Consider the following 70,376-nt stretch of genomic DNA (forward strand, 5'->3'; position numbering starts at 1 on the left):
CCCTTGTGGACGAGTTGTGACCTGCACATTCACCACGCTATGAAATAAGTTGTTTTTGAGGCAAATGCATAGCCGGAATTACATTTCAGTCATGGCTTCAAAAGCGCAAGTAGTTCCGAGTATTTGCTTAATGTGTCGTAATGTCACATAACTATACATTATTATTTCATAGTGTGGTGAATGTGCAGGTCACAACTTGTCCAAGAAAGCGTTTTGGAGTTTGGGAATTGTGTATTTAGTTTGATGAGGGAAACGTGGAAATCAATTGCCCCTGGTGGGATTAATAAAGTTGTTTGAAGTTGGAAATACCATGCGCCTCCGTTGCGTTAGCTGAGCAGCTTGCGTCTCTGTCCCGCCGATCTAAAAACAGCTTGCACCGTCAATTAAAGATAACGAATCTAATCCTAAAACTATAGGGATTATGGGAATAGGCGAGTTTGCCAAAATGTTGAAATATCCCTTTATGGATTTTTGTCATATGTGGACAAAGTGTATGTTTACTGTTGGCCGGCTGAGTATTTTTTACACCCCTTAGAGAGAGTCTCTGTGTGCCCTGTGTTTGTCATGGTCAGGTTTTATATTGCTGTTTGCTCGCCCCTCTGAATACACTGTGGTTGTCGGCTCATGTACGTTGTCATCTCTCCAATGCTACAGGTTATCTGTGAGTGGCACAAGCTGCAGCTACAGTCAACAAACCAGCAGGAGTTACCAGAGCCCAAACTGATGAATTAATAAGACCTGCTGGCTGCTGCTGTATATTGCATGTGTGCATTTTAAATGAAACAAACACATTTGCGAAGCAGCTGCACATGTTTCCAGTTTCCATCCAGTCATGATAACGTGTTTCATTACCCCACGGAGGCTTCCACAAACCTGGAGCAGGTTTCATTTAAATCCTGTTCAATTGTCCTTTTCATCAGCACTTTCATGGATTTTATAAACATATTTGTCAAAGACACCTGCTGATGTGACTAATTTTTCCAGTTTATTCAGACATGACAGCGCAAACTGTTGCTCACCTGCCACCATGTGTGACTGTGCTGTGTGTTGAGATGCTGCGTCGTCGTGGCGCTGTCCGTGGTGCTGAAGTAACAGATGGCTTCACACACACTCCTCATCTGGTATTAAATTGTCCTTTAAAGTAAAAATATCAAGTTCTGTCAGAACATTTTAACAGACGTTATTGCACAAACGTTCAGAGCGACATCATTTCAGACGTTGTTGGAGTTAAATATTTCTCAGTGAGCTTTGATTTCCACGATGGCAATGTGTTTGAATGTAAATGAGCGCTTTAGCATTCACTTCAAATGTTGCTGATTGAAGTCCCTATTGTTTTAATCATAAAATGACTGGTTGTAGTGATCGAGGCGCCTTGTAGCATGTGTATCATCTGTCCCAACCCCAGCACCGGCCCGGGTTTCGATTTCCAACCCTCAGCCCCTTTGCTGCCTAACTGTCCTGTCGCTCTTTCACTGTCAATGTGATAAAATCTTAAAAGCCCCAAAATACATAAAATGCTCTTAGTGTCTAATAGAGAATTGATTTTTAAAAGAAGCTTGAAACAGCTCTTTGTGTTTGTGTTCGCCTCCACCAAGTTGCAGGAAATACAGAATCTGGCCAGCGTTGTTTTTGCAGAACATTATGATGTCACACTGACGTTGACCTTTGACCCTTTGGATATGAAACGCCGTCACTTCATTTATATTAATTTAGAGACATTTAACTTGTGAAAATTAGTGTATGAATTTGTGAGTTTTAGTTTAGTTTATTTATCAAGGGACAGTGTGCAATGACATTCATCATTTACAAGAAATGAGGAGATGGTTGCACCAGATTTAGCTATGACTGCTAATTTCCAGTCCCAACATAAAATTCACAACAGACACAGACCACAATCTAAAATACAAAGGAAAAAACTGAAAAATAAAATGCAGAGACAATACAGTTTCCACATTTAAAATGACCAAGTTGTTACAGTGCAGGGAGGAACAACACACAAAACACTAAACACTAAAAAAAGAAGTCCTTCACAGAAACCTTGGACATCCAAAATCCAAAATTGGGTCCAAATGAATGTTTGCACCGAATCTGAAAAATGGAGCTGAGTCGATGGACAGACATACGGATGACCCAAAAGGAAAACGACTCATTCCTCTGCCATTACTAAAAGTACATATAACTTATTCTTGCAGCACTATACTCTCTAGTTTGCAGTTGTTTTTCCATAAATCATGTCTTCTATGCAAATGCAGGCTCATTCAGAGTCATTTGCTTTTGGATTCATTCTGTATCCTTGCAGCCCTGCCACAACAGATTTGTACCACCTGTGAAGGTTAAAAAAAAAAAAAAGAAAAACCCACACATGCACAAAAAAAGAAAACGCAGAACTGATACACTTTTCAGATGCAGCGTGAAGACACTGTACGAAATGTTGGGATAAAACAACAAGACACACATCGTGCAGATAAGAGAAGTGCACAGGGAAGAAGAAAGCGATAAGTGGATTGTGGATCCTATGAAGAAGAATCGTCTCAGAGATGTATCGGCCGAGCGTCTTATTATCAGAGACGACTTGTAACAAATGCAAAAATCTTTTGTGGAAAAAAAAAAAATGTGGGGAAAGAGTAAGAGAGAAAAAAAATCTGTCAATCATCAGCCTTTATAAGAACAGACAGTGGCGACCATTCATTCTGATCAAACGCTTGTAATCCTGTTGTAGAAAATCAGCCCGTCTCAACGCCACATGTAAAAATAACACGGGCGAAAATCTGTGGCAACATGAAAGGATTCACTGTCAGTCACACTTTCTCTTTTTGTTTTTTCAAAAAGAATAAATAATTCGCACAACGACACTTATTTTCCTGTACCTGATCTCTTCCATTGGAACACATTCATTATTAATGTGTTTTCTGCCAGTGAGTAATTATGGGTGGATGAGGAAGAACGTCGTTTTCCATCTTCTTACTTTGAGGACAATGATTCTCAGCGTCCAGAGTTGCAGCTCGACACCCAACAGCCCTGCTGCTGCAAACTCCTTCACTTCATTTATTTATTTAGCTTTTTGCTGATTTGCCTCCCTGAGAATAAGATTATTGTGCCGGTGATAAAGTGTTTAAGTTGCTGCAAGGTCAACGTAATTCCTGCTCTAGATAAAGCAAGCAACACATATAGAGAGACCTGGCACTCTGCTCGGGGGCTCTGAAGCCAAACTGATAAAACTGCAGTGGGGGTGGAAGGATTCATAAAAAAGATAAGAAGAGAGGAATAGAAGAAGGAGGAGGAGGAGGAGGAAGAAGAAAAGAAGAAGGGGTGGTGGTGGTGGTGAGGGGGGGTGTGGTCTATCATCAGCCTCCACAGCCAACAGGACGTCATGTGTGATTGCTGCAGGCCACCCACACACAGGAACAGCAGCAGCGACAGGCCGTTTACTTATCTACCTTGGCCTACTGAGCCTCAGGGGTCGAGGATTATTGGAGATAAATGCTGCGTTTTTTTTTTTTTTTACCCCTGATGTGTGGGACGACTGTGCACCAGATAACAGTCCTGTTTATGCCCCACTCTGTATATATACACACACACGTAAAACATCTGGGGTGAAATTTGAGCAGTGTTGCATGTGCACAAAGTAGAAATAATTCAGTCTTCTGTGTGTGTGTTTCTGCTGCAGACAAAAGTTTTCCACCTCTCAGTGATCTGGCCCTTCCACCACCAGCAGACTTCAGTCCTCCGTGTCAGCCTGTGTCACTGCAGTTTCTTCTTTAACGCTGCCGAGCGGTAAAACATAGCAACTCTGCCCTCTTCAGGTTAAACGTGACATTACGCCAACTCACCTCGTCTGACTCTTGACTCAGACTCAGGCTGGACAGCTAGAGGAGTGAAATTACAGCCTGGGTCAAACTGACCTAATCTGACCCGAATGGTCCTTCTTTCCTCCCTTCCTTCTGTCTCTCCATCCCTCCTTCCTCCACTCGTTTCCTTTCCTTTCTTTGTTTCTACCTTCCTCCATCCTTCTTTCCCTCCTTTCTCCCTTCTTCCCACCATCATTTCCCTTTCTTCCTGCTTCCTTCCTTGACCCAATCTGTTCCCTTTCTTTCTTTCTTTCTTTCTTTCTTTCTTTCTTTCTTTCTTTCTTTCTTTCTTTCTTTCTTTCTTTCTTTCTTTCTTTCTTTCTTTCTTTCCTCCCTCCCTTCTCTCCCTCCATCCGTCCTTCTTCTTCCTTCCTTGACCCAATCTGTTCCCTTTGCCCATCCTTCTTTCCTTCCTTTCTCCCTTCCTTCTTCCCACCATCCTTTCCACTTTCTTCCTCCCTTCCTCCATCCTACTTTCCCTCCTTTCTCCCTTCTTCCCACCATAATTTCCCTTCCTTCCTTCTTCCTTCCTTGACCCAATCTGTTCCATTTCTTTCGTTCTTTCCCTCCATCCTACCTTCTTCTTCCTTCCTTGACCTTGACCCAATCTGTTCCCTTTGCCCATCCTTCTTTCCTTCCTTTCCTTCCTTCTTCCCACCATCCTTTTCACTTCCTTCCTCCCTTCTTTCCCTTCGTTGTTCTTCCTTTCCTGATCCTTTCCTTTCTCCCTCCCTTCTGTCTCTCCATCCCTCCTTCCTCCACTCCTTTCCTTTCTTTGTTCCTCCCTTCCTCCATCCTTCTTTCGTTCCTTTCTCCCTTCTTCCCACCATAATTTCCCTTCCTTCCTTCTTCCTTCCTTGACCCAATCTGTTCCCTTTGCCCATCCTTCTTTCCTTCCTTTCTCCCTTCCTTCTTCCCACCATCCTTTTCACTTCCTTCCTCCCTTCTTTCCCTTCGTTCTTCTTCCTTCCCTGATCCAATCTGTTCCCTTCCTTCCTCCATCTTTCTTTTTTTCTTTCCTTCCTTCCTTGACCCAGGAGGACATCTACACCACACACACGCTGTTTACATCGTGTGCATACCGTCCTATATGCACATCACCTGTTCTTCCACCTGCTGGAGAGGAGATACAGGTCTGGACCACCAGACTGGCCCCCAGCCTCTATCCTCAGGCAGTAGGCTACTAAACGAACACCCCTACCCACCCACCCAGCCTCCTCCCTCTGCCCCCCATCCATCATCACACACCAACACTCCACCAGTGCAATAACTGTGAACTACTAGACTTCTACTAGACCCCACCCATCTCAGTTTACTGCCCCGACCCCGTTTCCTTTTTGCACGTGAACAGAAGATGGGACTTGAATGTTGCACCGCTGCACTTTATCCCTCCTGCACATTGACTGAGTGATGACTGCCCCTCTATATATACGTATATACTGCTGCTTAACTGTCACTGTTCTGACAACTGAGCCTGAAATGGGTATTATTATTGTTGTGTTGCTGTGCTGAATAGTACACAGAACATATTTATGAGATATTTTTGATATTTGGGAGACACATTTAATACTTTTGCTATGCTAGTATTACAGTAAGATGTTCAAATGGTATCTCATTGTTATATATAACTGTGTTATTATGACAATGACAAAAAAGTATAGAAATAATTTAAATTGAAGTGAAAGATATCAAAAAAAAGAAAAGAAAAAGCCGTCAAACAGTTATCCAGCAGTTATCCAGCATCTTCTTAAAATGCATTCATGCGTTGGTCTCTAACATCTTTAAATATCAGTCAAGAGATGAAAAAAAAACAACACTTTAATGGTTTAACTCACCTTTAAGCTACAAGGTTCTGACTCTGCATATAAAATAAAGCACTTTATCTCAGAGGAACATTTGAGCATACAGCAAATCGGTCTGAATTTGTCTTTTTCTGTTTGTTTTTTCAAAGTATTTCTGTAATAAATGATCATTTCTAATGTAAAAACTGTCATGAAATTTAACAAACCAACCAATCATGTGTCAATCAAGTATTAATTCATCAAAAAACACTGAATTAAACTGCATCTGTGCGTTTCAACTTTGTGCAGCTTGTGTGAAAGGCAAAATAATAAATAAATAAATGTATTTAATCAATTCAGAGAAAATAACAGAGTAAAGGAAGAGGCTGTTGACCTTATTTTCAGGGGACACGGGTGTGTGGTGCTGTGGAGCGATACAGATCAGTGGATGCAGCGTTCAGTAAGTGTTTCAGCATCTTCCATGGGGCCTCTTTTATTTGCCATCTTGTATCAAGAGCTCCAGGATTACTGTGCTCAAGGAGCTGTGAAATCTCTTCCGACACCTCAAGCCACTAAAACAACTGGTGTCCGCCTCTCCTATCACACAGACACACACCGGCCATGCAGCGTCCATCCTGAATAACAAGGACACACACACATACACACACAACCTCTGTCTCTCACACATAAAGCATTGCGACCTGTCCTTTTTAGACTTCTTAACACTAACCTGACATGCCACCAATCCAATTTGTGTCAAACGCCGCCGTCCCGCCGCCCGTCCCCTCAACAGCAACAACAACAACAAAAACAGCAATTCGTGCTGACAGTAGTCCGGAGAATACTTACTTGACACATTGTCGTAACCTTCCCTAAAACAAATGTCACCATCAGTGGCACAGACCCATCTCGGCTGACAACGAGCCACATCCAATCTTTTTTGGCGAGACGTTTAAAAACTAAAGATGACACATGGAGCCGGAGAGGAGCGCGGAATTCATTTAAATCCTACAAATAGGACGGTGGACACGATTTTCTTGGGTGTAATCCTTCATCTGGGTGACAACGTGGTGCGTTTCTGGAAGATAGGAACGGATCTTTGTGCTCTTATTGAACTTTGCACCATTATCTCGGACGCGTTGTTCACATTATTCAAGCCATGTGGTGACGTTTTGATCTGTAACTGTAAAGATAAGGTGGATTTTTATTGAAGTTTCCTGTTAATGTGTCGTTGAAACGGTGAAAACTGAAATTGTCTCATAAATAAAGAAAAACATTCTGCCATCAAGTGTTTTCGTTGCTCGTTGAAGCAGCACTAAGGTCGCTGAAGGTCTGAGAGTCCAACATGTCCTTTATAAAACATTCACATGAATAAACACACTGTCACAGCAATACACACATATATCATTCATACAGAGGCGCTGGACTGGAGCAGCTGTTTGCACTTAAAGCACCTTGTTATGAGGCGCTATACAAAGGTCTGCTTCAGTAAACCCATCTAGACGTATAAAGCTCTAGAACTGCCTTTATTAAGAGTTTTATTATAAGATAAGACAGAAGACAGTAAAGTACTGTAGATTACCTGTCATAGGTTTTATGTTTTGTCTATGTGAAAGGTTTAAAGGTGCTATATGCACGTTTTCTTTTGCAGGGAGTGGGTGGTTGTGATTGTTGACAAGAAGTTATATATACTACACTAGTAGTTAAATTCTGCATTGTAACATTGCAGCATCTCAGAAACTGCAGAGAAGATAATCTACTTCCTGTTCACACTGACTTGTACATGCTCATGATTGTTCAGGTGTGTTGTCTGGGAGCAGACTGTTTTTGTTTTGAAATGCAGATGTTGTGGTGTGGCTGTAGCCTGAGCTGCAGGGCAGACTGGAGGCTACGGTGAGTCACCACCACAAGCTGCTGGTTATCCTGTTAACTTCAGTAGAAGAGAAGACGTGAGGTAGACATGAGTTAATACTATTGGTGTTGACTTTTACCCAACTGGAGATGACTCTTCTTCTTCTTCTTCTAGACTGGTAAGTTAACACCTGTTAATGTTAACATTGGCTGTGTAATGAATGATAAAACGTATATGTATCGATCATTTATGTAATAGATGTGATTTCTCTCTCCATGCGAGTTTCGGTCAGGACTGGAGCCGAGCCGGAGCCACAGTCCCTATTTTTATGTGTTGAGAAAAGTGTCAGTCAGGAGCTGGCTTCATTTCAAGTCTGTTTAAAACCAGGTCCAGAAGGGCCAGGACTGGGCCAACACCCTGACCGGAGAAAGCCAGGATCTACAGTATCGTTAGACAGGATTTAGAGACTGTGTTGGATGGTTTTCCCCTTGATGTATCAACTAAAGACAGAAAATGAGAGGAAAAAGCCAAACCCCTGAATAAGAAAACTCAATTTGAAAAAAAGACAAGATTAATTTGCAAATGATGCACCATGAAAGCACATGGCTCTTAATTTAACATCTTAAGATATACAAGTAAACGGGGTGGAAGCTCAGGAAAAGATCTGCTCTAATGTAAACAAACATGTATCCAATGTCATTTCTGTGTTAAATCAGATCATATTTCCCTACAGTAACCAAATGATGTGGGCTCACAGTCGCTGCGGCAGACGGGAAAATTGTGTATTTTGTTGGGAAACAGATTTGCATTTTCACAGTTGTGTCTATGAACAGCTCACCTGAAATCCAAAGCATTTCATATTTGTGACAACATTATTACCGGTTGGTCAGGTCAGCAGGACTTGTTCTGCTCTCACATTATGAGTCTGTGGGTTTGTGTCATTACAGCAAAATGTGGCCATAAACTCTCCTACTGCAGCAGGAACTACCAGAGAGATGATTCTGGGAACTTTGAGGTGTTTATATGTCAGTCTGATTGTATTTTTTTCTTTTTTAAAGTTATTTTTTGGGCATTTTGACATGACAGTGACAGGAAAACACACAGACAGTTGGAGAAATGACATTCAATAAAGAACAACCTGTGTGAATGAGGAAACATTGGCCTCTACACACCTTTGAGTCATAATGTCAGACTCTTAACACTATAAAACATGCAACCACGAATCAAAGATGGGCTGAGACTTGGTGAAGTTTGACTCTATGCAAACATGGATATGTGGGAGCAATAATACCGACATGTGCTCCTAAATTAACATCAGGTCATTTTCCCACTCGACAAAGTCAGAGAACTTCACTGAAATGAAATGGTGCAGTCAGTTTCCTGAGTCTTTATAATCCAACTTGATGAAGTTACCTGGACTTTAATAAGAAAAGTGATATATGGAAACACATCAAGACAGAAATTAAGTTCTCTTTCATATGCCAGTATAACAGCATTGTAAGAAAGTAATTGTCCATTTTGAACCAACTATGTAAATTAAATATGCGAGCTTCAGGCTCATGAAAGGCCGAGACGGAGCCTGTGACTTTAAATCCATATCCGACCACATTATCTTTATTATATCAGGTTTAAACTACTGTCTCCTGTCACTACTTACATTCTTGGGTTAAAACATTCAGCTCCTTCCTCACTTTCTTTTACAAGACTCATATATTTGCATTTCAAATCATCACATTCAATCATGGTGACAAAATTTCCCAGAGACAATGATCCACAAAGAAATCCGCGAAAAGCAGAGAAGACGAAGAAAAACAAAGAAAACAAACTGTATGCGTGATTGCACCCTGACAGCCAATCGGCAACCTGAGTCATGAGTGTAATCAGGAGTGGCTGCTGGATCTGCCATGTCCTGCTGGCGAGCCGGTGATTGTCTACAGGGAGGGGGGGGGGTACGAGGTGTGGGGGTGAGATTCATGACAGCCTCTTGCAGAACCTTGTGGACTGATTACATGTCCAGGAAAATGCATGCGGCCAACGAATATTAAATCACCACAGCTTATTGCCATGCCGGTGCAGGGGCTGAGGCCGAGCGTGGGCAAAATGCATCTGCAGCTCGCCCCTATAAGCACTCGAGGCAGTGGGAGAATTACATTTCTATGGGGTGGGGGGTGGTGGGGGTGGGGAGGGGGCTCCGGATGAGTTAGGCAATCTTCCTTTCCACAGCAATGATTAATAGTGATGGTCCCATAAATTGTCCTGTCTGAGAAATATATTGCCGCCATAGTATCTGTTGTTTTGCACTGTGAGGCCACTCTGCTTTTTTAAGGGCAGTGGTCGGATAAGCAGTCAACAGTATGGAGTAGCACAGCACACCCAGAAGAAAAAGAAGAAGAAAAAAAAAAAAAAGCATCCATCCACCCTGCAGCAGGATGCAGCCGGGCTCCATCCATCACATGTGATTATCACTTTACCACGTTAAGATTTCTAAAGCCCCTCTGATGTGAAGTTAAGCAGTTTGAGACCAAAGGAGTCGGAGCGAAGTCTGGCAGCGTCGACTCGTCTCTTTGTATCTCATCGACCCTGTTGCTCCTACAACCTGCTCGCTGTCATCGGAACAAGAGGAGCATCTATTTTTAGTTGGCGTACGGTCGGAGCTGTAGTTGGTTGGTGCTTGTGTCTGGTCTCCAGGCCGTTTTTATGATCTCTTTTTAATTTTTCACTGCCTTCTAGTTTATTCGAGCTCGGCCTCGTAGAAAAGTCACACCGGCATAGACGTTTAGGTAGGATGAATGAACAGGTGTGATGCCTGTCTGTCAGTATGTTGGTGTTCAGGGTGATTGAGTGGTTAGAGCACATCCCATGTTGGCATGAAGTGATGATTGCCAAGACCGTCTTTATTGAATGTCATTTCCCCAACTGTCTCTGTGTGTTTTCCTGTCGCTGTTGTGTCAAATAACGACATAAAATGCCCCAAAAAATAACTTTAAAAAAGAAAGAATACAATCAGACTGACATATAAACACCTCAATTTTCCCAGAATCATAGTTCCTGCTGCAGTAGGAGAGTTTATGGCCACATTTTGCTGTAATGACACAAACCCACAGACTCATAATGTGAGAGCAGAACAAGTCCTGCTGACCTGACCAGTAATAATGTTGTCACAAATATGAAATGCTTTGGGTTTCAGGTGAGCTGTTCATAGACACAACTGTGCAAATGCAAATCTGTTTCCCAACAAAATACACAATCTTCCCGTCTGCCGCAGCGACTGTGAGCCCACATCATTTGGTTACTGTAGGGAAATATGATCTGATTTAACACAGAAATGACATTGGATACATGTTTGTTTACATTTAAGCAAGTCTTTTCCTTAGCTTCCACCCCCTTGTACTATATCTTAAAGCAGAAGTAAGCGATCCAGTCGTTCTTGTCAGCCGATGGAGTTAGCAGACCCCGCCCTCGTCATGGATCTATTGGTCCTCGTCCCTACGTCACCACATTCACGGGCATCCCTTGGCTGCACACACAGCCCTTCATGCCGTTCTCTCTCCTCATTGGATAAAGCTTGTAGGATACAAGGAAGTATACAAGAGGTTTTCTCCTCGGCTTACAGCAGAGCAGAGTGACTGACAGACCCGTGTTTCAGACCAAACACTCTATATAAGTGATTGCTGTCGGAAGATATAACTATTTAAGACTTATATTAACACAAACATTCCGCTTACTTCTGCTTTAAGATGTTAAATTAAGTACGGTACGTCATTTGCAAATTAATCTTGTCTTTTTTTCAAATTGAGTTTTTTTTTTCAGGGGTTTGGCTTTTTCCTCTGAAACCATTTTATGTCTTAAGTTGATAAATCAAGGGGAAAAGCATCCAGCACAGTCTCTAAATCCCGTCTAATGATAGATCCTGGCTTTCTCTGGTCAGGGTGTTGGCCCAGTCCTGGCCCTTCTGGACCTGGTTTTAAGCAGACTTGAAATGAAGCCAGCTCCTGACTGACACTTTTCTCAACACATAAAAATAGGGACTGTGGCTCCGGCATGGAGAGAAAAATCACAGTGACACGCGCTTTATTTATCCTCATGATAAGTGCTATAGATTTTAGTGTTAGCTTATTGATGAACTGACTAAAAATGAGTTATTATGCACTTTGCCAATTGCCTGTTAAGCAGAAACTGCACCGCACTCAATCATTCTATGGCCGGGAGCTATGTTTTGATCAATGGGGACTACAATTGAGATTTTTTCTTTAGTATCAGGCGACTTGGCCTCAAGCAACTGTTAACTGTAGAGGGAAATACAATCGTGCGACGAATCGGAGAAGACAAACACCTGGAAACTCACCTCTGTCTGTCCTCTGATGACAGGAATACAATGACACGTGTTAAAAATACAATAGGATTTTTATTTTCAAAGCAGAAAAAATGAATAAAGCATCAATGTGTTGGTAACAACAGTGATGAAACATGCAAGAATATGATTTCAATTAAGCTTTGTTGCTGTCTGATGTCACAAATCAAATTTCCCACTCATCATCACTCACTTTTCACAAATAAAAAGTTGACTGTATATTCATTAATGGGGCCCATATGCTTCTTCTTTCACTGCTGCAAAGACCTCAGCTTTTTTTTTTCCTTACCCAAGGAAACCTTTAAGAGATTGTGCAGTACTCTTAAGTATCTCCCTCAGCTAAAGAAAAAAAATTAAATCCTAGGTGTCATTCTTAAGTAGCGAGCTTAAGGTGTTTGTGCAACCAGCCCCAGGGTATGAACTAATCTCCCTCCTCTTCTTCCACTTCTTCTCCTTCTTCTTTGCTGATGTTTCTGTCACTTATATGTGCGAATGCTACCAGGAGAGACTGTCATGAACATTTTTAACTTACATCACATCTCCTCTCTCTCTCACTCAGAACTGGCAGTAAACACGATGCACAAACATATTCTCACGGCCTCCCTGTGGAGAACATGTGCCTGCATGGTGTTTGTGTGTGGGTTTTTCCTCCCACAACGCACTGGAGATCCATACGAGGTGCGGTGGATCTGAGGCGTTGATTCGCTGACATGCATGAATGTGTCAGCACACGGCGCTGTGATGGACAGTTTTCCAGTCCATGAACAGCGTCCCATGGGAGTCAGTCTGCTGCATGCACGATGTAAAGTAGCTGGGATGGGCCCCGACCTCACTTGACCTTGACAGGGGGAGAAGAAAAAAAAAGAGACATAAATAAATGACGCCCAATGCTGAACACATTGTGAATGTCTTGCACTTCACAAACAAAATGTTCAACCAGACGAGGCAATGTCAACAACCAACCCCACGCTGGCTCTAATTTGTCAAAGTGAAGCATCAGTCGCCCGTTGCCACTGAGATGTGTGATATAGATCAAACTAATGGCTGCTCATTCTTTCCCCAAACACAAACTACACTGAGTCTGAGTTTTCTGAATAATGCCCCAAGTTTTTCAATTTCTCTTATAGTTACAGTGGCTATATTTTTATGTAAGAATTATCAGATCTTGTGTTATTATTACATTTGCCCAAATGCTCTCTTTAATTTCTGAAACTCAAATGTTTCAGCATCTTCAATCAACTGAAGCCTGTCCACAAAACAATAATGATTTTATATGAGAGGAAGTGTTTTTGCTGGTTTCAATCATCTGGTTTATTTATTTCCTTTGGAGAGGAGGACACCTCTGCTAGCTCCAGGCAAAAACCTCCTGACTGTTTAGGAATCCAAAAAGAAGCTTATGACAATGGTGGTAAGGAAAATGACTCCTATGATCACATCCTGTTTCACAACTTTCATGAAAGCTCTTTAGTTATTGTTTCGATTGGCAGGTGGCCTGAGGCAGAAGTTAGATACTGTGCAATTCAATTCATAGTTAACTAAAAAAAACAAGTAGCAAAGGAGCATTTGTTGTTTCTGTATTGTAATTGCACAGGAATTGCCTACAACATGATGAATAAACTGATAATAATACTTGATCATCCGATACAATTCAAGATCATCCTGTATTGAAAATTAAAATGCAGTGTCCCTTACTGAATGAATAGTGGACAGACGCTCACCCGTCTCTAATGCTGCACTATGCTTTCACATCCTGGTATGACATGAGAAACAAAAAAAAAGAACATATGTTTCATGAGACATAGTTGAGAAGTATTAAATCAGAGGGACAGGCAAGTTGTCTGTTACTGTCACTCACCATCATTGTTGCCACCGTTGGCTGGAATAAATTTTAAAAAAAAGATAATATGTAGGGGGCCCACTTCAGTATTTTTTCAGGGGGCCCCAGAATTACTGGCAGCGGCCCTGTGCTCTATGGAGATAAGTAGAGCGAATACACCCAAAACTAATTTGTCAACAAATCCCAGCTCTACATGTCAGAATTTCATTGCAGCTTGAAATGTTTTTTTCCATGCCTCATTGCCAGCCTGTTTAACAGGACGGGGGGTTGTGGGTGGAGGGGTGGGGGTGGGGGGTCCACATCTCTCTGCCTGTGCCAAACACGGGACATGAAAAATGTCTTTTTATTTTTTTATTTTTTTATACTTGTCACTTAAGAGTTTCAGTCGATTAACATACCATCCTGCCAGCAACAGGGAAAAGCATTTTATGCCACTTGGTCTTGTCTAGATAATTGTTAAATACTGCCGTCATATCTAAACCAGTCTGAGCTAAAAGTGCCTCAGTGATGCTGAGTAATAGATGGTGTGCTTTTTTTTCCTTTCTTCCTTTTTCTGTTTAGGAACGCAGGATCTCATGACACTGAATGATATGACATAGATATCTATTCAGAAGCTACATGCCTTTTAGGCATAGAGAGGTAGCCTAGTGTTCATCACCATGGCAACCCTTTGGCCCGGCCAGTGGGAATCAGTTTTTTCCTTTGCCCCATGACCAACCTTTGATAAGGTACCATAACCCCACCGCAGCTTGTGTCGGCTTGATCTACTTGGAAGAAAGATGATTCTAAGATTTTACCTGGGAGGAAATGTGATCTAAACACACACACACAAACACACACACTTGTGGGAAGATGATGGATGAAGCCTTCCAGCGAAAAGAAGCACTTACCTTTTACAAGGAGCAGAAAAGGTTTACAGGAAGGCAAAGACTGCTGCTTTATGTTGAAGCTCCATAGCCAGCTTGACCAAAATAACTGTAGTTGTGGAGACATTCAGACTCTTTTATCCATTGCTGCTTGTCTGTTATCATATGTATCGTACCTAGAGCACGTATTTGAACCCTAATGCTAGTCTACACTGTCTTTCATAATACTTCTGGCTTTGTGTCAGGATATTACCCACTCCAGGGCAACGCTGCAGATCTCTTTGATGGTGTGAATCCTTTTCTGAAATGATGCATTTCTCCATTGGCTTTGACAAAAAAAAAAAAGGTAGGCCTATTTGAAGTGAAGCAGGTCGGTGCTGCCTCATCAGATATCTTTGGATTTGTGATTGATTCCCTAGCCTGTGAGCCTATTCTGGGATGACGTGGTGAATGAGGGAACAGTTAATTCTGAACTAATGCATTTCCACCTGCGTTTGAAGAGGGAGGAGAGAAGAAACTCTTTGAGGATAAAGGGAGAAATAATCTGCATTTGTACCAGCACTGGTGCCTGTTCTGTGCAGACAGAGAGAGAGAGAGAAAGAGAGAGATGACTGAAGGATGTTATCTCTTCTCTCTGGAGTGAGTCTCACCGGTCTCTTTGACCTCAACAGGCTCACAGCAGAGCACAGAGTTATGTTTCACACAAGGTGGCCCTAACACTGGGATGTCACCCAGTGTGCTGCTGTCATTAATATTACTATCTTTACCGATACTAAATCCTGTAAGAAACTGGTAGTAGGCCGACTGATCCTGACTGAACTGGCAAGTCAGCCATGTTGCAGATGGAAGGGGAAAGGAGTTAGACAAAAAGAAGAAAGGAAGAGAGAGAGAGAGAGAAAAAAAACAGAGAGGGATTTTGTGTTTGTGTTTTAATTACTCTCAGACACAGCAATGCTGTTGAAGATTCATGGGAGTCATGTTTATTGTAAAAAACAAACAAACAAACAAACCTGAATGAATGAATGAATGAATGAATGAATGAATGAATGAAAGGAACAGAAATCAGGAAGTACTTTTTCATGTAAACATATACCGGTAGTCATAGGCTATATTCAGAAATTATGACCTATTGTCATTATTTTAATGTTGCCTTATATGTGCAGTGTTTTCTAAAGTGTCATGTAAAATGGATGTGAGAGGCTATATCAATTAAAATGTATAAAATAAAATAAAATAAAATAAAATAGGGCTACAAGTTTTCTAAATACTAAACATCATGGATGTATATTATAGATCCATGCTAAACATCTCGAGGGATTTAAAAAAACAAAACATCCTGGTCACGTGATTGATGTACAGTGGTTAGCGTCATGACGTTACGTTCGGACGTCGGCTTGCGTCAGAAACTGCTTCCGTTGGTCACGTAAGGTAGGCTCCAGACCATAGACATATATACATAGACGCCGCATTGGCTGTGGGGCGACGTGCCTACGCGCCGCCATATTGGAACAGGACTAACAGAGGCAGCAGTGCATGCAGCTATGGGGAAAAGACGAACTCCTCAACCTCAAATTCGCTGAATTTTGGACCGATTTCCAAACGGTTTGATTTGTTAAAAACGTCAGACATGTAGGTATGATACAGGATGCTTGGATATTTTGAAAATGCTGGTTTTACTTTTTTCCCCTATGTTATCAGCAGACAAGCTTCGGAAAATATACCAGACTTCGGTGCCGCATATGGATGTGTTAATAAGGGGAACATAAAAAACAGATCTTGTAGAATCACTTTTCAGAGGTCAGATGTAAGTTAAGGATAATTGTGAGCAGGTTGTTAGAGTGAAATAAACCCAGGACGGACAGAACCCCTCAGCTCCGAGTTCAGGTTCCATTCATAATATCACCAGCTCACTACATCATCCTGCCTGTTACACAGCTGCTTACTGCTGAAATAACTCATTTGAGACAAAATGTTGGTTAAAATGCGACGTTATTAATCTATAAATTACCTCTGAAAAAGAAAACTACCGGCACGGTTTAACAAGCGGCGTCCCTAGCAACGGCCCGGTTACGTGGTGCTGGTTCTCCGGTTGATGAGGGGCAGCTGTCTGCTGCCTGTGTTGTGGTTGTGTCCCGAGAGCAGCCCACGTGAATTTGTTGCCGTCGTCAGTATCGGTACCGGTACAATGCAATCATCGTTGCTGGTACCGGTGCTGGTGCCGAGCAAAGTGTGTTTTGTGTGTTGTCAGAGCTCTGGAGGGGAGGCTGGCTGGCTGCCCAGCACTAATAATAAGCCTATAATATAATAATATATACCCTTAAAAAAAACTCCTTAAATAAAGACCGGATCTACATATTTATCATGTCTGACATTTGTTACAAACAAACCCCGCGAAAATAGCTTGACATTTGAGCGAATTATGATCACTTTTACATAATACCTCTATGGAAGTAATGCACTGCAGGAGTGAGTAGTCCTGTTCCAAGATGGCCGCCCTGTAGGCACGTCGCTCTAGTGGAAGGCAGCAGTCAATGCGGCGTCTATGTATGTCTATGCTCCAGACCATAGACTGTAAAAAGAATGGACGTAGCGTCCGTGACGTCACCCATTGGTTTGGGGGAGTCTGTTTTGTGCCGCTACTACGGGGGTTTGAGCCGCGCCATGTTGGATTCTACTTGCCATATTTGGAGCGGTGCGGCCGTTGGCCGGCCGAGAGCCCGCCCACTGGCCTCGTAGCAGCGGTCGCCGGACCTGTCACTCAACGGTTCTGCGCCCTAATTGGCCAGAACTTTAAACCTAATAACAGTAAAACGGTAGAGTTTTAAAAAAATTCACCCCCCTCAGAGTGTGTGCGGGGGTAGAAACTATCGGTTGAGACCAAAAAAATGAAATGTACCAGGCTGTAAATATGTTTTTTTAAGCTGTAAAATCGGCTATTTTAACATGGGGCTCAATTGGAGTTGCTCCCTTCTGGAGCCAGCCCCCAGCGACAGCCGAGGGGATTGCAGTTTTTTGAACGCGGAAGTGAGCTTCACTCCTCAGACCGACAACTGCCCCCTTGCTCCAGACATAAACAGTGCCAAATAATAAGAGGGGAAAGCGTGGGTACAGTGACCGGCAGGGCGGTGTGTAGCAGCAGAACACTTTGTGCACTAACCGCATGTTTCATCCAGGCCAACAGCTCGATTATTTTTTGGCCGTTTGTTATTTTTTATCCATGTTTTCTCGAGCTGGATGTCTTTCTAGAGCGGCATGGAGCGGCTGCCGAAGGTCATTCTCGCTAGCTTGACTTGAATCGTAGCTAGTTAGCTCTCAAATCAACCACAGACAGATTCAATTTTGAAAGAATATCAAAAGAAGAAAGTACATCAAAACATATCGGTTAATCAGTAAATGATAAAACATTACTGCAAGTAATTTTCACGACTTGTCCGTGAAGTGCCGTATGCTTACCAACGGCCAGTGTTTCGCAACAATCTTGCATAATTCAAAGTTTAATCTGTTTTAAATGCCTTGTTTATGGAAGAACGTATATTATATGACGCCTTTACGATTCATTTGGTTCTTCTGGAAATTTCGGCATACATGTGATTCAGCATAAATACGAGACTTATGTAAATATTAACCTTTGTCTTCGGCATGCCTCTTCGTGTCAGTCTTATGTTGCGTTCCAGACAACTCGGAACTCGGAATCTCCGAGTTGAAAAATCCGGTTTCTGACTTCAGCCACGCCAAAATAACCAAAAACATGGCGGATCGGGACAAAATTTGCATTCAAAATGCTTCAAATGCATTAACACATTACAACGGGCACACAAAAAAAAGAGTTTACATGCCGAGTTCCGAGTTGTCACGAACGCAGCATTAGCATCAACGTTATCCCCGTTATTCCCCATCAACTCTTGCACTTGGTGACACAGTGAAGCAATTAGAAACTTTTTTAATTGAACTCAAAGAAGAGTTGGTAGGAATATGAGATGTATACCGAATTTACCACAATATGGACACGTTTCATTAAATACCAAGTGTCTGCTTAAATGTATCGTTAGTCTCATTCACATTACGGTGAAGTGTTGATTTTGACGGTTTCTTAATGAGGTTTGGCATCATGTCACCTACCCACGTCAAGACTCAGCCAATTACCAGAGTAGGTGCAGACCATGTGTACTAGTAATCCTGGATTACTGAGCACATAACCCTCATTGCTGTTGCACACCAGGCGTTATCAGGAGTAAACCAGAGCTTTTTTTTCCAAGATCGAAACAATGGATTTGTGTATTTTCAGACCAGCAATCATCCTAAAAATTGAAATTATGCTCATACTAATTCAGTTTGTCTCATCCTTTGATTTTGCCTCGTTTCTAAGGTCATTGCACAGTTACCCTGACCATTTTCTGTTGATTAGTGTGTGTCATTCACTCCAGCAGATTATAATGTAAAAGTACTATAACAGTGGCTCAAATGCTCTTAAGAACTGAATGCTCCAAAATTGTGATTTGTCTGTTTGCAGAATGGGGAATTTGTCGTCCTCCACCACAGGGGCTCTGTCCAGCACAGCCTGTGTACAGTATGTTCAGGTAAGTTTACACAGATCTCTTCCCTGTGTTCAGCTTGTGCAGAAGTGCTGCTGTAAAATCTACAACCTAGTTTTGTTTGTCTGATAAATTAGGTCTTGAAAGCGATGAGTTGAGGTGTTTCAGGAGACACGGCTCCATATGTCGGTTTCCTGATGTTCCCCACAGTTCGCCGCCACTCCTTGGCCGCTTATTCAATCATATCACTTGTCATCCTTTGTTAGTCTGTTCCAGTGCATTGCCTCCATGCCTCTGTGCCTCTGAATCCCAAATCTGTTATAAAGTGGCTCCAGAAGTAGCATCTGTAACTCCATATGTGAACAGACATCAATTTTCAAAAGCGATAAAACAGAAGCCTCTGAAATACACTAAATGTAGAATCATTTGATGCTCATTAAAAGCCCTTTGGTGAATATTTAGCAAATCCATATATGTAATGAATGTATCACGTCATATTTTATGCATCTTTCTGCCTCAGTTTATTAAATGTCTAAAGATCTACCATGGAGTGTTAAAGTTTGTGTGTGTCTAGTGCGGTCTGTTTCTCATATTATATTGTTATATAACAACATCTCATCTTTTCCTGACTTTTTAGGAGATGGTAGCACAGAACTGTGTTGTGATATTTTCCAAGACCACCTGTCCATACTGCAAGATGGCCAAGAATGTGTTCAATGAAATCGGTGCAAACTACAAAGTAGTTGAACTGGATGAACACAATGATGGGAGGAGACTGCAAGAGGCCTTAGCTCAGATGACCGGTGCCAGAACAGTAAGAACCTTGCGTCATATTATTTGGGATTGGAATTTCGAGTTCACAGCCGGCTATTTTAGCACCTCAAAAAAAGAAAGAAAAAAGAATCAAAACAGAGTTATTTGACAGCTTGTTTGTTCTGGCAGCTCTGCCTTAAAGTTAAATTTAGGTTGACTTGTCAAGAGGTTTTTGTTAGGGCTGCAGCCAAGATTCGGTATTTATCTTGCCTCAAAATAGCAGCATCTGAATCAAGATAAAGAGCAGACCATGTGGCATCTTTTCCCAGACTATAATCTCGAAGAGGGAAAATTATATGATACGTTTGAAGAAAGGTCACGTGCATCTAAACCCTGTTTGTTTATTTCATTTGGTTAATTAATAAAGCTTTTTGTAACTTTCAAAATGAGCATTATAGACTCTTGTGCTGCACATGCAATGTCCATTTCTGCTTCTATTTCACTTCACTGTAACCTCACTGTGTCGCTCGTCTGTTTCTTCCACAGCTGTGAAAGTTGTAAATGAGTTTTACGAGTCAAAATATGTGTAGTTAAACACTTGATTTTACTTTTGTCACTTTACGACTTAATAAACTGGTGTCTTGACGGTGGTTTTACAGGGAGACACTTAGACAGTCCCTTTGTCACACTTCGCAGAAACTGTTATTTTGGTCAAGTGCAAGACTGTGGCAAATAAAATTAGATGCGTAGACATTTCTCAAACATGTTGGATCAAGTTAAAATAATCAAAACAATAGTGAGACAACAGAAGAGACAAATAAATGTGATATAATCAGGATGATGTAGTGGTAAAAGAACAACACCCTAAGAGAATGTTTTAAGCGATGACTCACTCACACTGTGCTAACGTTATGGCATCATTTGTGTATTCAGGTGCCAAGAGTCTTCATTAACGGAAACTGCATCGGAGGCGGCTCTGACACCAAACAGCTCCATCAGCAGGGAAGGTTGCTGCCCTTGATCGAACAGTGTGCTCCCTGCTGTGCTGCATCCAGCTCCGAGGGCTCGGGCAGTGGGCAGTTTGAGTCGGCTAAATGACTAACCGTTCTTGTTGTTCTTTTCAATCCTGTATTTATTAAATGTTCACTTGATCTTTTGCTACAAGTGGTACACTGCTTGAGCTCCGTTACGTTATATATTTATCAAAGTGCATTAGATACTTGATGTTTAAGCCACAAGTGTTTCCATCCAGTAATTTACAGTGTTATTATTAAAGTTACCATCTTATTAAAAAAAAAAAACTGTGAATAGTTCACTTCAGATACTTCTCTGCTGCATGGTTTGTTTCATTTATAATACAGGCATAAGCATAAGCATGACCTCTCCAAGCATCAAGCCTCATGCAACAAGTGAACATCATAAAATGTTGTCTTTTGTTCTCTTATTTGTGTTCATATGAAGATTTTTTAAACATATCTTGTAACAATGAAAGAGACACAGACTTTTGTTTGATTTGAACATGAAATCTTATTAAAAATGTAATTATTTTTTTGTCAATGTTTTATTTGGATAGACAGGAAAAAAATTCTTCTTTTTTTTTCTTTTTTACTTGTCAACACATTTTCTATTTCAGTGTGTCTAAAGTTGTGGGTTTATTTAATTAGGAATTTGATTTTTGCTAAATAAATGCAGATAAATGGCGTATTTATAAAGGCGCAACCATATAAAATGTTTTTTTTTATATACAATGGATGTATATTTATGATTGTTAATAAATATGAATGAAAGTATACTATCAGCAGCTCACGTATTTCTTTAACGAAGAATGTTTGATTTTATCCCTCGGTAATCGTAGGCGGGCGGATATTAGTTGTAATTCAGGGGGGAAACAAATATATTATCATGAAAATACTTTTGGTTCAGTCTCGTCTTTACAACAGTAATCACCAGTATAAATTGTAAATCACGTCTTGCTAATATCTGGAACATTTATTTTTGTAAAACGATAGTCGCCTTAAACTTCGGTGTACGCTGTCACTCGAAACACGCGCACCATCACCCAGATTACCCACATTGCACCGCGTCACGTCGCTTCTTCAGTTTGCTTCAGCGAAATTAGCTTCTCCGACGGGGGTGTATTATTGCTAAGCTAGGGCATTAGCATCTTGTTTATGTGCACAGTAGCTTGGATAAACAACACTGTTGAAGAATGGCTGGAAGCGCGGGAGAGTGGTGTCTGATGGAGAGCGACCCCGGGGTGTTTACGGAGCTGATTAAAGGTTTTGGTAAGCGATCGGAAGCTAAATGCTAAACTGCTGCTCATTCAATGTAACGTGGCTATGCGACAGTGCTAGTTAGCTAACCGTTAAATTAGCTTCCATTGGCTGCCATTGATTTCTGATGCAAGAAGGAAGGAATGAAGGAGGGAAATACAACAGCGGGTGATATTTTAGAGGCGGTGCATTTGTTTTTGTTTATTTTAAACGCATCTTCATCCTCAGAGTTACGAGTGTGGCACACAGTCTTCTTTGCTAATGTACCTTGGACATGCTAACTGGCTAGCATTACTCAGCGTTCAAAATAACGGCGCGTGGTGAAAACAAATCGTCGCTCATCATGAATGATGACGTTTGTTGTTTCATCAGTGAAACAAACACGAGACTCGAGAGAAGCTGCCCCCCCGTTGTCTGTTATCAGATAATCTCTCTCTGTTTTTTATTTATTTATTTATTTTTAGACTGCAGCACTAATTTAAAGTGTGAATGAGTGTTTGATGGCTTCACTTAGACTGAGGGACTAGAGATACTTTACTGATCCCAAAGGAAATTCAAGTATCCAGTAGCGCACATGCATACCGGTATAATAATACAATAATATGTCTCATTGTGGGGAAATGTACAGGGTTGCAGCAGCAGACAGCAGCAGAGAAATGTATAGAACAGTTAATAAATAGCAGGTCGCAATAGCAGTAAAAAAAAACAGTAATTGTAACAGAGTATGGTTAGAATTATGATCAAGACAGAGATAATAAATAAGAAGAAATACATGGAATATCAATATTTATTATTATTATTCATTTGAATTATGTTTAGTGCTCAGAGCATCTCTTATTGTGGCACATACAGCTGCAGGGAGGAAGCACCTGCGATAACGCTCCTTCACACACTTTGGCTGAAGGAGCCGGTCACTGATGGAGCTCTCTAGTTCGGTCAGGAGTCAGGACTCAGGAGATCCCTCATGGGGTGAGAGTCATTGTGCACCAGAGATGACAGCTTGGCCATCATTCTCCTCTCTCCAACAACTTCCACCAGGTCGAGTGGACATCTCAGGACAGAGCTGGACTCCTTGACCAATTTGTTTTGTCTCTTCCTGTCCACAGCTGAGATGCTGCTGCTTCAGTACACCACTCCACACAGAATAACTGATGCTACTGCAGTGTCATAGAAGGTCTAAGGAGTGTACCCCTCACTCGCTTTTTATAGAGTGCAGTGGTGTTGTCAGTCCAGTCCACCTTGTTATATAGTATAACCGGTAATATAAGGGCATGGTAGAGCTAAATAAAACAGAGATATATACATCCATATAAATTATGTACATCAATATGTTTTAAATAAATACAAGAAACTGTGCCAAATTAAATATGTAAAATGTATAACCTGTGCAACTTGTCATTGGCAGGCTGCAAAGGAGCCCAGGTTGAGGAGATATGGAGTATGGAGCCAGAGAACTTTGACAACTTGAAGTAGGTTCATACATGCAGCTTCAGACAGTATCTTGCATGCTCCCATCTAAACACAGACCTTTTTTTAAAAATGTATTTTTGCTCTGTTCCACCCAGACCAGTTCACGGCCTGATTTTCCTCTTCAAGTGGCAGCCAGGTGAGGAGCCAGCAGGATCCATTGTCCAGGATTCAAGACTCGACCACATCTTCTTCGCAAAACAGGCATGTTATGTTGTTATTACAGAAAACATACACACTGAACCTTTTACACATCAGCTAAATATTATTGTATTTACTTTTATCCAACTTGATGTAAAGGAAAATCTAGACTGGTTCATCACCAGCTGACTCTTTTACCCATTATATTTTATACCGACTGTTTCTAAGTTTCCTCCTTGATGCCTTTGGTTCAGCATGTTACTGCTGAAATATAGTTCTAAGTTAAACATACTTTATTGATTAACAGTTTAGTGTAAAGCTTTTCTTTTTGGTAACACTTAGGTAAGTGCACACTATTAAGTATTAGTTTAGCATTAATAAATACTGAAATCTTCATTTATAACACATGAATACTCATCAGTATGTAGTTTATAAATACAGTTAGTTTTTACATTTTTAACTGCGTTTATAAACTACATACTAATGAGTATTCATGTGTTATGAATGATGAATTCAGTATTTAATGCTTAACTAATGCTTAACAGTGTGTACTTATTATAAAGTGTTACCTTTATAATAAGTACCAATTTAGTAAATAGCTTAAGAAGGTTTAGTTTTCCAGTCTTGTACAGCAGCTAATGGGGATCTAATAAAACAAACAATTACTTAAGTTCTGATGATGATGATGATGATAATGATGACCAAAAGAAAACCAGGTATATATTATATATTATTACACTAGAGCTGTTAGTGTTTATAGTTGTGCAGAGTAAACTGACTCGACTCGCCTCCGTCTCCTGTCTCGTCATTATTGTTTACATCTCCACAAAACCATCTAAGGCTGCATCAGATGAGGAGATGATGCATATTCGTTTTCCTGCTACAAAGTCTAATGAATGAGACATTTGACTGGACCTATGACATAAAGCACACAGTTCATAAGAAAGTATCAGGATGCACACAGAGGGAAGAAGAGGAAGATCTCACTCTTTTTGCAGATAAGCATTTACATACAGTCGTCATATTTGAAGCTTTGTTTGCACAGATTTGCAGACAATCATAAAACTGTAATTTTACCACAGAAACCCACCGTTCATTTTATGATATGTCATCTACTCTCTGTTTGAATAACTCAGCAAAGCATCAGTGAGGATTGTCTCTATCTCTAATCTCATAGTCTAACTACTTGTTGTGTATTTGTTTTATTTCCAGGTCATCAACAACGCCTGCGCCACCCAGGCCATCGTCAGCGTTCTGCTCAACTGCACCCATTCTGACATGTTGCTCGGAGACACGCTCACAGAGTTCAGAGAGTTCTCACAGAGTTTTGACGCCGCTGTACGTTCATGGTATTTGTGTCTTGAAACCCCCACCCCGCCCCTCAACAAAAAGGAAAAAAACAAAAACAAACTATGGCTTTGATTTTGTGTGTGACATAGTTCAGGGATGATACACATTATGTTACATGGTCACTGTGAACTTCCCTTTTTAAGTTCAGCATTACCAACATTAGGCTGAAACTGAAATAGTAAGTAATGCATTATGCATCCTTGGCTCCAAAAAAACCCCCCCAAAAAAAACACATTTGCACAGCTTTCCCCCTCGGAGCAGTAACTCATTGCACAGCTCACTACAGTAATTTCTCCTTCTGTCTCCAACACTTGACAGTTTTATCCTCTTACCTTTTAAAACCTGAGATGACTCAGTTGTCTGTCCCGCAGATATTCAGAGGAACCAGGCTGTACTTCTTTATAACGTTCGTCTTTGATTTGAACCTGAAAGTTGATAGATGTTGCTACTTTTTCTTATGTTAGAGATGGAAACAATGAAAAGGCGAAAACAAGCAAAACTGGAATTCTTACATATTTTAATCCATGTATTTATTGGTACATTAAAAAGATAATAAATGTATTTTCAATCAGTAACTGTAATTTTGCTGCAAATGAAATATTGATTGGATGCTGAAGCTTCTTGGAAGATGAATGCATAATTTGTTCCATACAGTGCTTCTTTATGACGCAGCATCTTTTTAATAGAAGGGTTATAACCGTCAGTATTATAATAATAATAATAATAATAATAATAATAATAATAATGCATCTCCCTCTCTACACTCTCCACAGATGAAGGGTTTGGCTCTGAGCAACTCCGAAGTGATCCGACAAGTTCACAACAGCTTTGCCAGGTAAAGCTCCTCCTGCTCATATCTCATCCAGCTGGAGAGAAAAAGAGCCAGAGATTGGCTCCATGTTATTTTTATCTCCTCGTTCTGACTTTGGGGAAAAGCCACCGGCCCGTCTGTCGCTAATGCACCTGGGAAACATGGACGTGAGGCCGGTTCATGGATTGGTCACTCAAAATTATTAATGCAGATTAGGATAACATGTTTTCGTTATATAAAGCAAAACTTACTAAGTAACATTTTTAATTTAGAATAATAAACATTAAGGATCAGTACAAGATAATTAGGGCTGCGACAACAAATTGTTAAAATCGATTATTAAAAGCATTGGCAACAAATTTCATTATTGATTCGTTGTGTTGCGCAATTGATACGTCACTCACTATCTGGCGGAGCTGTTTACTTCACGTTGAGCGGAGCGGATGCGTGCGTAGGGATGAGTAGTAGCAGCGGGAGGCAGTAATGCAACTTGACGGATGCAAACTGCTGTGAAACACCACACTTAATAAATTCCCGACAGCCCACCCCCCCTTTTTAATTGTTTTTAATAATTTATTACTTTACCACCTCAGAATGTTCAAGCAGCAACCTGTTATTTATGCACTTTTCTGCACTATCAATTTGAAATAATGTTCTGTTTTTCAATGAAGAGAAATGAAATTTAAAAATCTGATTAATCGCAAAAATAACTGACCAATTAATCGATGCAACCCTAATGAGAATTATTCTTTTCTTTTTACTGTAGGCAGCAAATGTTTGAATTTGATGCAAAGTCCTCAGCGAAGGACGAGGACGCCTTTCACTTTGTGAGCTATGTTCCTGTAAACGGCAGACTATACGAGCTGGATGGACTTCGAGAGGGACCAATTGACCTGGGTGAGCAAAAAAAAAAGAAAGTCATTTGTTATTTCTCTCTTCTGGCTTTAAGGTTTCAAGCACCAAAAACTGTCAGTTTAATGTGTGAAGCTCCCTCGGCGTGGGGGCCCCCGCTGAAATTTCGTCTGGCTGGCCACGGACCATTTCCTTTTAAAAGTGTCTGTTTTTATGATGATGTACAGCGTGTGTGCGCTTGCTGGTGCTGTATCTACTGACACCTGCAGTATTGTTAATTTATTATTTACCCCCCCTCCTCCTCCCCAGGTGCGTGCAACCAGGATGACTGGATCAGTGCAGTTCGCCCAGTGATTGAGAAAAGAATACAGAAGTGAGTGTTTTTAATTCATGAGACTAATGTCAGATTAAAGTGTAATTTTAAAGGGATAGTTCAACATTTTGGCAAATTCTCCTCTCACCATAATCCCTATAGTCATAGCAGTGGGTTCATTACCTTTAATTATCGGTGCATGTTGTTTTGAGATCAGCGGGGCAGAGACGTGAGCTGCTCAGGGAACACAATGGAGGTAACGGTACTTTTGCCTTTTCCCTCATCAAACTCATGAAATACACAATCCAACAACTTCAAAACACTCTCGTGGACAAGTTGTGACCTGCACATTCACCATGCTATGAAATAGCGTAACAATATGTAGCATTACAACACACAAAGCAAATACTTGGAACTACTTAAACTTTTGAAGTCACTCCTACGCATTTACCTCTAAAACAACTCTGTCTGGTAACGTTCTGTTATTATCTCATAGCGTGGTGAATGTGCAGGTTACAACCAAGGGGGCAGTTGTCGGTCTGAGAAGTGAAGCTCACTTCCGCGTTCAAAAAACTGCAATCCCCTCGAATTCCTCTGGGGGCTGGTGTCAGAAGGGAGCATTCCCCATAGACCCCCATGTTAAAATCGCCGACTTTACATCCTCAATAAACATGTTAAAAGCCTGGTGTCAGAACGTTTTTTTGTCTCAATCGATAGTTTCTACCCCCGCACACACTCTGAGGGGGGTGAATTTTTTTTTAACTCTACAGTTTTACTATTATTAGGTTAAAACTCTGGCCAATTAGGGCGCGGAAACGTTGAGTGACAGGTCCGAGCAGCTCCGTGGACAGCTGCTTCGAGGCCAGTGGGCGGGTTCTCGGCCGGCCAATCCAACATGGCGCTGTTCAGGCCGCCATATTTGAGTCACAAAAACGACTCCCCAAAACCAATGGGTGACGTCACGGACGCTACGTCCATTCTTTTTACAGTCTATGGTTACAACTTGTCCACCAGAGCATTTTGAAGTTGTTTGATTGTGTATTTCATGAGTTTGATGAGGAAAAAGTCGAAAGTACCCTTCACCTCCATTGTGTTCACTGAGCAGCTCACGTCTCTGCCCTGCTGATCTCAAAACAACATGCACCCATAATTAAAGGTAATGAACCTACTGCTATGACTATAGAGATTATGGCAATAGGAGAATTTGCCAAAATGTTGAACTATCCTTTAAGGCTGTTATTATTACCTCTCACTTGTACACAGCACAACACTGTGCCATGATGGCAGTCTGTGTGCTCCGGTTGGATTTAGACACTAGAAATGAATTAAAGTAGTGAGCAGTCATGTTGACATTTCTCATCCATTTCTTATGGTTTATTGGCGTTTCTCGTAGCTTGAGCTGGTATCATGCAGAGATGATGTTCTGTTCTGCGAAGTATTGACTTGTTTCTCCGGCAGCTGAAGACCGCCTTGATTCTGTTTGACAGCGCATCACTCTGTGTTTTCACTGAGCTTCTATCGTTTCCCCCTCTTCAGGTACAGCGAAGGTGAGATCCGGTTCAACCTAATGGCCATCGTGTCGGATAGAAAGATGATATACGAGAGGAAAATCGCAGAGCTCCAGACTCAGCTTACTGAGGTGAGTGGCAGCAAAAGAGCTGGATCCAGCAGCACAGACATAAGAGGGAATAATTCATTATTTTGCTTTCTCCCTGGGAGGCCACATGTGAAATTCATCAGTTGTCAGGCTTTCAAGAAGTTGGAGTTGATAGCTGTGGTGAGCTGTACACGGCCCCTTATATCCTTGAAAGTTTGTGAATGAGAGGTGAAAGAAAAAACATCAAAGCCTTGAGTGTTTTTGTAGATACTCATCAATGGTTGTGCATCGTTAAACAGGTTTAAATGTCTCTACTTTCTCTTCAAATTATAAAAGTCTATGTTTTCATTGTTTAGTTTAAACAATCTATTGATCTGCTGTGTTAGAGGACACGAGGGAGCAACAAAATCCTCTCCTCCTGGGGGGTTTAGACGTGTTGTTGGACTGTGACCTGGGAAAGAGAGAAAAGGATTTTAGAAATCAATATGTATGTGTACGACAGAGTATTAGGGCCACATTGAGAAAAACATTTAACACAGACTTTGAGAATAAGGTCATAATATTACGAGAATAAAGTCATATAACCTGTTATTTTAAAGGAGGAACGTTGTTAAAATGTGGACCGTGGAGCATTTCCGTGAAGTTGTTATAAAGTATAGGTTTCACAAACAGGGAGAGCCCCACTATGTGGTTTTTCGACCTTGAAATAATGTTTCTAAACTCATTGAAGTGCTAGGCTACATCGCAGCTCCGCTAAGCTCCAGAGCCCCAGATCAAGCCCAGTTATCGGTACCGACGACGACACCGCTGCTACCGATACAGCAGACAGTTGCTCTTCTCAACCAGAGTAGCTACCAGTACCAGGAATCCTACATACTAGGGCTTTAATCTTTTGGCACATCAGCACCACATTGTCACCAGTATCAGGACTCTGAGAAGAATATGTAAGAAAATTCATCTATTCCGCAGAAAGAACTAGGTGGACTTGGAGGAAATCGCTGCTATATTTTCTCATAATATAATGACTTTATTCTTGTAAAACTATGACTTTATTCTCGAAGTCTGTGAATTTTTTTTTGGCCCTAATCATCCATCATGGTATGTTTATGTAAATTAAGGGAAAAGGAGCCAATGAGTTTTTCTAATTAGGAATAATAGGAAACTGAAGGAATACAGTAGGGCTGTCCCGATTATCATATTTTGATAATCGAAGCTTTGCGGACATAAAATCGATCAAAATCGAAGCTTCGACGGCCGGGGGGCTGCGCGATCGTAACGTCTGATCATAGTGGAAATAATGAAAGTAGCCTAATGGCAAACAAACACTGCATATCTCCAAAATCAGGCAGGTTTTCCAGGATGCTAAGTAGCCTACTCATTTTAATGTAACAATTGCCAATGAGAACCGGTGTCAAAAAGGAAAAAAAAAAAGAAATCGATCACGGACTTCATGATCGATTACCATGGCAACGAACGAAGCATCGAAGCTTCGATTTTTTTTGGGTCGTCAGCCCTAGAATACAGGCTGATTACACCCATCAGCCACATCATTGAAACAGGTGGCTGTTGTTATTGTTGTGGCTTATGGGTGAAAATTGTGTTTTAAGAGTTCATTCTGAGTTGGTGACTTCATCTGAAAATGTATTTACAGTTTGAATTGTTTTACTCGGGTTCAAGGCTTCAACCAGTCCAATGATACACAGATCAGTGATCAGTTCTAGTTTATATTTCACACATTTCCAGGACGTAGTCATGACGGGTTCAGGTAGAGGTTGAAGATTTCCTTTACCCTCTGGTCTGGTTCAGGTCGGCCACACCTGCAGCAGCATTAGTGGGTTCTGTCTGTTCCACGTGGAGCCAACGCTGATGTCATGGTTTACTGGTAACACCCTGCTACTGCACGTTTAAACCTTCAACCACTGGAGGTCAGCAGACAGCAAGGTTTTAAAATACCATGTTAAAAGACATAAACCAAAGCCAGCAATTACATTAATATTGGTTCTACTCACAAGTGGCTTTAGTTTAATCAATATAATCATCTTCTTGACCAAATGTCTCTCTTTCCTCTTTGTTTCCACCTCCTCACGTTGTATCTTGGATTCACAGAAACCTTTTTTTTTTCTCTCTCTCTTCTGTCCCCAGGACGAGCCGATGGACACAGACCAGAGCAGCACGTTTCTTAGCTCCATCCAGTCAGAAATTGCCAAGTACCAGCTCCTTATTGAAGAGGAAAATCAGAAACTTAAAAGATATAAGGTGGATGTTTTAACAGTTATCGGTTACATGCTGCATTTTGTGTCACATTTATTATGGTACAAGTACAGGAGAATGGTCCATAAAGCTTTATAGTGCAGTTTATTTTTTCTCTCCTGTAAATGTATTTTAGCCTCGGAGGTTTTGTACATTTCCTCTCTCACTCAGGTTTTCATTTACCTCTTGGATTTATGTGTTTTTTTATTTATTTTTTTTTTTTTACAGATTGAAAACATTCGACGAAAGCACAACTACCTTCCTTTCATCATGGAGCTACTGAAGACGCTGGCAGAGTATCAGCAGTTAATACCTTTGGTGGAGAAGGTAATTTTTTTTTTTCTTTTTCTCTCAATACTGAGTCTTTCCACAACACTGTTTTTATTTGGGGTTTCCTTGACTAAGGATTTGAAGTTTTGCCTTCAGGTAGTTTTTTCCGTCATTGATACATCATCTCATTTGCATCTTTTTCCGCTCTGGAGAAAAGAGCTAAAACACCCGAATAAACAAATTAAATTCTTCAACTGGCATAAAATAACAAAAACAGGATGTTATCCATCCATCCTCTTCCTGATCCCATAGGCTCGCGTGCACGACACATCATCTCTCTTTTGGAGACGGTGAAGCGATGACGAGGGAGTTTGTGCTGTGAATTAAGTTTTTATTTTCAGAGCACAAGTTTTTAGGAAATATAAAAATATCTTTACTGTACTGAAAGATGGTTGGTGATTTCTTTTTTATTTTTAGCTACATTTAAGGACAGATAATTGAAAGACTGGTCAATGTGAATTGTTACTGGAAAGAAAAAATAATTGACAAACACAATGACATGAAATGAAATCACAAAAAATTGAAATTCAATATTCTGTCCACTAGAGGGCAGAAGTGTCGTCTCACAGCCATGTTGAGTGTATGAATATGACTTGGAAATGAGTTTTTTATGTCCACAGCAATGACAGTTGAATATCTTATGTGTGTGAATAAAACATCTGATTTTTTTTATGTGTATTTAGTGATTAGATGTGTATTCTTTGCTGGTTTGTGTATATAAGGGACACTAATGAAAATGTCTCTGGGCTTCTCTCATCAGGCAAAGGAGAAACAGAGCGCCAAAAAAGCTCAGGAGGCCAAGTGAACAACAACGATGACAACGACAGCGACAGCAGCAGCAGTACTACTTCCTGCTGAGAAGCCTCTAATTACACACAGACACATTCACTCTTTTCATCGGCGAGCCACATTACAGACACTGTGTACATCGTTGTTGTCATATTCATATATAAATGACCGTGGATGGTCGCGCAGCACTTCCTCACACTGTGGCATCCTCTGAACCATCCACACGTTATGAACTGCACTGCAGGCGTAGCAGAGAGACTGTCGGCAAAAAAAAAAAAACACGTCTTCATGTGTGTGTGTCCATCAGCTCTATTGCATGTTTGAAGGAAATGATGTCCGTCTTATTTTCATAATAAAATGTTTAGATGTTTGTGAGTGGTTTGATTTCACGGACGGTCCAGGCCTTCAACTTAACACTGAATTATTATTGATTCATTTTTCCTTTATTTTCTTTAATTTTTCTGTATAAAGCTCTTCAGACTTGGTGATAGAGCTTTGCTGCCACCTACTGGTGCAACAAAGGAACGACAGTGTTTATAATACACAACAAAAAGTCATCTGATAAACTTCTCTTCGAGCGTCATAACTTTAACTGCTAAAGCCACAGATTCTTTTGAGTGAGATAAACGCCGAATCTTTTTCAAAACGTAATTCCAACAATCTTAAAGGGATAGTTCAACATTTTGGCAAATTGGCCCATTGCCATAATCGCTATAGTCATAGCAGTAGGTTCGTTACCTTTAATTGTAGGTGTAAGCTATTTTCAGTACGGCGGAGCGCAGCAGCTGGCTGCTCAGAGCTACGCTATGGAGGCTAAGGGAATTTCTTGGTTTCCCTCATTAAACTCATCAAATTCAACATCCCAAAACTCCACAGCGCTTTTGTAGACAAGTTGTGACCTGCACAACCACCACGCTATGAGATAATGACGGAACGATACGAAACGGAGCCATTTTCGAGGTAAATACAGGGTAAATACGGAGACTGCTTGCTGAAAAGCTGTCCCTGAACGCAACGCGCATCAGCGGTTTTGTATGAATTTACCTCGAAAACGGCTCCGTTTCGTATCGTTCCGTCATTATCTCATAGCGTGGTGGTTGTGCAGCTCACAACTTGTCTACAAAAGCGCTGTGGAGTTTTGGGATTTTGTATTTGATGAATTTAATGAGGGAAACCAAGAAATTCCTTTAGCCTCCATAGCGTAGCTCTGAGCAGCCAGCTGCTGCGCTCCGCTGTACTAAAAATAGCTTACACCTACAATTAAAGGTAACAAACCTACTGCTATGACTATAGCAATTATGGCAATGGGCCAATTTGCCAAAATGTTGAACTATCCCTTTAACATCCAGATCTGTTTATTGGACCATCTGACCGTCTGCGCTGCCAAGTCCTTATAAGTGCATCATTAAGAAAGGGTCGGTACAAATTTAGTGACTCGTGTTTCTTGAACAGCTTCCCGTCGCCTGCACGTTGGGAGTTTTTCTAACATGGGAGTCTGAAGTGGCCTTCATCGTTGGTCCACTACTAAATCAAACTCTGGCTCGTACTAAACAGAAGAAGTCGTACTTGGCTGACTTATGGGTCCCACATGTACGCACTGTGTGTGTGTGTCTAAAGGTCTGTGGTGTCTGACGTATCTGCAGTCTCCCAACACGAGGTAGAACGTGGCCCTTTTTTCTATTTCTGGCTGCTTCACTGTTTACATACACACCTTAAGTACTGCTTGGATCGGATCCCAGTCGTCTGTTGCCAAGAGCCTTCATGGCAACAAATGAAAACCTCCACAGGTTTTACTACCAGCTCATAGAGAGGGAACAGTGTGTCTGTTGTATCATCATATCTGATGAGAGAGGCCACATGGATGGATGACGAGCAAACGAGAAATATTCAGGACAACCGTGCCAGTTCTTCAGGTGTGTTCATGAATACCTTCACTACCTTTGTTCCCAGACGTTACACATTTCCTTCTCTTTTCTGTTGTGGTAACCTTTAAATTTGACCTAGGTCCCACAGTAGATATTGTATGTTGCAGTATGCGGATGCTGGTGCAGATGCTTCAAAAAAGAAATGAGGTTTAAAAATAGCCGAAGACTGTTGCGTAATGGAATGTGCGCTGCGAAGGCCTACTTTGAAGGTCAAGAAAAAGTTTATTTGTTCAGCTTATTATCACATCCAGTGTCTCAAAGGGCTCTGGAGGCTCATAAAAGCGGCCCTTTCCAATCCCAGACGAGGAACAGTCCTTTGAAAAATAACATTAGCATTAGAGCTGCAAATAATAATAGGTTTTTCTTTTTTGCTGTTTCTTTGTAATCGTCTAGTCTGCCCAAGATGGTCTGAAATTGCATGTTGGATCCAAAACCCCAACAGCGTTTAATTTTGCCACCATCAAGAGTCCAGAAGCTGGAGCCAGGAAATATTTGGCATTTTATGTTGATAGAGAGGATTAATAGGTTTTCATAATTAGCATGGAAAAAAAAAACTAAATGAAAGAAACCTTAGAAAAGGAAACTCAAAGATAAACCCTCCCTCCTTATATCAAGTGAAAACAGAAGTGTCGAGTCGGGCCTGTAGCTCTGTGAGCCTGAACGTGCTTCCATCAGCAAATACTAATAACTTACAAACGGAAATCTAACAGGTATAATGATCACCATGGAAACCAAATTAGTTAAGCTCATTAGCATTATGGCACTTGCTAAATGATATTAGTTTAGCTCATCAGCATGCTTATATTAGCCAATTACCTCTAAACAGTCTCTCAGGAACAGCTAGCAACAGAAACGCTCGTTTTTGCATGAACCTATTCGACTTGATAGTGCACAGTGATGATAATAATAATACTAATAGCCTTCATTTGAGACTCCAAAGTGGCCCATATAAAAGATTAAAGTCAAGTACAGACATGGTATAAAACCCCTACTAGGTCCACAATGAATAAAATAATCACACATATGTAGACTCCAGTGGTTCCATAGTTTTGAGGTGAACCTGACCGCATAGCAGGGCTCACTCATGGAGATTATACCATTAGCTGAATCAGACAGCCTATACCTATATGGTTACATGCTGTCATTCCAACATCCCATCATTTAGACATACCACCACTCCGACATACCGCTATTCCGACATGCCATCGTCCCACCATTCCGACAAGGCTTTCAATATAAGGAAATGTGCGTTACTCAACAGGTGACTTCCTCCTACTTGACTCTCTACTTCTGGACACTCTCTATCTATCTGGCCTGTCTAGCCTCTACCTGGTCTCCTTTCATCATTGCCTAAGCCCAACCAGTGCAAAATCTTTTGGGGAAAAAATACGCTATTAAAGGAATCATCGGAAAGGCAGGATGTTTAAAAAAAGAAAAAAATACCGATCGACCATAGGAGGCAAGAATTGTCGGAATGATGGGACGTTTGATAGAAAATTAAGTGTTGCCATTTAGACAATAAAAGACGTATACGCCGACTGGTGGGATGTCAGAATGGCGGTTGCCCCCACCCCCCCCCCCCGCCTATACATAAGATTCCTGAGGAGTTTAAGGGCTCAAAGTTAATTATGGTTCATCCTCAGGAGGACATGAGTGTCTGCACCAAACTTCAAGGCAGTCCACCCAGTGGCTGCGGAAGCATTTCACCTCAAACACAGATGAGGGTAAAGTCCTTCTAGGCAATAATAATATAGAATGTCTCTGGTACAGTCAATTGTGTCAAGTCATGAATGATGGTACAAAATTTCAACGGTTATTTCTGGAACGACCAGGACGTCAATGGTCTTCCAGCTAAGTGTGACCTTAAAATTAGACGATGATATGATAACTCCAGTACTAAAGTAAACATCGTCTCCAGTTGTACAGTTGGTGCCTGTTTTAAAACTTTCCATGTTCAGATGATCACACACAGAGTTCCTCCTGTAAACCCGTGAGCCAGCCAGCCAGCAGCCAGCAGAGCGTTCAGCCCCGGGGAGCTGCTGCTGCTGGTGTAGAAGATGATCTCATTACAGCAGGACAGCAGGACACAGGTCTGAGGAGCTGTCAGCCTCGTCAGACAGGAGACATGTCCGGGTGTTTGTCTGGCCACTGTCAGGCTCCACTGTGAGTTCACGGCTGGAAAACAGCTTCGGTATCAGAGCAGCAGATGCACAACGAGCAGAGGAGGCCGCTCTGCTGTCAGTCAATGTTCTCTCTTTCTCTTTCTCTCTTTTTGTCTGTACAGGCGCCATTGTTACAGTATGAGCGCTCAGCTGTGATGATGACGTGAGCCCCGCTTGGCCGCACCACGAGGAGACAATGTCCTAATACTGCGAGGAATTTTGTTTTTGTTTGTGTCGCGCAACATTCAGCACATTGTCTCTGGGAATCTGTCATTGTTACAGTAGGCTACGTAGCTAGACGTGTCTGACCTTTCTGTTAAAAACCCAAACACCCAAAGTGCAAGCACGGCATGGCATGCATTTATCTTAAAACCCATTTCCAGTTTGGACCTCTTGTACATAAACAGTTATTACACGTCAGAAAATAGGCCACATTTTGTTCTCTCCCTCTGGAAAATACATTTCAAAATGTTTCTTCACTTTGCTTCAGCAGTACATGAGATATTTCAGTACTTGTCTGAGACACATAGTAGGCTAAACCAATGTCGGTGCTGTCTTCAACAAGAAAAACACTGGATACATGGAAACCGGTCACTTGTAGCGACTTGTCCACGATTAATCATGTTACGTTCTGGCGTCTTCCAGTCTATGGCTCAGTTTTCATGGTTCACAGCTTTGAGAGCATTTTGGTTTTCTCTCACCTCTCTCTGCTGTTTTTCATCTCCATAGACTCTCATGTTAAAAAATATTTAACTTTACAGCAGAAATTAACAGCAGTTCTTCACATAAGTCACTCTAACCCAGCAGTGGGCAAACTTTTTGGCTTGATTGGCTACGATACGTTTTAAAATTTTATGGTCCAGGTTGGGTCAGTATCAGATGGATGGAAAGTGTTTTTTAGTAGATTTTTTATTTTTTCAGTGTTTTTTAAGTAGATTTTTTGGCTTTTCATGCCTTTATTAGATAGTTCTGTTGAGAGAGACAGGAAATGGGGAGGCAGAGAGAGGGGAAATGACATGCAGGAAAGGGCTGCCCGACTATCTAAAAAAGGCATACAAAGCCCAAAAAATATGTACTTTAAAACAAAGAAAAAGATTTAAATTGTATTTTCAGAGCAGCATTGTTGGTCACCATTTTGCCAGTGCATCAAAGTTTGTGGCCTTTGTTATTGGACATTTTTGTACCAATATTTCACAGGCTGGATTAAAAAGCCCAACAGGCCACGTTTGGCCCACAGCCCTTGGTTTGCCCAAACCTGCTCTAACCTCTCAGAAAGTACATTCTTTATTACGGCCTACAGTCACGCTTATAACAAAGACAGTTTAGAAACAAGACACCCCATGATGAGTCAGTTTCCTGTATCTGTGTCACATGGCTTTATCCATGACTCTGCCCCCTATTGTTGATTCTTTCATCCCATTGTCACCGAAGTAAGTTCTGGACACAATTTCCCCAAACCACATCTCTTCTGAACCATTTGACACAAAAATGGCAAATTTTAAACAGACAAATTAGGAGAAAATGAACTAGATCTAGTGCCGATCTTCTAGGTAATGTCAAATAACGTTGGTGAACTAATTTTCATAATGCTAAATTTCACAGTTAGCTGTGTGCATATCTAATAGAAAATATAGATAGTCTACACCTTACACTACAGCTTGTAATGAGCCTTCTTGTCAGTGTAGCAAGGCCGGATTATAATTGGGGCACACTGGGCATGTGCCCAGGGGCCCATGGCAACCAAGGGCCCATGGCAACCAAGCCCTTGGTTGCCAACCTGCCAAGGGCCCCGCCCCCTGCCGAGCGAGAGGTCAGAGTGTGTGAGCGGGAGGTCAGTAGTAGACCGTGAGTAAAAGTAAGCAAGATTATGGATAAAAAAAAGTATTTGAGCGGTGGAGCAAAGAGGAAAAGCAAGACAGAGAAGTGGCGGTGATTGAAGATGTCCCGCGAATCACATCATTTTACAAAACATTCGCTGTTAGTCCGGCCTCGGCCAACATCACAGAAGTCCCGCAGCAACCGGAGGAGGATGCCGAACCAGGCCCGGCTCCCCCTCGCACTAGCGCCGCGGTGATGAGAGCAGGTGAGCCGTCGGAGGACCCCGCTTTATGGGGCATGTTAAGTGAGAGCTAGTGATGCGCGGGCTGACCCGTAGCTCGCGGGTCCCGCGGTCAGCCCGCGGGGCGGGGCGGTGCGGTGCGGGTCAAGAAATCTTTAGGCCTACTTTATTTGCGGTGCGGGTCGGGGCGGGTCATTAAAAAAACTGACGATGAAGTCCAGAGTGTGTTATCAGGGCCGCGCTGATGTTGACGGGAAAGCCGGCGGAGGTGTGAGGGAACCGGGTGAGACGGCGGCTGGGCGCATCAGCAGAGCGGGGCTGGTTTCACTGAGAGCAGGGACTGGGGAGGACGAGAGGCGGCCGCCGCGGCTGCTGCACGCTGCACTGTGACTCTCCCACTCCTCATGAGCTCCACAGTCCACACACTGACAAGCTACCGGCAACACAGCACCTCTGTCTGCCCTTTCAAAGTAAAAAAGGCCGCTGTTTGACGTTTAATAGCGGCGGGTCGGGAATATATTATAGCGAGAGGGGCTATGTCTTGTGTATGTATAGGTTTTGCTGAAACTGGTGTGTACACACACACACACACACACACACACACACACACACACACACACACACACACACACACACACACACACACACACACACACAGGTTCAGCCACTTGCGCTCTGTGCTTGCGCTGAGCTGATGGTGCGTTCAATGACCTGGGCAGTGTGGGAATTCACAAGGGCTGCCATTATAAACAATGAAAGAAGCATGCAAAGAGGGATCATCTTATCTTTTGTACAGGCTTCTTTTCAGTTCACAGAATTGTTTGCAAAGTTCTTAAGACTCAGTGTGTGTATGTTGCTATTTTGTAGTTGGTTTGTCAAGTTCATATGTTGGCTGCATTTAGCTGTAGCCTACTGTGTGGCTATAAGGATGGCATTCTTGTAAACTCCCTAGTGGTCATTGTGTGGATGTTGTGGGTTGTGTTGTGTTTATTTGATCTGCTGTTTGTGTCAGCCTTAGTTGTACTAGAAAGTTTTTAAGGTTTTAAGGTTTTAAAATTCTGTGTTATGTTTTTTAGAAACCTGCCTTGGGACTGCGGCTGAAATTTAGCAGTTGTGCTAAGTCCGGCACATTTACACTGGTACTTAATGCGTCAGTGTTGATGAATGTGCACTGTCCCAATTCAATAAATAAAGAAATGAAATGAAATGAAAGTCTTGACATAATAGTTTGTGATTATGGTCTGGTTTTGACATGGTACTTCATATACACAATTGTGAATAGGTCTAATTAAGGTGGAGTTTAATGACTTTCCTGGTTTGTAATGGGTGGAGGTGATGTGTGCGACAAGGGCCCTCTGGGACCTGGTGCCCAGGGGCCCTTGGGGTGCTAATCCAGCCCTGCAGTGTAGTTTGTGCATAATTAAGGGGTGTGGTCACTATTCTAGTCACTAGCCACCACAGGAGACAGGAAGGTGCCATCACACAAGTATGGCCTCTAGTATAATTGTATACTTTTAAGCACTAATTAGCAGGTTTCTGTTCTGCCCTCCTCACCACACCCGGTTTAGCTGGTTAGCTTAGCTCTTTAGCTAGCTAATTACCTGCAAATGAATTCGGCGTGGATTAGCTCAGACACTCTGATGTGCTAATGATGCAACAGGAGCGTTTGCACCGATCTTTAAATGCACTAATGTGATCATTTCACGAGGAAGATATTGTAGCTTTGACAAAAAAAATCGAGATTTTGAGGCTAAAAGAAAAAAAGCTCCACAAAGTAGGCTACTTCTCATTGAATTTAGGAATAAATGCATCAGAGATATTTAAATGTTGAGGAATAAAGTTTATTTCTGAAGCAGTCCAGCTGCCTTGTTCACATTCAACACGTCATGCGGTATCACAGTATTTACAATAAATAACATCATCACAGTTGTTTCAATGTCAAGAACTGTCTCGTGTAGAAATATTAAATATTAAACACATAAAATTTCACTTTCTTGTGTAAACGCGTGTAAAAAACCAGCACAGCAATATGGCAATGAAAACCACACGGGAGATCCTGTGTGTGTGTGTGTGTGTGTGTGTGTGACTCACAGCAGAAATTACATTCAAACAATGCTGTCGGTGATAGATAGAGAAGTGATATTAAGTCTCGTAGTGTACAGTGGCATCATTGTCGCCTGGACCGTTCCTCAAATTGGTAAATTTTAACAGCATAGTAAAAAAAAAAAAAAAAAAGTGCAGGTAATTGCCCAGTGAAGAAATCGTGACCTTAAATCCCATCACGGTGAATCGTTGCGTACCGCCTGCAGCAGCATTAACGCACACAAACACAATCGTCCCAACATCATCGTTGAACGCTCTCAGCTGGACACAGTGAAAACGGCTTCACTTTTTGCATTTTCTCACACTTGCAGTTAATGTTTATGCTCATCAAGGATTTGTATTCAGGTCTTTTTCATCCTGAGGAGAGTGAGTGCATCATCATCATCAGTGGTCTGTTCACACACAGTCACAGGCAGGCAGCGGTAAACAAATGACTTCAGGAGTGTGGGGCGTCTCGTTTGACTAGGACTTAATGTGCTTGCCCTCTCGCCTGGCAGCTTCACACAGGTCTTTGTAGAGGTCGGAGTGGATAAACCTCGGGTAGGAGTTGTTCTCCATCAGACTGTAGACTTTGCTCTGAGCTGCCAGGAAGCTGGTGGCGGTGGGCTCGCCGAGGCTCTGGATGATGGCGTTCCTGGTGTGGAAATCCAGGTTTATCTGAGCAAAGAGAAACAAGTCTGTTTTAGCCAAAGAAGATCTTGTGTACACTATTAAACTTAAAGGGATAGTTCACCCAAAATTGAAATTTCACTCATTATCTACTCACCCTTATGTCGACTAAGGGCTGGGAGAAGTTTCAGAGTCCTCCGTTCCTTCTCTGAGTTACAGGGGGTCTCGGCATAGCAGTGCATGTCCATATAATGGTTGCAAATGGATACCAACTGTCTTCGTAACAAAAAGACACACAAAAAAACATCCAAATACCTCCATGCTGCTCGTATGTAATGTCCGTCTTGTATTGAAGCCCCGAAATGCGAAATTGTCCCGGAAAAAATTAAATAAGTCTATATTTCAAGCTTGTTTTGTAGCGGAAGCTTCTCGAAGCTCCTCTTCCCAGTTCGTCAAATTTGGACGAACTGGGAAGAGGACAGACCCTGGTTCGTCCAAATTTGACGAACTGGGAAGAGGAGCTTCCGCTACAAACAAGTTTGAAAAATAGACTTATTTAATTTTTTTCAGGATAATTTCGCATTTCGGGGCTTCAATACAAGACGGACATAACATACGAGCAGCATGGAGGTATTTGGATGTTTTTTGGTGTGTATTTTTGGACATAGAAAGTTGGTATCCATTCACAACCATTATATGGACAAATACTGCTGCGCGGATCCCCCCGTAACCACGGAGGACTCTGAAAATTCTCACAGCTCTTAGTCGACATAAGGGTGAATAGATAATGAGTGAAATTTGAATTTTGGGTGAACTATCCCTTTAAAGGTTCATAAATTCTGACTGAAATCACTAATTAGGGAACTCATTTGCTTGGATTTAAAGCAGTATGCTCTGTGTTATAAAGGCATCTGTGAGCTGTTACCTCCTTGGGAGCTTCACATTTAATGAACTCCTCGTAAATGGTGTTGGCCTTGGACGCCAGCTCTTTGTGGGACGTCAGCGTCCTGAAGTCCTCACACGCCGTCCAAAACTCAATGTTCTCCTCGCAGAACTCAGACTTCAGGAAGATACAAAAGGCCGCTTTCCCATCTGCAGGGAGGGAGAGGAGGGAGGGAGGGAGGGAGAGGAGAGATATTAAAGACAAGGCCACTAAAATTAGCCCTGTGATGCTCCCACTTGCTGTTTGCCCATTAATGTAAGGTAAAGTAAGCACAGGGCCATTACAGCCTTTTGTTTTATTGATGCCAATAAAGCTCTTCCGTGCTGCTGACCGTGTGACCCCACCCCCCCACCCCCTTTGGAGACGCTTTTTATGTAATCATGCACTAGTATTGCAGTGAATGACACTCACATTTATGGCCGAGTAGTTTGTCAAGTGACTGCGCCCATTGGTTCACGTCATCAGCTGATGGCCTGAGGGATAAGAACAGTCATTGTATAAGAGTTAATTATAGTAGGAGACACTAGGTACTTCCTTTGCAAAGTGTAACTCTGAACTCCTATATATATAGCCTATGTGTGTGTGTGTGTGTGTGTGTGTGTGTGTGTGTGTGTACTGTATTACAATATTCCTGCAATAGAATACCTTCATATACGGTCTGTTTGTTTCATATATGCAGAAATACAGTGTGGATATGTGCAGTGGCAAGAAATCATAAAGAATGATCATAAAACTTTACACCATAGCCTATTATCAAACTGAAAGTAAATTGAGTCACATAAAATTAAATGTGATTTGGTTAAACTAAACTGAATATAAGTAACAGGAAGCACAGACACCATATCACAGTGTATGTGTGTGTTAGTGTGTGTTCACAGTAGCATCGTACCTGTAGGGTCTGTTCTTCATCAGATGTAGCACTGACTTAGACGAGTTTGTCTTCAGGAGAAGTCTTATTCTGTTTCTCCAGTTTTTCCTCCTGTGAAATGAAAACAAAGAAGAAAGTGAATTTCATTCTCAGTAACGTCTTCTTACAAACAACCAGGAAGCTCGTTTTTCTAAACACCAGCAGCTCAACTTACTTCATGCTCTTCTTCTCTGCGAGCAGGTCAGTGGGTGTCAAGCTGTCTGGGAGCGCCATGCTTTGGGTTGACAGGCTGCTGAGGTTCTCTCTCATGGTTCAGTCTCCTCTCCTGCTCCCTCTTGACTTGTCAGGCAACTTTATAGTTTCTCTCCGGCCCCTCAGAATGACAGGTCTTTAACGTGATTGGCTCTGGCTGTGTAAACAGTGACTTACCCTGGTATGAGTCACTGGACCTGAGGCAACGATAGGCTGTCGCCTCCATAAACATTCCCTCCCTGTGTATCCTGTTGGCTGCCACTTTTAAAACGTCGGGTCAAGATGTGACGTTCAAGGCAGACTCGGTGCCCTTTATTCCTAAAATACAGTTCAGTCAGGGAGTTAGGGAACTTTTTCTCCTCTTGTCTTGTGTGTTGTTTTCAGGGAAACACTTTTTTTTGCTAGAGCTGCAGAAGAGACACATTCACTTTTTACTCCACACCTGTAAACTGTTACGTTAAGACAAGACAAATGCAGCAGCAGCACAGCAGCCGCCGCCACGTACAGCACGTTCATCTGTAAAACTACCTGACAGACCTCACATATAACACACAGTTGATTCATTGTCACTTTGCAACACCACCTGCACCTGTGATATTTGATACGTTACTCACCCAGGGTGTGGATTAGTAAACCATAACATTGCGTCAGGATGATGATGATGGCGTAACATCCTGTTACCTGTGCAGATGAGAGAATGTGAGAACTTAATTCCTATCGTGTTTACTTCGTTCTATGAAAGTAGCCTGTTAATATGTAGGTTAAAAGATTTCCACGCAACTTTTAAGGAGCATTCAAGGACCACGGTTCAGATAACAGCGAGGTTCAGTCAGCCAGAGACACTTCAGTTAAGAAACTGACCATTTATAGCAAAGGTTCCTACAGTTAAATTTAGCGGAGAAGGCTCAGCTTCTTCTTTTTTTTTTCTTTCTCATTTTTCTTTTTGTGCGCGCTCTCAAAGAATCAGCAATGAGGTGCTGCCATGAGAACTGATCCCCCTTCAACAAACACAGGCACGGACATAAGATCTTATTAAAGTCAACAATATCAGAGGAGGTTGGAGAAAGCAGCAGCAGCAGCAGCAGCAGCTGCACGGGCATTGAACACATCAGCAGCCATGGTGCAAATGTCCTCCAGCTTATCGAGGCCTCACACACCTTGGACAGATGTCACTGGTCTGATGGTGGCCGAGCAGCCGATGGCGATTGATAAATGAGGCTTTGATTGATAAATGGAGGCTGATTATCTGATGGTAGTACAGTTGCGTGCTTTATCTGACAACTTCTTTTAGTTTTCTAAAAATAGCTGCATACCTGCTGGCGGAGATGGAATTGATAAAAGCACATTTTGTCTACTATTGTCTATTATGCGTCATAGAGTTTATCGCTAAATCTGCCACCTCCCACTTTACATTTTTTATATTATGAGAATAAAATACGGATTAAATGAATGCAATATATATATATAAAAAAACTAATCATGTGGTTTTAGCATCACCTTAATCTTTAATGCAAACTGTGTTATTAGGATGTGGCCTTTTGCAGCTGATGGCTGTCACCCCACCCTGTCCCTTATGTCAGCTGTACACTCTTAAATACATAATAGTTCAACAGATTAAAGCACAAATCATCAGTTAAATGCAGAAAGAGACACCTGCCTGATGTCATGCACACAGCTCCTTATCCTTGTTTGATCATTACACACTGTTGCTTTGCATACGTGTATTTTTTTTTATTTCTTTCTTTTTTTTCAAACATAGCAGGATGTCAAATGAATGAAATGTGTAATCGCTCAGAGAAAACCTGCCGGTCCGGTTTTCTTTCTTTTTTTTTTACGCACATTGCGGATGAGTAACTTGCACTACCCTCACTTGGCACCATCCCTGTCGTGTTTCCATTGAGTCATTATGCAAAACTGCAGCCATTAAAATAGCTGTCATTCTTTCATAAGCACAACCTGTCCATATGACACTTGAGTTGCAAAATAAACCTAAAAAAAATGATCAGGAGAGCGGGAGAGGGAGTGTGCACTGCCTGAGCAAGTTAGCAGAGACTCTCCCAAGCACAACCAACTCCTTATTCCAGTAACGATGTGGGCTCACACCATCATATCCCAGAAACACTCAAAAGGGCAAAGGACAGGACACACTGATGTACATAAAAATCACAATATGTCCGTGCTATAATGCATCTGCGTCACCCTGCTGCGTTGTGTTGTGATTACCACCGGCCGTCCTCCCTTTGCACCACTTTGGAGATCTGCTGGGTGAAAACACGGTGTTCACCTCGTGTGTTTATTATGATGTGCAGACTGTGTGTAAGCAGCCGTCGTGTTTAGAAGTGGATGAAGAGCAGAGCCAAGTTTCCACTAAGGCATGAGGTCCGTGCAGAGAGGGCCTTACGCATGCGGGAGGTGATTCCCAGCACCGGCTTGCAGCAGTTTGTCCTCTTTTGTTTTTTTGGAAGCTTATTCGGTCTCCATAAAGAGCGCCGGCAGCTGCACTCGTGAGTTTATGTTTTCTGCTAAGCTGCCGTAAGCGCAAAAAAAAAAGCACAAAGCTAGCATGAAGCTTCAGGTGCTTTAAAGGAAAAAAATACAAGGAAGTGCACAGACGTGAAAGGAGGTCACCTGTTTGTTTTTTTTCTAAAAATGAGGACGTGTGTTGGATAACCAACACAACTAGTGTGTATCTATACACCTGTCGGTCACAACATTAACGCAAACTGGTTTCAATGTTGTGGCTACAGTGTAGTAAATACCCACATTAACCCATTTTGGACCACTGCACATGCACTTGGGTTAGAGCAAAATCTGCAACTCATGAGGGAGTAAAGAAAAAAAAAAGCTGAACATGAAGTTCCCGTCACCCTGAATAAAGGTCAAACCTGTTTTAACTTCTCCATTATGATGAACTGGCAGTTTAAATGAACCATAACTGAACTGTTGTTCACTCACCATGAGTCTGGTGTTATCTTGGCTTATTTAAATTTATAACCAATCAATTTTGTTATCATTATTATGTATTAGATAATTTTCTTTCATTTGGTTTACAATTCACTGAAGTGGAGATGTTTGGTTCTGCACGACACCCGTTCGACATGATGTGTCCCAACGCCACAATGCAATTCAATCTGCAAAGACAGTCTGTTTGACTTTTTTTGATTGACCCTGTTCCCCCACACTGCACGATGCAGAAGGGAATGTAATGAAAATCAAATAGAGGGTGGTGGTGGTGGGTGGGGGGGCAGCTCTAAGAAGAAGACAGAGGACACATAAAGGGCAGTGTTAAAGGGATAGTTCACCCAAAATTCAAATTTCACTCATTATCTACTCACCCTCATGTCGACTAAGAGCTGTGAGAATTTTCAGAGTCCTCCGATCCTTCTCTGAGTTACGGGGGGATCCACGCATATAATGGTTGTCAATGGATACCAACTTTCTTCGTCCAAAAAGACACACCAAAAAACATCCAAATACCTCCATACTGCTCGTCTGTAATGTCCCTCTTGTATTGAAGCCCCAACATGAGAAATTGTTCCGCCGGTCACACAGGAAGAGCAGTGAACCGAGACACTGGGAGCTTCCACTACAAACAAGCTTAAAATATAGACTTTTTAAAAAATTTTCGGAAGAATTTCTCATGTCGGGGCTTCAATACAAGAGGGACATTACAGACGAGCAGCATGGAGGTATTTGGATGTTTTTTGGTGTGTCTTTTTGGACAAAGAAAGTTGGTATCCATTGACAACCATTATATGGACAAATACTGCTGCGTGGACCCCCCCGTAACTCAGAGAAGGCACGGAGGACTCTGAACATTCTCACAGCTCTTAGTCAACATGAGGGTGAGTAGATAATGAGTGAAATTTGAATTTTGGGTGAACTATCCCTTTAAGTATCTAAGTTAAACTGCCTTTGTCATCCAAAACTGTGGTTCCTCCAGTTAGAGGAAAGTTATTTTGGTAAGTGTCACCTGTGTCCTCAAAGCATGATCATCTGACCATGTCTTCTGTCACACTTGTCATGTGATGCTTGATGCTGTCATGACCTAAGTGCCGTTTCCTCCTGGCCTCTTGCTGTGTACATAATATACACTGAGACCAGCAGCAGTGAAAGTCTGTGATGTCATTCAGCTGTGACCTGCCTTTCCTGTATTTTACAGCAGTGTCGTCGGGCAGGTTGAGACTGACTCCGGTAGATTTACCACCACCCGGGGCCGTGCTCCGTCCTGGGATGGCAACAGCATCTCCATTGTTATGTTGTGTTGGTGTCACAACAGGCGGTCGTACAGGTTTCCTATGTGATGTGTGTGTTTCATCCTGGGGGCTGATGATCTGGCCCTCGGAGGATTTGGTGAGGTGAGGTGAGGTGAGGCTTTGGCGTCACCACCAGCTGTGGCTGCCATTATCGTTACCTCACAAAGCACCACTCATGGTGCCTAGCAACCGTGAAAACACACAGCTTATTTGTACTTTGTGACAGAAACATAAAGGGGAACTATTAAACTTACTTACTCTTTTCTGCTGTGTTGCTAAAGACAAGCCACAAAGCAGAATGTAAACAACGTCACGCGGTTCAGCACCTTGGACATTGGACAGCTGCGGGGGGGAGGGTGTCGGAACAGCGGTGTTTCGAAGTGGGGGTATTTCGGAACAGCGGGGTGTCGAAGTGGAGGTGTGTCGGAATGGAGAGCTGTCCCCCGCGTCTCTGCCCCGCCGATCTAAAAACAGCTTGCACCGAAAATTAAAGGTAATGAACCTACTCCTAAAACTATAGGGATTATGGCAATAGGCGAATTTGCCAAAATGTTGAAGTATCCCTTTAGCTAAAACGAGTAATTGCGATGGTTAAATAAATGACTTGTAACTTCTTCCAGGGAGAATGGAGGCTCTCTGCCTTCCACCTAGCGTCTCTTGGCTGAAAACCAACCTTGTAAGATCAGAGCCTCCGACCCGGTGTCCCAACTCTCGGCTCTGCGACACGAACACGCCCCGTAACCCGTAATCTCTTGTTTATGACAGATAAGACTACACAAATATACACATTGTAACATCGTACATGACAAATAAGGTTATCCACCGCTCCATGGATTGATTTCTTACCACTTATGTTGAAATCAAATGCACATGGCCAAGAGGAGGGTTAAAACGCGCGCTGCTCAGGGACTAGGCAGATCTGTCCCACTTGCTTTCTCCCCGACTCCGTTGTTGGAGACTCCACACAGTAATAGAAATACACCCCCCCCCCCTGCGCCGCTCGAGCGCGGCTGAACCCGGCTTGACCTCACACGGGCGCGAGGCTGCTGCAGCCGCTGCTCTTGCTGACAGCTGACTGAGGGAGATGCTTTGGTTGGGCTTAGGCAATGAAGAAAGGAGTTGGTTAAGTTTAGTAAAAAGACCAGGTAGAGGCTAGACAGGCTAGAAGCATAATGAATGTTATATGTCATTAATATGAAGTATTTTCTTGTTTTGCAGTTAATTATGCACATGATCCGTTTCGACCCCAAAAAGGAAAAAAGGATCAATGCGCACTGCACACTGGGGGTTTCCCCCAATAGCCTTTTCGGAATAGCGGGGTCTTTAGAAAAAATAGAAAACCCCGCTATTACGATGAATGGAAGTCTATTGTCGGAAAGGCGAGGCTTCGGAAAGGCGGGGTGTAACCAGAGACGCGAACTGCTCAGCTAACGCAACGGAGGCTCATGGTATTTCTACGTTTGCCTAATCATACTAAATACACAATCCAAAACTTCTAAAAACAGCTTACACTTAAAGGTAATGAACCTACTCCTAAAACTATAGGGATTATGGCAATAGGCGAATTTGCCAAAATGTTGAAATATCCCTTTAAGGTAAAAATGTAGCATAGTTCCTCTTTAAGGTTTGAAGACCTACAGTTGTACCATGATCTTCAGGTTTCCTCTTCTGTGCTGCCACATGGATCACACCACGTCTTACATGAAGATCCAACTGCTTCCTGTTTCCTACCCATTTTTCATCAATACAAGAAAACATGATCGTTCCTCTTTATGCCAAAGGTTCAATGAGAAGATTGATTCCACTCTCACATCTCTATGTTAAGCTCGGCTCATCGTCTCCTGGCTTTAGCTTCATATTTGCGGTACAGACGGTGTAAATCTTCTCACTAGTGGAAAAAAAAAAAAAAGTGACCATTTTCTAAAAATAGCAGCAACCAATTAGTGATGCCCATCCTCAGCTGCTTAAAATAGATCCTGCATTTCACACAGAGCTTGTCAGTCAGGGTGCTGCTGAGTCTGTCTATGCTTGGCATGTCCTTACACACCTGTGGCATTCGACAGCTACCTCTGTCTTTGTCTTACTGGCTTCGGGCCACGAGGTGTGACCTTAAACCATTTCAATATGTCTCCCTCTTCTCTTGTCCTGGACATTTTGTGTCATTATTAGTTGACTAATTATACTGTTTTGGTTTTTATGTTGTCCTAGGTTACAGGTCTATACAAGCCAAGGTCTGTTTAGCTTTTGCTTTGGGAGTGACAAGAACACTTATGTAAAATCAGTAAAGGGACATAATAGGGCAACAGCGTCTCGCCCCGATGCATCACATCATGTATCATCTGCTGAAGTTTAGTCATTTAGCTGAAAAACACTCCCAGAGCCACCAAAGTCCTTGGCCTCTCTCCTGCTGCTGGTTTCAGCCGCTGTCAAAACATCAATTAGCGAACGCCTTCATGTACTGTACAAAAACCCAGCAGCCGGCTGCAGTTACATTAAATGGATGGACGTTTTTTTTTAATAAATAGGCTGCATTATCCATAGTGCTGGTTTTCCAGGCAGAAGGAAACATGACTGATGGGTTGATTTACTTGTCCTTTTTTCCTCAAATAGCCAACAATGACAAGCAATATGCAGGCCATTTGGCTACAATGAAAACTCTTCATTCGCCAGCTCAGCTCCGGTGTGTTCCAGGAAATCTGAAAAGGGTTATCCATCATCAAGTGGCTTGTATAATGGTGTCTTTGAGGAAATAAAAAAAATTCAATTACCATCCTGAAGTTGACTGAACCAACGAGCCAGGTTGCAAGAAACATGGTCCAAATCTTTTCCTCCATGAATTAAAGCATTGAATAATGGGGACAAGTGCTTTTGCAGAACATTATGATAGTGAAGCTGGAGTGAAACTTTGGAATAGCTTACCAGAAGATATTAAAGATAGTAAAAATGTTGCCCATTTAAAAACAATGTTTAAAAATAATATTTTTGAAAAGTACAAAAGTGAAAATGTTGAGAGCAAAGGGAAATAATTAACTTAATTTCGCAACAAACATGAAGTTTTCTTATTTGTTTGATTCGGACAGTTTTTTAGCGTATGTTTGTAGTTGAGGATTGATATGGGTTGTGTAATATAACCTAGGAAATTTCGACCTGTTTAGTTTTTGAGTTGTGAAGGTTTGTGGATATAGAATGGTCGGTGGGGGACGTACTGTGTAGGTATATGTATGTATGTATGTGTGTATGTGTGTATGCATATGCGCCATTCCGATCAGACTGCTTATGGTTTTTTATAATGAAATGAGAAATGAGGGTGCAGCAGCTATAAGCTTTGCTTCAGCCGCAACCCTTTTCGACCAGCTATATAGTATTTGTTACTACCTTGAATTTGTTTTGTTGAAATTTTGATGCTGTGGTCGAAATAAACACTCATTCATTCATTCATTCATTCAGGTATTTGTAGAAGAAGAGTACAATAGAGGTAAGATACTCCTTGGAAATAATCTATTATCACTTGCTCTTCAAGATTTCTACTTTCATAAACCCGTACTTCTATATTTGTTAGGCAAACTGCAGCTGACGTCTTTCAGTTGTAGTCGGGGTATGAAACAGATGGTGAGGCCAAAATTGCACAAACATTTAAATTCCAAACCTGTAAGGGTGTGTGTGTGAGTGTGTGTTTGTACTGTACGTGGAGGTCTTCACAGAGAGTACATGCACAAACTGCAGAGGAACCTCCCTTTTACACAGAAGCTGACAGTGAAAAATCCACAGCTCATAACTGATGGAGGAGATTAAAACGTACGAGGTCTGGTTTATCAGAAGAGACGCAGTCAGCGCTGCACAAACGTGGAGCTAGCTAGCAGTTACACACTCACTGCATAACAATGTTTTACAGCATCTTGGCATGACAAAAGAGTTTCCACTCACATGTGAAGAGCTTGTGTAACTGAGCCCTGTCCAATCACATAGTCATTTTTTTTAAAAGCATATAATTACGCTGACAAAATGTTAATGGGCAAGTAGTTATTAAAACAATCACAGATTGCACCTAAATTACTTGGGATGGGCGACCCATCCCAGGTCCCCCCCCCCCCCCCCCCCCAAGCATGCACATGTCTGCATCCCTGGTGCATGTGTTGCATGCATGCACAGGGGTTCAGAGCATGTTTCAGAGGAGTTGTCAGTGCTGCTCAGACAGCCAGTGCAAGTGGTCTGCATGATCATCTGCTGTTGTTTCAAAAAAAAAAAAAAGTGGAAGAGACTCACAGACACTTGGAATTAGTTGTGCAATGCAAGTTAACTTGGCAGTTTAACGATTCAAAAGGTGTAGATGTAGATGTGCATTCATAAAAAAAGGTTTCCGTTGGACCAATAACTTAGCCGTTAGCCATGTAAGCTAATACTGAGGCTGTGCAATGCGCTGCTGTCAGCCAACAGTATTTTCTCATAGTCTCTTTATTGCCTGCTGTTTATGAGTCTGTAAAAGAATGAAAACCGCTCACCTGGATCGGTATGTACTACTGTACCTGCATGGTGCAGGAGGGGATCAGTCTCATAAAGGTAGGCAATTACACTAAAAAACAAAATACAAAATAAGTAATAAGATGTACATTTGTATATAATATTCATATTGGATATACCAAAAAGGGAGCAGAAATAAATGTAATTTTTTTTTCTCCGTTTACTTTGCAGTGCATTTAATTTACTATGTTTTTCTGTCACTGTACTGTTTTTATATTTTGGGACTCCGGATGGAAATTCGCATTGCTGCTATAATCCGGCACATTTACATGTTTTTATATGTTCATTGATGTGCACTGTCCCACCCAAATAAACAAATAAAGTAAAGTAAAGAAAAAAATGTGACCAGTGCATGTCCAAGGCTTATTCAGTAGCAGCAGCAGCAACAGCATCTACATTTGTTCCAGCAGGATATTGCATAATACAGTATCTATTCTGGATCTGTTAGTGTGGGACCAAAAGCCGTGTTCAAGAAAAAATGAAAGAAGTATTTTAACACTGGCAGAGTTGAGAGTTTCATTAATTACAGCCTGTTCAGTTGGATGGCATTCCAGCGAGCACATTTAGTTGAGCTCAGACACTGACACAGGAAGATTTGTAGGAAGAACTGACACAGAGAATGAGACCTAACGACATTTAGCGAGTAGTTCAGAAAATAGAGCCTGTCCACTTTCCCGCCCGTGGCATCACTCCAGCGTTCTGCACTGCTCAGCATCAACAGATACAATGGAACAGTGTGAGACACTAATTGTGGCTTTATCAACACCGCAGCTCTGGGATCATGTGCGTTTCTTTTTAAAAATTGCATTTTCAGTATCTGCTTGTGCTTGTTTGTCTAAGGCCAGAGTGACTCTGTGATGTAACCAGTGACGGCAGTTAACGCGAATCTCTGCTCTAAACTTATCAATAAGATGTTTTTTTTAAGCAAGCAAAGCTTATCATTACTGTCAGACACAGGCACAGTCTTTCATTCTGCCGTGTGGCTGCATTTCAGAGAAAATCTCATTTCTCACAATGACTGATTTCATTAGAAACTGGAAGTCTAGGCCTTCCTGTTTTTAAAGCAGCGTGTATCGCTTATGCGCTTTATTTTCAAGTCAACAGATGCTTTTCAGTGATAAAAAACCAAAGATAACAGGAAACTGCACACACCCAGTAGTATACTTTGTCGTATATCACAATGGTTGCTTTTGAATTGATGTAATTTCCAGTTAAGTCTGAAAACTGAAATTGAAACTCTAAGTTAGTTAGTCCTACTTCTGGATTTCTTGTACAAAAATTCATTATCATGGGTGGATTATTCTATCTCACTTACAGTAAATCTGTGCTCAGTCTCAGTCTGATGAGAAGGAATAAGATTTTAAGGACCAAAAAACACCTCAGCATAATTTTACATCTTCTCTCTAACAACAGGTGGGTGTCAGCCAATCAGAAGAGAGAAGGCTCTGTACTTCTCTCTTCTGATTGGCTGGCTGTTTTTAGTTTTTTTTAGCCCATTGATCAAATAAAAGCAGAGCACTAAGCACTCAAGAGACGCCAAATCCTGTAAGTGTTGGATGTCCAGGTGAGGGGGCGGGGCTTGGTAACTGCTTCGTTGTGACATCACAAAGTGACAGGAAGTCCTGACGGCTGGTTTTAAGGCTCAGTTTCTGCATACAGGCTGTGTGCATTTCTCTGTGGACTGAGGCTTTGTCACTTTCACAGTATTAATAAAGAACCTAGAGCTGCCTCATAATCACACTACACATGGACATCTATACTTTTTTTTTTTTACACAATATGGGATTTTTAAAATGCTGAAAATGTTTAAACATGAGACCAGAACCACTATTTATTAAAATAAAGAGAAAAAAAACATTTTGTATATACTCTGTCACTTGGTAGGATGGAGTGTAAAGTCTGGCCAACAACTGCACTGTAGTTGCTTCAGTGAAGATAAATTGTCCACCCACTAGAACTTGGCGCAGCCTTTATGTTTCCATCCTAATGCGGTGGAGTATTGCTCTAAACATATAACAGACAATCATTATGCAAACATCCCATTAATTTTCTAATGCAATGTTTTAGGATCTATTTCACTAGAAGTGTGTTGCAGCCTTCTTTAAAACAGACCACAGCACTGAAATCACAGCTTGAAGCAACGAAATGCTGCAACGTCAAACTAAACTGTAGTGATGTGGTGCTAAGAGGAAAAACAAAACAAAATGAAAAGTTCACTTACGTCAAAGTATGCAATTTAAATAATTTAATGTCATTCAAATCACTAACATTTTGAACAAGCACATCAACACGGCAACAAACTTTGTACTCAAGTGGTGACAAGTAACAATAAATAACACAATTTTTTAAGTTTTAAGTTAACTTGACTATGAACTCCCTAAGAATACATTCAAACAATACGTAACTGTTTGGAAAAGCAGTATTAAGGCCTACTACTCTCAGGGTATAACATCCTCTCATGCAATGTGAAACATACTATGTCTATTACATTTCCACTCAAATATTACTTTATTACATAAAGTCACAACTGTTGACACTTCAGAGCTGTTAAGAATTTGGTTTCGTCTTCGGCCAGCAGTCACATGCTGAGGCGTTAAAATTAGACATCACCGGCCCTAAGTGGGTAGTTATTGGTTTTCTCTACAGCTAAATTTGGTTCAGATTCCACACAAAAAAAATGCACCTGACTATGTCTTGTACCAAATATAATTTTTTCCCTAACTACATTTACTTTAGCTGTTTGAAAAATGATCAACCTTAGAATATTAAATACTTTGCACAAAATATCACCCACAGGCAGCCTAAATCTAAAAAAAACAACTCAGTATCAGTCTTTTAAAACCCCGTATCCAATCTGGAATGAAAATAAAAATAGAAAATATCCTTTGAAAGTGTCCCAGACGCCTCCAAGCAGAACTAAAAGGCCCTCTGTGACCCTTTACTATAGATGGCATGTGACTACTGAGTCCTCTGTGTGTTATGGATTTGTTGTCTTCCTTGGTGCTGTCAGCTCTTTTAGTGACAGCTTATTATGTGTCAGTGGCAGTTTAACACTACAACTAAACTACACCCACGCACACATGCGCACACACACACACACACACACATACCCATGCACACTCCTAACTGAGTGTGACAGTTGATTCTTACATCCTCTATCTCAATCTGCACAGGAAACACCTCTGCAAAGAAGGACGAAGGAGCTCCGTTGCATGGTTTGCTTACGCAGCAGCTCCAGAGCGCCAGTGGCGGCGGCGGTGGCGCCGGGCGGATTCATTCATCGTCAAAGTGCACAAACTTAACATCCAGTGCAAACGCACACACACTACAGGGTCATTATCGTGTTTATTCTTCTTTTTCCTTTTTGTCAAATAGTCCTCGGGAGTTCAGGTGTGGGGAGGAGGAGGGGGTTTGTCCTCCCGTTACTTAAGACTAAAGGCGCCGTTCGCTTCTGGATGTGGCGTGTGAGGCCTCGGTGTGTGTGTGCGTCCATGTGCCACGCGCACGTTGACTCTCCTTCCTTCTTTGTTGTCAGTCCTTTCCCTCGAAGGAGCTCAAACATTCCAGTTAAGGGTTTTTTATGTCCTTTCTCTCTCTCTTCGTCTCTCTCTCTCTCCGTCTCCCCCCTCCGCGCTGCTCTCATCCCTTCGCGGTGTCGGCGGCGAGGTTTTCCAGGAGAGTTCTATAAATGTCAGAGCGGAGGAACCGCGGGTACGAGTCTCTTTCCATCAACCCGTAAACTATCTTCTGAGCATCGTCGAAGCAGTGCATGGTGGGAGTCTTGACGTTCCTTTTGATCTGCTCTCGGGTGTGATAGTCGATGTTGATCTGCAATGAGGCACACAGACAGGAATGAAGGGATCTGAGCCAAGAGCCAGACACTTCTCTGAGCCGCTCTGTCAGAGCTCAATCTTTATCTTCATTATTACGTCTGATGCTCACAGACTTGAGTGCGTGTAGAAGCTGAATTACCTCTTTTGGAGATTCTGCCTTGATGAACTGTTCGTAAATCTTCTTGGCTCTCGAGGACATCCTGAAGGAAGACTTGATCTTCTTGTAGTCCTCACAGGTGAGCCAGAATTCAATGTTCTCATCGCTGTATTCGGATTTGAGAAAGTTGCGAAAGGTTGCCAGTCCATCTGAGGGAAGCACAGAGAAAACATGGCAAACATGAGATGCGGATAATTCCTCCCCTGTTTTCCCTTTTAATCATCCTTTTTTCTCACCAACATAATGTTTACTGTTCTAGTATTATCAAGTATTCTGGTCCTCAGGGAAAAAAAAAAAAGGCAACCTACATTTAGACTCGAGGAGCCTTTCCAGTGACTGTGACCATTGTTGGGTATCTTCTAAACTTAGCCTGCTGGGAGAGAATGCAAGTTGGATTACTCAACCAGAATCAAATTTGGGTAAAATCAAGCTGCACAAAGGAGCTGCAAGGAGCACAGAAGCAGACTAATCAAGACAGCAGAGCAGATGTGCTTATCAAATTCCTACCAAAAAAAAAATAAGAATGTCAAAACCATGGGATATGTTGGTGTGCGTGCATGCTGTGCCAAAGCAAACATGGTGTCTCTAGTTTGTTTGAATCCTTTCATGATGCCATAGATGGAAATGATAGGAGCAGGCTGGCTATTTTAAAACTGAAATGTATGCAAAACACGCCATAAGTCTCCTTACCTCTCAGAGCTTGACGAGTGTGAGAACATGCACTGGAGTCGGCACATGAAGTTCTTTCCACTGTGTATAGAGATAAGAAAATTACATGAATTTATCCCTGTTGGATTTACGGCGATTAAATTGGATTCAAGTGAGTCCGTCAAAGGGTGTATATATATATATATATTAGGAATGTTAGTAATTAGAAAGGAGCATGTGGTGCAGTAAAGTTAGCTGGCATTATTAACTTAAACTATTTTCAGGAGATACCATGAAGCATCCATAACATTCCTGTTTGTCTTTAAAGGATTAACAGGACAACAAAGACGAAATCCCTTTTGGACAAGTTCATCACCCAGAAATAAATTCACACACACACAAACTGAGAAACTATTCTTTTCTTTTTTTCAATCGAGCAGCATAAGTCGGTGCGTTTACTGGAAACCCCGGTCTGAGCGACAAAGTAAAAAGTTTCACTCACATGTTCTTGTTTCTCTTCCTGTCATCTCTGTCCATGATGAAATGCTCTGTGTTGAGTGGTTCAACGATTAGGCTGGGCATTGTTTTGTTAAGTCCACACTCTCAGGCTCTCCGTCCTGGTCATGCTGCGGCTGAGACACACTTAGGAGGGTTCCCCCTGCGCTGCGGCTTTATATACCAAGGTTTTCTGTTGCCACAGACCGGGTGCTGCTGGGATACATCAGCAGCTCAGCCCAGACTGAAGAGGAAGCACCCCTTCCTCCTCCTCCTCCTCCCGTTCCTCCTCTCCTCCTACCTCACTGCTAGAAAAAAACACATACTCACACTGTACTGAATGTATGCCTCCCTCCTCTTGATGCCTTACTCCCTATTATGTCTCTCTGCTTCCTTTCCTTTTCTTTCCATCTGCTGTTGCAAGATCCTTCCCTCCTCCCCGACTGGACGAGCCAAACACACAGAGTCTCTGTGGCTGAAAGCATGCTGTGTTCACATTATTTTTAGTCTTGCAGCACAGATGCAAATGACAGTAACAGTGACTGTGATAGGCAAATCGTGACCTTCGCCCGCTGTGTGGTTTTGGTAGCTCTCCGCGCTGGGACTGGAGTCGAGCTTGTTGTGAAAATGGAGAGGGATTGTCTCCTGCCTCCCTCCAAGAAAACATCAACTTAAACATTTACGTAGATCCCGCAGAAGGATAATGCATTACCGCTGGGCGGAAACTCATGCAACTGGAAGCTACAGCCTCATGTGAGAAAGAGGAAACAGCAAATTGATTGCAACAGGACAGGAAGTTAGAAAGATTGTCAGAACGTCATATCATCATTCTCCTGTTTCAGCCGCAAACTTATTGCTTTATTGCTGAAACCATCCAGTAAGTTCAAACACAGGCTCGGATGGCAGGAAATTATTTTGTAGCACTACAAAGCTAAATAACTGTTAACATCAAATCACTTAAAGGAGAGATAAAACAAAGTTAAGCACTACAATAACGACTATGGAAACCAATGTCAATGTCAACACTGACTCATACACATTTGACAGATCACAGCCTTGTGCGTTTCAGCCTGTTAGTCATTCGACGGACTTGGAACAGACGGCGTGAAAAGAGACGACTGTGGTGTGAGAACTTGTAGTGAACTGGACATTGTATTGGCGAGTGACTAACGTTAGCTGGAATTAGCAGAGCTGACCTTTGACATTTAATGTTTCTGGTGAAGTTTAAAGTCTGGTTTATGATGAATATTTTTGTCATTGTTAGCTAGATTTTTAAAAAAGGCTTTACTGTAATACGTCCTCAGAGCCGAAAAAACATATCCAAGACTGATTAGAGATGTTGGGCTAGCTGGTTAGCATGCTAATTAATTCAGATAGATAGATAGATAGATAGATAGATAGATAGATAGATAGATAGATAGATAGATAGATAGATAGATAGATAGATAGATAGATAGATAGATAGATAGATAGATAGATAGATAGATAGATAGATAGATAGATAGATAGATAGATAGATAGATAGATAGATAGATAGATAGATAGACTTTAATTGTCATTGTTATAAAAACAGTTTAGCAACTTTCAATGCTAATGTTAGCTGTCTTGCAATAGCAAATCTTAGAAATGTTCTTTTTTCTTTTAAGAGTTAGGATATTAAACGTGTGTATTGTTGTCGTCCCACATTGACCGGGAAAGTGAAAAACTGTCACAGAGAGGAGAGACAGGTTGACATTGTCTCTTTGGGAAGACGTTCACAGTGTTACGCTCAGGATCAGTTTGATACTCAGCTTCTTTCTCACCTCTGCACAGCAGTTTAGTGTAGGCTACGTCTTTTTTGAAACACCTCCCTAGATTTTATCTGAGGCAGGGAAAGTGTGGAGGGTGAAGGTTTCAGAAACTGTCAGACCACCTGCAAGCAGATCGGAGAGAGAACGAAGTGCTCTGTGGTTTTGTGTAGTCATGAAATAAGCAGTAAAATGTGTCTCTTACCACAGAAAGGCCTTCAAAAAGCCTAACCCCAGTGGTTAGTCAGCATAACATAACCTGTTGAGCCGTCCTCCACCTGTGACTGTCGTGCTAATGCTGCACCAATCTCACAAAACATCTAAAAACCGACATGGAAATGGTCAGAGCTGAAGCTTCAACCCACTCACTGCCCTCCATGCTGTCAGCTCTTAGTTTCTTTCTGTGCAGGATGATCACAAGCTCGCACTGTACCAGAAGGAGTAGGAGTTAATCAATGTATAAAGCTCCGATGGGAAGTTTCTGACAGCCAGGCTTTGGCTGTCAGGACTAAATCAGCTTTTAAATTAGGTAATGTTGGATTTCTAAAAATAATGTATCCTACTTTGAGGCGGCACAACTCAATTTCTTTGTAATTTTAAACACCAGTCTATATAAAAACAAATTTAGATAGGCAGACTAAACCAGATATCTGAAATCTGTGGGTCATTCGGCAGCACGAGTCACTACGAACCTTTCATGCAGATGTATGCAGACACAGCCAGCTCTCATCTGATTGACACTGTAGGATTATTAGATACCATGCTCAGAATATAAAGCAGCAAAAATCAAATTATTCTTGAAAGCAACTTGACCAGAACAGTACAATGCGAGTGCAATTACGTGATAGGCTACCACTTTGTTTCTGTTAGGCCATATTACCTCTGATAAATGCTGTGGAGGATTTTTGGCAGAAAAACTTGAAATGAAGAGAAAAGACAGATGACTCAGAAAGTAATTAAAAGCATCTCAGAGGAACGGACTGTGATATCAGAAAAGCTTGTGTGACTGTGTCCGAGTCGACTGCTTTATCTGTGTTTGTGTCGGCCATTACTGCTCACCACCACCACCACCACCTGATGCCACAGGTCGCCCTGCTACAATCTGCTGCCCTTCAGCTTCGACTTCACTAATGCTGCTCTCCCCCCTTTTGCCCAAACACGGTTATAAAGTGCTGAAGCGTTACGAAGAGTCACCAAACACAGAGCTTGGAGGTCGTCCCTCGTGCTGCACGTCGGTCTGGTTTTGACACTGTAACCTTTAAATATTCAAGGAAAAAGCAATAGATCTTAATCTCTGAGGGATATAAATATATATACCGTACACAGATAACATAATAAATCAGTCTCTACCATCCACTTCTGGTCATCAAGTTCCCCAAGTGTGAACGGTCTTGACTAATACTGTGCCACTGACAGTGCTCACTTCCTTTTCGTTACCGTGGCAACCGTGCTGGGCTATGAGAAAACAGTGACAGATTGTGAGTGGAGAGTACCATGCCATGTGATGCAGGAGATGTGAGACATGTGTCATCTATCAGGACCAGCACCCCCCCCCCCCCCCCCCCCCACCCCCTCCGCTTGGTTTACTGACGTTTGGCATTGAATTGCCATAATCCCTATAATTTTAGGAGTAGGTTCGTTACCTTAAATTGTCGGTGCAAGTTATTTTTAGAACAGTGGAGCAGAGCTGCGAGCTGCTCAGAGCTACGCTACGGAGGCTAATGGAATTTCTTGGTTTCTCATCAAACTCAACAAACACACAATCCAACAACTCCAAAACGCTCTGGTGGACAAGTTGTGACCTGCACATTCACCACGCTATGGGATAATAACAGAACGTTACCAGACAGAGTTGTTTTAGAGGCAAATGCAGAGACTGCTTGCTGAAAAACTGTCCCGACGGGAACGCACATCGGCGGTTTTGCATGAATTTAACTCTTAAACAGTCTGGTAATGTTCTGTTATTATCTCATAGCGTGGTGAATGTGCAGGTCACAACTTGTCCACCAGAGCGTTTTGGATTGTGTATTTGATGAGTTTGATGAAGGAAACCAAGAAATCCCATGAGCCTCCGTAGCGTAGCTCTGAGCAGCTCTGCTCCGCCGTTCTAAAAACAGCTTGCACCGACAATTAAAGGTAACGAACCTACTCCTAAAACTATAGGGATTATGGCAATGGGCCAGTTTGCCAAAATGTTGAACTATCCCTTTAACTAAAACCTTGATCTTTTCTTTTGTTGTGACATTACAGACAAGAGCAGGTTTGGCACCTTTAATGTGTGAAAACCGGATTTTGTTGTGGTATCTTTCTCCTAAAAACCACACAAACAATAAAATGAAGTTCACTTTGGGTCAATAAACTGACAAAAAATCTGTCGGACCAGTTTTCATACATTGGACAAAACCAGGACAAGTTGAAAGACACAAATGTGGTTTTATTAAACAAAATTTAAATTTATAAAAGAAAGAAAAAACTGGGACAATCTGTGTCTGCAAAAAGGAAATTCATCTTTCGGGACAGTCACTCAAGAACAATCCCTGGAAAACCAGGGCGGGCCATGACCATAAACAAGACCAGACAAGTCCTACATCCTCACCACCTTCCCTTTAACCAGAGGAGCGCAGTGTAACCCAGGCAACAATTATGTTTTCTTTCCCCTGGATTATTAGTAGTAGCTATGTAAACATAATTTTTTATCAGGCTGTGTGAATTTCAGCACATGTGGATGTTTTTACTGACATGAAGTAGAGCATGTGTGGATTTGTTGGTTTGTGTTTCTGCATCTTTGATTGCCATTTCTTTGCTGGAACATCCTTATTAAGAGTAATTTATGCATTTAGAGGTATAACAATACACAGAGTGGGTATTTTAGTTTCTAGTCTGGAGGTGAACAAGGTGTATTAATGCATAATGCCTGTGAAACAAGGAGAGTACACAGCTTCAAGTCGCCTACTGTTTCTCTAAAAACGTCAAATCATCTTTAATCTTTTCCTTCTTTCTCTAAGTAAAGAACTTGTGCATCTGTGCCATCATTGTCTGTGGGTGATGAGATTATTCCCCTAACAAGGCAGCACATCCAGGCTGATCTGTTACGCATCAGGTTGTCTGATGACTACAGTGTTGTCGTTTAAGCCCCTGGGTTATTATTAGCCGCCTCACTATTCCTTTTTAAGGCACAATTTTCAGGAATAAGGCCATTTACAGAGCAGGGTAGGATCAAGGGTTACTGCAGGGTTACTTTTTTCCAGTTTGGTAAACCCTTTTGCTGGTGTGTGGAGTCATCTCCGCACCTAATTAGAGGATATATCAGACATGTGACCAAAAACATAATCTCCTTGCCGGGTGAGCTGTGGAAACTCTGTTTTTTTTTCATGCCCATCCCCACACATGCGCTTCAGTCAGTCAATCAGAAAAAATAGAAGCCTTCGTTTCAGAGTTATGACTCTATGGAAAGAGTCAGAATATTAAGAACAGTTGGAAAGCGGTGACAGGAGCGATCAGCTTAAATGTTGGTCAAGAGATAATGAATGAACTGATTAAAAACTAGGTCATTTTATTCCTCATATCAGAAACCATTTATATTCTTTCCTCATCAGGTACCGTTCCTCACTCACCACCTCAACTTACTGAGACTTTCACATAACTCATACAGGATTTCAAACAATAATAAATGGCACAACCATCATCATCATCGTCATCATCATCATCGTCCACAGCTTTCTGTCCGCCTTACATACGTGTACTTTTCCAGACTCACATTACTTTTCTCCTCTTTCCCCCCTGCTTTATTTCACCAATGCATGATTTTACCACCAAAATACAGAGATATGGTTGAAAACCTTCCTTTTAGTTTGGGTTTTGGAGTACGACAGAGATGCACTTCCCTTGAAAAGAAAATAATTCAGTTCAGCCAAAGAGGAAAAAGAAACAAAACAAAATGTAAGGGTTTGAAAAAAGAAAAAAGGAGACCCTTTGATAATGTTGAAAATGTTCTTCCTTTTCAGCTAAATGTACCACAGAGTTCTGGATTTACGCTTCAGACTCAGGTAGGCGTCAGAGTGCAGGAATCTGGGGCAAGAGTCTCTTTCCATCAGCAGGTAAACTTGTCTCTGAGCCTCGTCGAAGCAGGAGAGGCTCGGCTCCTCCAAGCACTTCTTGATCGTCTCTCTGACGTGTTGGTCAACATTAATCTGGAGGGAACAAGAAGAAAACTCAGTATAAATGATGTAGAATATACCAGATGTGCACAAATTGGTTCATTTAGTCATTTCTGTACCAAATAGATGCAAGAAGATGCTTAAAAATTTGACTTTTTCTTAATTCATAAATTGTAATAAAGGTTTCATGTTGTATAAAGGGATATGTCCATGTGTTTTGTATTATAAAGCAGGGGCAAGGTTCTATATTAATACCATCGAAATATCAAAGCTCTAAGTCCACACACGGCCAAGCAGTCAGGCCCTAAGCTCCGCCCACCATCCAACTGAACCTTGCAAGATTTTGTTTCTCTGTTTACTTGAACTCTGACATATTTTTATTTGACCACACAGAAAACAGTCAGCCAATCAGAGGAGAGTCTCACAGCGTCCTCTCTTCTGATTGGCCAACGCTGACCTGTTGTTAAGCTCCAGAGAGAAGCTGAGAGAGGAGGTGGAAAACTACACTGAGACGGTTTGTTACGGAGGTAAAGTGTAAAACACGGGGCCTTAAAATCCAAAACAACCAGGAAACATGAGCCGCAAAATGATAAGATTTAAAGAGGATTAAGTTCTAATCCAGTGAGGCGTGTGCGGTGAACCCAACCCTTTATTTAGAGGATGTTTCCTCAGTGCACTTGTATACAAGGTGGAAGTTGTGATAGTTATTTGTCATCCATATTGCTTCACCCACTTTTACTCATTCTTCCTGCTAATGTGAGGTGTAATTTCTTGTGCTGATGCAGAAATACTCTTCTGTAACATTCACATTTAGGACAATGCCAAGCTTGTTATGGTGTGATCTACCTATCTATGTATATATATCTATCTGCAGGCGGTTTGTCCATGTGAGCACACTGACCTCTCTGCAGGCTGTGGGCCGGATGAACTCCTCGTAGATCTCCTCTGCTCTCCAGCGAAGTGTGTCCGGCGAGGCGGTCGACTTAAAGTCTTCACACGCGAGCCAGAACTCGATGTTTTCATCACTGAACTCAGACTGCAGGAAAGTGTGGAACGCTGCTAAATACTCTGCAAAGAAAGATTAAAAAAAGGATTTTAACCTTTAATTCTTTAAATCTCATTAGAGAGGTCATCAGACTGTAAAATGCTGTGCACACGCTCAGAATCCCATTGAAAGTATGACTTTATTATCAGAAAACAATCAACCAGTTGTTTTTCTTACTTTTATCCTGTAACAACTTTTCCAGTGTTGGGTGGAGTTTATAGTCAGTCTGCCAACTGTAACAAAGAGACAGTATTGATTTCCACACAAATTATATATAAGTACATGGAGATATATAAAAGTTAGAGCAACATAAACTACCTGAATTTTGATGGAATTGGCTCATCATTTATTTTTTGCACCATGAGGCACTGGATGTCCTTCTTACGCCTCTTCCGATTAAGAACAATATCAATCCTGCAGAACAAACCAAATTAATCTCACAGTACAATACAACTTTATTAATCCCAGTGTTAATTGGTGCTATACATGAAAAGTTTTATATTTAAATTGTGGATGCATATAAGCCGGTCCACCTCCTCGCTTACCTTCTGGGCCGCTTGACATTTTGCATCAAATCCCTGATCTCATATAACCGCATCCTTGAAAACAAAAGTTTTGGCATATTATCATTGCTGTAAATGTCCAGTGCACGGTTTCAGCGCTCTGTGTCTCTAAACAGAAGCGTTGCCTCCCGTTCTCACCTTTAACCAGGCAGGAAAGGTGGATCTGCGATGACGCTGAGGGCCTGCTGGTACAGGTAACTGAATACCATTGGGATAAGCGTACAGAAGGCTGCTGTTTAGACTCACTTACTGTTGTCACTGACTCACGGCTGTAAAATTCCACTGGGAAGAGATTTATTGGACTGCTATTCCTGGAAAAAAAATGCTTATTTGTCTGGACAACTCTGTGTTATGCATGTTAAATGTAAAATCTATATAAATGTGCAATTTATAATGTCAAAGACTTTATAGGGGCGCTGAAGGACGAGGTAAATCCCTGGATGATTCATGGAGCCGAGGCTGGAGCGTGTGATGATCAAGGCAACGCCATGACAAGACAGACATTAGTCAGTTGTCAGTAACTATTTATACTATTGCACCACTTCTAGTCATATTGACATGTCTGGGTGTGTTGTGTTCGGTAGAGAATTGTGGCTTTGGCATCAATTTAAAGGAATATCCAGGAATGTATTTTAGATTTTTGGTTGGATTTGCAAATAATTTACCTCTGTGATTTGTGACATAATAACCTTTATTGACATTTCTAACTTTATTTAGGGGATGACATTCAGCAAAGGGCCCCAAAGTCAGATTTGAACCCAGGCTGCTGCAATAAGGCATCGACCAGCATAATACAGGTGAGGTATGCTTTGTTTTAGCCTAAAAGTGAGTGTTTGTTCGTGATTTAATAAAGGAGCTCCATCTAAATTTTCTCTGCGGCTGAAACGTAGCATGTTGCCAGGATTAGGTTGTGGTGATTTATTGCTTGACAAGAACATCAGGTGTTGTTGCGCTTCCAAGTCAAGAGGTAATAATACGACCTCTGAGCAGCGCTACATCTTCAGGGCAAATTGGCGGCTCCAGAGAGTCGCTATCAGGAAGTGATGAGATGGACCAGAGTTGGCTGGTTAGACAAGTTACTTAAAACTAGAGTTGCTCTTCACTGCTGAAGACAGAGGGTTAAGGAATTAAGTCTAATGCTGAACTTACAATGTTTCATTAAAGCGGAACTATGCAAGTACCGACGCTTTTCCTCTGTTTTGCTAACCCTCCTCTTGGCCATGTGCATTTGTTTACATCGAAGCAGGCCAGAAATCAATCAGTAGAGCAGTACATAACGTTATAGCTATATATCATACACTGTTACAATGTGTATATTTGTGTAGTCTTATCTGTCATAAACAAGAGATTACGGGTTACGGGGTGCGTTTGTGTTGCTGTGTCTCAGAGACTCTGATCTTACAAGGTTGGTTATCAGCCAATAGACGCTAGGTGGAAGGCAGAGAGCCTCCATTCTCCCTGGAATTAGTTAACTAGTCATTTATTAAACCCAAAATCGAAAGCTGTTTAAGGTAAAAATGTAGCAAAATTAAGCTAAAAATCTTGCATAGTTCCTCTTTAAGAGAGCTAGGTAAGCAACTGGTAATGCTAATGCTAGCTATGCAGCAATAGTAAAATGTACAAGCAGCTCCTCCTAAACAAGAGGTTGAATTAAATTCTGTTTTCTTTTAGGCAACGTCTAAAAACAGACAGCCTGTTCTCCTGCTTAACAGACCTCCATTGTTTCCACAAAACTAATAATAACAGATCAATGTACTGTACAGCACATGGCATGTTCCATCATTTCCCTGACTTCTGTTTATTTTGAGTCAGTCCCACAGGCTCTTAATGCTACCTGTCACAACAGGTCCAAACCTGAAAATAGAGTCTAGCAGCAAACGCTGAATTTACTGCTCTTGGATTAATGTTGATAAAAAACAACAGTGCAGATTTTAAAGGAGATTATTTAGGCACCTTTAAAAGAAAAGACTTGTGACACCATTTTCAAAAAGTCTGAATTGGCCTTGAGCTGAGAGTCACAGTCAGGGTAGGGAAGTTGGAAATTACTAAGACTGACTAAAGCGTGGTTGGTTACAGTAAGAACAGGAGGGATGTGGTCTTATTTCCTCGAGTCTGTTTGTGAGAAAAAGATGCAACATTTTCAATGGGACTGAGTCGGCCTTCATCATCCAGCACACACAGGCTACGTTTGCAGTTTCACCACCAGGTGTGAGGTGAACAAACGGAAATTGAAAAGCAAAAAAAGTGTTTGTTTTTTTTAATCTGTAAAAGTCCAGAAATGGTGCACGCAGAAACGGAAACATGTCTTGAGTCATATGAGGACGGTGTGTGTAAGAGCTTTAAATGAGACAGGAAGCTGGCTGGGAAGTTTCAATATGTACCAAGGCAGTGACCCAGATAGTTCTGTGAGCAGCTCCGCTAACGAGTACATGTCCTCCATCTTTTTACTGTCAGAGATTTATGATGCTCATGCAATAATGTGCTCATATATTTATCATCTTTTAACCTTAGTCATGAGGATACTATAGCTCTTGTTGCATTAAAACCTCTGTATGATGTTCTGCAACACAGATTTAAATGGAAATTTTATAACATCATGCTTAGTGCCCATGTTTGAGTGGGTGGGGATGTTTATATGGGTGTGAGTGGTGCTTTACATGAGTCCCCGAGGGGGTCTCATTGATATACAATGGTATTTTTGTGGTTAAGAGAATGATGAAGTGAGCAAATATCAAATTCCCCCCCCTGTTAGAATTACAGGAGCTGCAGCAGATGCACGTGCACCATTAGGGAGTCGACACACCCTTCATATTTCATGCTTGAGTGAACAGTACTTTCATTGGGGTCGTGAGAAAGTTCTGAGTGTGTAAAAATACTACGGGAAACTTAATGTACACAGTGCCATCATGACACGGCTCACTGAGCTTGTGAAACAGCATAACGTTGGTTTAACCTGTTCATAATCCTCCTTAAAGCTCTGTGTCATGATGCTCTGTTGACTTTTTCTTCTTTTGACAATTCATTTTCAATCAATGCCTTATTGTAACTGTATGTTCATTTGAAGGACGATACTTTTTTTTAACCAGAAAAAAAGAGAAAAAGCTCAAGTGATGGACTAAATAGTGGGTCAGGAAGTAGAACAGGTCATCCAATGACCAGCTGTCCCAGTCGCTGTTGTAATGTCAGGGGCAGATGCAGCCTTGTTGTATGAGTGAATAATGGTTTCTGTAAAGCGCTTTGGGTATCATGAAAAGCGCTCTATAAATCCAATCCATCTATTATTATTATTATTTTTAAACTGTGTGTATCAGTTATAACACAACATTAGCATGCCTCGCTAAATCCCCACAGTCACAGCCTGTAGCCCTCTGATTCCCTAGCTACAGTAGCTACACTTTGGTTTTCATTTTAAATTTGTATCCAAATGTGGGAGTAACCCTTTAACCCTCATTTATAAATTAATCTTATTCACTTGATTGTATTTCAATGGCATAATTTTACTTGTCTGATCACTTTTGCACTTTTGGTCTCACCTCTGATGTGTGTCATAGAGTTGTTTTTGGCTCATGAACAATCAATTATAACTTGATGCTTAGAGTCTGTGATCTTCTATAATCCATAGTAAATGTGTTAATGAAAAAGAGCTACATGTTGGGGTTTTATTCGTGTGATATCTTTCTGCTTTCTTACTATATAGTGCACATAAGGTCATACTGTATATGGGCACATGAGTGCTGCATGTAGGCTACTTTACAGTATATACAAGTATTCTCTTTGCACGGATTGTGCTCTCTGTGCAGGTGTGCGGACACACCTTGGTGACTGATGGGTTCATGACAGCCTATTTATATCTGTAAAACCTCGTGCCCTGTAACTTCTGAAGACAATGGTCCTTTGATTTGAAGCGTCTTCCTCCTTTTTTTTTTTGTCCTGGCAGCTTTTCTGTGCATGAGGTTGGAAACTGCTTCCACTGAGGCATGTGGATCATCCTGAATAACTGGAGCCCTTTCAAGAGAGGCGAGAGCTCTTTCTATTTCCACCTGTTGTTTGTGAAAGATCCTGATGATCCTGTGGGAATTGTTGATATAAAACTTAACAAACAAATGTATGAATTTCTTAATCCAGCTTTAACTGCCTCGGGGGGCGCGGCCAAACTGAAATAAAGGTGTATATGTGTGGTCCTGTTAATAATAACGTGATTGTACCTGAGTGCACCAACCACCTTGCCTTATGAGATTTAATGAAACTTAATGGAAATTTTTTCCTGCTCTTGTTTTCTGTTCAAACATACGGCCTCAGGCGGAGTACTTGATGTTGTTTCTCAATAAAGATGCAAATGTAAACAGACAAACATATGGAGGCAAAATGCAAAGGTCAGGCAGCTTATCTGTCAGAGTCACACCGTGTAATTAGAGTACACAGGGTGTAATTTATTTCAGACACAAATTGTATACTTTAGCAGTCAAGTCATTCAGTCATATGACCCGAGAACAGTTCTCCTCACATTGTTTTATTAATCATGTGTGGTTCTTGAGCTGCATGTTCTTCTGTGCCTTTCTAAACTGTCTATAGGTGTGAATGTGAGCAAGTTTTTTCTTCTATACTGTACTATATACTGTATGTCAGACCTGTGCACGATGAACCCTGCCCTCACCCTATAGGCCTATCTATCTACCCTGTCAGATTGGCTCCAGACCCCTATCCCAAACGCACAACGCTGCATCGGTGTGTAAACTACAGATTGATAGATGGGTTCTTGTTGGTTCGATTGGAAACACTGCTTTAACACTTCGCTTCCGCTGTGAGGTCATTTTGACCACTCTCGCCTATTTACATGCATGTAACTTTGTTTAAACAAAAACCCTATGCCTCCCAGTCCATGACTTATTTTTTTACTTAGAACCCCCAAGAGGTCACTTGACCTCCATTAATTCTAATGCAAAAATGGTAAATAGACTGCATTTATATAGCCATATCCACCTTTTCCTGAACGTCAAAAACGTAAGCCGGTTTTGCTCTTCCAGTGGAATTTAAAGCAGAAGTAAGCGGAATGTTTGTGTTAAAGCAGAACTTTGCAAGTCGGCCGGAAATAGCTCGCTCCTTCGTTGGTTTCTCTTTTTTTTCCTCTCCGGAGCTCCCCCACAGTTCTGGTAGGCACATGTCACTGTCGTAAAAAAAAAAAAAACTCGCCGCCACCACCTCCGCCCCCTACACGTGCTTGTGTTTACTGCTGTTTGCTAAGCCCTGCTAACACCGAGCTAATGCTAACACGGAGCTAACGCTAGCACAGAGCTAACGCTAATAGGGCCACACACAGACACAGACATACACACACATGAATAAAGGTTCCAAAACGCGAAGGTGTGTGTGTGTGTGTCATGATGTATTACATTATCTTATAAAAGACCCATGGTGTGTGTGTCTGTGTTAGCATTAGCTCCCCGTTAGCCACAAGCTGAACTTCCTCAGTACAAACATTTCATGTTTCCATGGTTTCCTCCGACTTTCCGAACTCAAACCAATCACGATTCGTGACATGCATGACGTCATATGCGTTCTTATCTCGTACTGCCATAAGGCAGTTTCTCGCGATACTTCTATCCATTGACGAGATTTGTAACACCGAGACGGACGACTGATCTTGCAAGTGCGGTTTTCAGCCAGTGGGGGGGGTGAGCGCATTGGCCTAGACCCCATTCACTTCATAACAGGTCGCTCTACCATCACAGTGACTCTGAGCCACAATAATTACAGCCCAAATCCTGCATAGTTCCGCTTTAATATAAGTCTTAAATAGTTATATCTTCCGACAGCAATCACTTATATAGAGTGTTTCGTCCGAAACAGTCACTCAGTCACTCTGCTCTGCTGTAAGCCGAGGAGAAAACTTTCCTTGTATCCTACAACCTTTATCCAATGAGGAGAGAGAACGGCATAAAGGGGCGGTCCTCTCTATGTGTGCAGCCAAGGGATGCGCGTGAATGTGGTGACGTAGGGACGACT

General features: G+C 41.7%; 5 protein-coding genes across 8 annotated transcripts; 2 read left to right on the forward strand and 3 right to left on the reverse strand.

The window, feature by feature from the left end:
* Window positions 1-15,902: 15,902 nt before the first annotated feature.
* glrx2 (glutaredoxin 2) lies at window positions 15,903-21,371 on the forward strand. 3 transcript variants are annotated; one of them, XM_085775126.1, is made up of 4 exons: window positions 15,903-15,963; window positions 19,046-19,112; window positions 19,705-19,881; window positions 20,754-21,371. In XM_085775126.1, the coding sequence occupies exons 2-4, from the start codon at window positions 19,047-19,049 to the stop codon at window positions 20,916-20,918; spliced, it is 408 nt and encodes a 135-aa protein (XP_085631252.1). In that variant the 5' UTR covers window positions 15,903-15,963; window position 19,046; the 3' UTR covers window positions 20,919-21,371. The 3 variants fall into 3 exon arrangements, with proteins under 3 accessions (XP_085631252.1, XP_085631251.1, XP_085631253.1); XM_085775125.1 differs by lacking the exon at window positions 15,903-15,963 and adding an exon at window positions 17,604-17,805 and having other exon boundaries at window positions 20,754-21,126; XM_085775127.1 differs by lacking the exon at window positions 15,903-15,963 and adding an exon at window positions 17,606-17,660 and having other exon boundaries at window positions 20,754-21,125.
* A 505-nt stretch (window positions 21,372-21,876) lies between these two features.
* Window positions 21,877-32,363, forward strand: uchl5 (ubiquitin carboxyl-terminal hydrolase L5). The gene is made up of 11 exons (XM_085775128.1): window positions 21,877-22,105; window positions 23,499-23,562; window positions 23,659-23,764; window positions 24,914-25,039; window positions 25,825-25,886; window positions 26,629-26,759; window positions 27,024-27,087; window positions 28,564-28,666; window positions 30,767-30,880; window positions 31,103-31,201; window positions 31,965-32,363. Exons 1-11 carry the CDS (start codon window positions 22,030-22,032, stop codon window positions 32,007-32,009), a joined length of 990 nt encoding a protein of 329 aa, XP_085631254.1. The 5' UTR covers window positions 21,877-22,029; the 3' UTR covers window positions 32,010-32,363.
* A 7,602-nt stretch (window positions 32,364-39,965) lies between these two features.
* On the reverse strand, window positions 39,966-43,025 carry LOC146989163 (regulator of G protein signaling 21-like). The gene is made up of 5 exons (XM_085775129.1): window positions 42,877-43,025; window positions 42,684-42,773; window positions 42,206-42,267; window positions 41,777-41,943; window positions 39,966-40,899 (listed from the first exon to the last, which is right to left on the reverse strand). Exons 1-5 carry the CDS (start codon window positions 42,969-42,971, stop codon window positions 40,705-40,707), a joined length of 609 nt encoding a protein of 202 aa, XP_085631255.1. The 5' UTR covers window positions 42,972-43,025; the 3' UTR covers window positions 39,966-40,704.
* Window positions 43,026-53,918: 10,893 nt separating this feature from the next.
* LOC146989164 (regulator of G protein signaling 21-like) lies at window positions 53,919-56,971 on the reverse strand. Of its 2 annotated transcripts, none has more exons than XM_085775154.1 (5): window positions 56,829-56,971; window positions 56,369-56,428; window positions 55,987-56,048; window positions 55,661-55,827; window positions 53,919-55,516 (listed from the first exon to the last, which is right to left on the reverse strand). In XM_085775154.1, exons 1-5 carry the CDS (start codon window positions 56,906-56,908, stop codon window positions 55,328-55,330), a joined length of 558 nt encoding a protein of 185 aa, XP_085631280.1. In that variant the 5' UTR covers window positions 56,909-56,971; the 3' UTR covers window positions 53,919-55,327. The 2 variants fall into 2 exon arrangements, with proteins under 2 accessions (XP_085631280.1, XP_085631279.1); XM_085775153.1 differs by having other exon boundaries at window positions 55,987-56,051.
* Window positions 56,972-61,534: 4,563 nt separating this feature from the next.
* Window positions 61,535-64,549, reverse strand: LOC146989165 (regulator of G protein signaling 21). The gene is made up of 5 exons (XM_085775130.1): window positions 64,356-64,549; window positions 64,129-64,224; window positions 63,988-64,043; window positions 63,667-63,833; window positions 61,535-62,798 (listed from the first exon to the last, which is right to left on the reverse strand). Exons 1-5 carry the CDS (start codon window positions 64,430-64,432, stop codon window positions 62,613-62,615), a joined length of 582 nt encoding a protein of 193 aa, XP_085631256.1. The 5' UTR covers window positions 64,433-64,549; the 3' UTR covers window positions 61,535-62,612.
* Window positions 64,550-70,376: the final 5,827 nt, after the last annotated feature.

The sequence above is a fragment of the Trachurus japonicus genome, chromosome 4 (genome assembly GCF_045865225.1).
Source record: "Trachurus japonicus isolate A0001 chromosome 4, Traja_1.0".
In the NCBI taxonomy this organism is placed as follows: domain Eukaryota; kingdom Metazoa; phylum Chordata; class Actinopteri; order Carangiformes; family Carangidae; genus Trachurus; species Trachurus japonicus.

Bases quoted from the DNA above. Each gene is read 5' to 3' on its own strand.
- LOC146989164 (XM_085775153.1), bottom strand. From the start codon at position 56,908: ATGCCCAGCCTAATCGTTGAACCACTCAACACAGAGCATTTCATCATG. The intron at 55,828-55,986 runs GTAGGTTGCCTT...TGCTTCCCTCAG, and splicing joins AAGGCTCCTCGAGTCTAAAT to ATGGACTGGCAACCTTTCGC. The intron at 55,517-55,660 runs GTAATTCAGCTT...GCCTCATTGCAG, and splicing joins AGGCAGAATCTCCAAAAGAG to ATCAACATCGACTATCACAC.
- glrx2 (XM_085775125.1), top strand. From the start codon at position 17,696: ATGTTTCATCCAGGCCAACAGCTCGATTATTTTTTGGCCGTTTGTTAT. The intron at 17,806-19,045 runs GTCATTCTCGCT...GTCTGTTTGCAG, and splicing joins GCATGGAGCGGCTGCCGAAG to AATGGGGAATTTGTCGTCCT. The intron at 19,882-20,753 runs GTAAGAACCTTG...TTGTGTATTCAG, and splicing joins AGATGACCGGTGCCAGAACA to GTGCCAAGAGTCTTCATTAA.
- uchl5 (XM_085775128.1), top strand. From the start codon at position 22,030: ATGGCTGGAAGCGCGGGAGAGTGGTGTCTGATGGAGAGCGACCCCGGG. The intron at 25,887-26,628 runs GTAAAGCTCCTC...TTTTTACTGTAG, and splicing joins GTTCACAACAGCTTTGCCAG to GCAGCAAATGTTTGAATTTG. The intron at 27,088-28,563 runs GTGAGTGTTTTT...CCCCCTCTTCAG, and splicing joins ATTGAGAAAAGAATACAGAA to GTACAGCGAAGGTGAGATCC.
- LOC146989163 (XM_085775129.1), bottom strand. From the start codon at position 42,971: ATGAGAGAGAACCTCAGCAGCCTGTCAACCCAAAGCATGGCGCTCCCA. The intron at 42,268-42,683 runs GTACGATGCTAC...CTTATCCCTCAG, and splicing joins ATGAAGAACAGACCCTACAG to GCCATCAGCTGATGACGTGA. The intron at 40,900-41,776 runs GTAACAGCTCAC...CTCTTTGCTCAG, and splicing joins AATGTGAAGCTCCCAAGGAG to ATAAACCTGGATTTCCACAC.
- LOC146989165 (XM_085775130.1), bottom strand. From the start codon at position 64,432: ATGCCAAAACTTTTGTTTTCAAGGATGCGGTTATATGAGATCAGGGAT. The intron at 64,225-64,355 runs GTAAGCGAGGAG...TTTGTTCTGCAG, and splicing joins AATGTCAAGCGGCCCAGAAG to GATTGATATTGTTCTTAATC. The intron at 64,044-64,128 runs GTAGTTTATGTT...TCTTTGTTACAG, and splicing joins CCAATTCCATCAAAATTCAG to TTGGCAGACTGACTATAAAC.